Below are 72,089 nucleotides of genomic sequence, written 5' to 3' on the forward strand. Positions count from 1 at the left end.
CATTCCTGGAACTTAATGATCTAATTCAAGCTCCTGGAATTGATTTTGATCTGAACCAAGCCCTGGAGGATGATTTGGGAGGTATTGAAGACCTCAACCAAGCTGTAGATAACCTGGAAGGAAATCAGGTGGTTGTAGAGGGACCGGTTCAAATAATTGATGCATGTGTTTTCATTGATGAGGAACCTACTGCTATTAATCAGATACAACTGCAGGATAATCATGTGGAAGTTTTTATTCCCAACCATCCCATTATGCCAGAAGAAATTCAGGTTGAAGAATTGATGGACCATCAGCCTGTAGAAGATGAATTCATGCCAGAAGCCCATGATGTTAATGATGACCCTCCTCAATTAGGCTTTGTGGAGCTTTTTGAACCTCACCAAGATCCAGTTTTCTCTACATTCCGGTCTTTGCACAAGAACAATGCTGAAGCCTTCAGACTCTGGGCCAAGTACATAGCTCCTGGACACTCACAGCCTTCCACCCTAGTCCCAAATGCGTGGGTAGACTTCTTAACAGCCTTGCTTGGCAGTCCAAACAGCTTTTCTTGGGCCAGACAATTCTTATCTTCCCCATCTTGGGACATTATCACAAGCAAGGCTAATTAGGGTGTTCAATTTGCTCTCCCTAATAAGTGCCCCAAAGCTACCTTGGAGTGTCTCTCTGATCTGCCTGATAACACCTCCTTTGCCGATTTGGCTGATACTATTGATGATGTTAGCCCAACCCATGTTTAGACACCTGATATGAAAGGTAAAGGCTCAGCTGCATCTACTCCTAATTCTCCTAGCACTCCCATGGAACAGCTACAACATAAAGTATCCCCATCCTCATGCCCTTGGTCCAAGGCTCTTTTGGACAAAGTTAATCAAGCTAAGCTGTCAGGGATCGTGGAAGATCCAGACTTAAGGAGAAGTCAACATCTAAAGGAATGAAAAAGGCTACAAAGCACCCGCAATGCTCTAAGAAAGAATGTATGGGTTGTTCTGTGACTCCACCAGCGCTGTCCCCTTTAGTTATACATAACTTGGGTGCTAGTTTCTGCAAACGTGATGAGGACACTCTCACAGATAAAGCTCTAAATAAGAAGAAGTTTGTTTCAGCCCCTGGTGGGAAGAAACCTTTGAAGAAAAAACAAAACCCAAAGGATGACAATGATTCCACCAAGGATAAGAAGGAGCCCAAGAAGTGACTGTGATGTCTGTCTAGTCCTTTCTTTTGTCCAGATCCTCAGTTTCTCTTTCTCCTTTCTTCTTAGTTGGGTCTGTAATATTCCCTTTAGACTACACTTGGTGCGCTGGATTGTTCCCCTTCCCCTCTTCTCTTTTTCTCATGTTTTTATCCTTGGGACCTTTTGTTGGCAGTACCTTACGGCTACTGTCCAGTTACCAGCTCATCCCTCTTTTGCTTATGGATGCAACCCATTTATGTAAAAACTAGAAGGTACTTTGCTAGAATGTTCGTGGTTTAAATTCTGACAAAAAGTGGGATTCCATCAGAGATAAGATAGTTGAGAGCGCCTGTGATCTGGTCTGTCTTCAGGAGACAGAAAAAGAGCATTTTGACCTATAGTTCATTAAAAAATTTTGCTCTCCTGGTTTTGACAAATTTGAATATTTGCCTTCTGTGGGTGCTTCTGGGAGTGTCATTTCTATCTGGAAATCTCAACAGTTACAAGGTCAGCTAGCAGTTAGTAACAAATTTGGCATCTCGATAGAATTCACTTCCAACACAATGCAGCAGAGAGGAGTCTGACGAATGTGTATGGGCCATGTACACCGCAAGGCAAATTGTGTCGGTATTTTTACCGTCGGCCTACCTAGGGATATCCTAAGGTAGGTGATTATTTGGTGAGGGATCGCCGGATCTGGAATTTGAAGGTGAACGCAAGGACACAAGACACAAATTTAGACAGGTTCGGGCCGCTAGAGTAGCGTAACACCCTACGTCCTATTTTGGGATGTTGTATATTGCGCCCTGCGCTTGGGTGTTGAGTTGCCTGTTGGTTCTCTCCCTATCTAGGTATCCCTGCCCTCCTTTATATATCCCAGGGGACGGGATTCCTAGTAGAATTAGAAGGTAGGAGTCCTAGTAGGATTATAAGGTATGAGTCATAATAGGATTACAGTGAAATCCTAGTAGGAATCAGACTTCTTTTTCCTCACGGGTAGCTTCCTTGCGGTACCCAGAGGATCTATCCATGACAAATTGCTCTTTACTAACAGGCTCAAAAACATTCAGATACCACCTGAAGTTGACTGGCTCATAGTGGGGGATTTTAATCTAATGAGACATCCACATAATAGGAACAGACCAGGGGCAGATCTTTCGGAAATGTTCCTCTTTAATGAGGCCATTAGTGCTCTGGGGTTAGTTGAAATTCCCTTACAAGGAAGGAAATGTACTTGGTCAAATAAGCAAACCCCACCTCTCCTGGAAAGATTGGATTGGTTCTTCACCTCACAGTCATGGACTAATATTTATCCAGGCACTTCAGCTTCATCATTGGTCATGGAAACTTCTGATCATCTGCCTTGTGTCATCGCAATCAATACAAACATGCCAAAAGGAAAGGTCTTCCGATTTGAAAACTATCTCATGGAGCATGAACACTTCTGGGCAGTGGTTCAGCATGGTTGGTCATTACCCACCCAGCAAACTGATGCTGCTAAAATCATTATAGAAAAATTTAAAAACCTCAGAAGGGTCATCAGAGCGTGGCAAGCTCAGCTCTCAAGCTTGAAGACTAACATTTCCAATGTGAAGCTCATTATATCTCTCTTGGGAATTATTGAGGAATTTAGAGACCTCTCCTTGATGGAATGGAATTTCAGAGACCTGCTAGAGAAGAAACTACTTTCACTCCTCAGGCAACAAAAAATTTACTGGTACCATTAAACGGGTGATTTGTGGTGATGCTGGCACAAAATTCTTCCATGCCAATGCAACTATAAGGCACAGGAAAAATCTCATCACTACTTTGGAGGATAATCTTGGTATTGTACATACAGATCATCAGATGAAGGCAGCTATCTTGTGGGAAGCTTTCAAGAACAGACTAGGACATTCTGATTTTGCTTCTATGTCTCTTGACCTGGGCCTTCTTCTGCAGCCCTCCCCTGAATTGCTCTGTCTGGATGAGGCCTTTTCTAATGAAGAAATAGACCATGTGGTTGCCAACCTCCCGTCAGACTAAGCCCCTAGTCCTGATGGGTTTAATACAGATTTCCTTAAGAAATGTTGGCCAATCATTATGCATGATTTTTATACACTCTGTCATGCTTTTCATTCAGGTGATGTTTGCTTGCAAAGTTTAAATGGCTCTCATATTGCTCTGAACCCTAAGACAGAAGGGCCAATCCGAGCCAATGATTTCAGACCAATCTCACTTCTCAATACTTCCTTGAAACTTATCACCAAACTTTTAGCTATCAGATTGCAGAAGGTCATTCAATCTATCATCCACAAGAACCAATATGGTTTCATCCAAACAAGAACAATTCAAGATTGTCTGGCATGGGCACCGGAATATCCACATATGTGCCACCAATCAAAGAAGGAGATCATCATTTTAAAATTGGATTTTGAGAAGGCTTTTGAAAAAATAGAACACCAGGCTATGTTGGATATTATGAGATTTAAAGGCTTTGGGGACAAATGGCTGGCTTGGATGCAGCTAATCTTCAACACTTGTACTTCTTCAGTCCTGTTAAATGGAGTGCCGGGCAAGACCATCCATTGTAGAAGAGAAGTAAGGCAAGGGGATCCACTCTCTCCACTTCTATTTGTGTTAGCTGCAGATCTGCTACAAAGTGTTTTGAACAAGGCCAGATTACAGGGCCAGCTCAACCTGCCAATTCCACTGCTACATAGTCAAGATTTCCCCATTCTTCAATATGCAGATGATACCTTAGTGATCATGGAAGCCCACCCTAACCAACTGAATATCCTTAAAGGCTTGTTACAGGATTTCTCACATTCAACTAGTCTCAAAGTTAAATATTCCAAATCCATGCTGGTACCTATTAATGTGGAGGAAAATAAAACAGCCATGCTGGATCAGTCATTTGGTTGCATTGTGGGCACTCTGCCTTTTACCTATCTAGGTTTATCCCTTGGTCTTACCAAGCCCAAAGTGATTGACTTCCTTCCATTAGTTACAAGATGTGAGAGAAGGTTAGCTTACACCTCTGCATTCCTGTCCCAAGGTGGGAGGTTGGAAATTACAAATTCGGGTTTCTCTTCTTTCCCAATGTTTTTTATGAGTACATTCAAGCTATACAAGACAGTCATTAAGCAGGTTGACAACTATAGAAAATATTGTCTCTGGAGAGGGGTTGACATCAATGCCAAAAGCCCTCCAAAAGCAGCATGGGAATTGGTATGCTTGCCCAAGACTGAAGGTGGTCTAGGTGTGTTGAAATTGCAGACTCAAAATGAAGCACTACTGTTGAAAACCTACATAAATTCTACAATAGACATGACTTGCAATGGGTGCAACTTGTTTGGGAAAGGCACTACAGTAATGCCTCTTTGCCTTCTGCTTCTAAAAGAAAAGGTTCCTTCTGGTGGAGAGATATCCTCTCTTGGCACGACTCTTTTAAGGGTATGGCCTCAGTTAACATTTTTGATGGTGCTACCTGTCTTGTTTGGGAAGATCTCTGGTTCAATAAGGTGCCAAAACTTAATTATCCCCAGCTTCACTCATTTGCAAAACGCACAGATATTTCGATTAAAGATGCTCTAGCTGCTGAAGGGCCTGCCGACTTGTTACACCTTCCAATCTCTTCTATTGCACTGCATCAGTTACTTGAATTAGCCAGTGATCTGGACTCCTTGCCCTCTTCCCATGAATAAGATATTTGGACTTATATTTGGGGCTCCCCAATATTCAGTTGCTCAAGGGCTTACACCCATCTAACTGGTAACATGGTAGTTCACCCAGCATTTAACTGGTTATGGAAATCAGCTTGTCAGAATAAGCACAAGGTTTTCTTCTGGCTTCTACTTAAAGACAGATTGAGTATGAGAGATCTTCTAAGGAGAAGAAATATGCAACTACCTTCCTACCTCTGTGTTTGGTGTAACTTGGGTATGGACGAAACCCTCACACACCTCTTCATTACCTGTCCTTTTACTCAATCCTGCTGGCTGGCAATTCAAATTGTCTTTACGGAGGTAGACCCATTCTTGGCTCTTGAAGAAGTGAGAGCTCAACTCAATGTCCCCTTCTTTATGGATATCATCATCACCTTTTGCTGGAGTATTTGGATGCAAAGGAATGACCTTATTTTCAAAGGCATACCACTGAGTGTGAATACCTGTTTCAGGAACTTCAAGAAAGAATTTGCCTTAGTTATCCTAAGAGCAAAGAGTAGACATAAGGTGGCAATGTTACAATGGCTAGAAGCATTACTGTAATTCTACAGATTTTTTTCTTTCTTTTTTTGTTTCTTGAACTTCTGTTGCTTTGTATTACCTTTTTTTAATATATATTAATATAACCTAACCAGTAGGGAGAACACTCCCTCCTGTTTCATCAAAAAAAAGTGAGGCCGGTGATGGTGTGGAGCAGGGATGAGGCCAGTACTTAAGCTTGATGGATCTCTCTGAATAATACATTACAATCAATAGATTTAAGTGAAAGCTTTATTGCCTTGCTGCTTTTGCGGTTGTCGTACTGTCCAGTCTAGCCTAGGCTTTCTTGTTTTTAATACAATCAACAACTCTCCCTCCTGGGCCATTTCAGAAACAAAAGGCTGGCATTACCTTTATTATGCCAAATCTAGTGTTACAGTATACAAAGGTAAAATGATTCAGCATATGTCTTACAGTAAAATAATCCCAATTCACAGCCTCCCGTAAAACTTTTACCCCCGGTAGGATAATCGTATCATTAAGATACCGATAAAGGAAAATTAACACGGTGCTGAAACTGATTTCATGTATGAGCAAAAATCATGTGCAGCAGAGGATCTCCAAAATCATGTGCAGCCCATTTAGTTGCTGTGCAGAAAGAGATGCAAAACTGGGTATATGAGATGTTATTGCCTCCTTTTCTTGTAACCTTCTCCGCCGTACAGGTATCGTGGCAGTTCACTGGAGATGAAAGAGTAACCCTGAGATCTTATTCTGGCAGATTTGATGGTGTCCCCATCACCGGGCAGGCTTTGTTCCTTGGAATAAGCTGTGACTGCTAGCAGAACCTTCTTCTTCATGTCGACCTCGACCATCCATATTTTGCAACCGTAGTCAAAAGGGTGGCTGATGTCGTTCAATGAGAAGCAGATGGCGTCAGGATTCTCCATATTGACAGCAGGGAATTCTGGCAGGACATCTGGTAAACGGTTCTCAGGATCGAGGGCCCAGAGTTCCCCAGCATCCAACGTGGCTTCCTCTCTCCATGTGTAATCGTCGTCGCACAATGACCAGGTGGTGATGCTGAAAGCAGTGCTCCACGGCTGGTGGTTGACAGTGACGAACCTGATGCCGGAACTGGTGGCACACATGTTGTTGTAAGCTTCAGGGCATCTTCTACCATACTTCCAGTCATCAGCGATCCCTCCAGCTGCATGGATGCTCCATGTCCATGAATGCTCCATGGATGCTCCATGTCCATGAAAATCATCCCTCTGTAGTAATCTACCCAGACCATGAAGCGGCGGCGGAAGGGCAGCACCCTATCAGTTGACCACCGGCGGCACCGGGACAATTCGAGGAAGTCGCCATTGCCACAACGTACACGGTGACGCTTGAGGACCTTCCACTTGTCGGACCCTGAAACGAACAGGTAGATGTCGACCTTAGACGACGGCTGTTCTTCCCTGTCCCTTTGGTCGAGCTCAGCCACAACGAACGACCCCTTGCCCAAGGACAGGATGCCTGTGGATTCCATAAAGAAGAGGTGCTGCATAGGGCGGCCTTCAAGCGAATCTCTCTTGGAGAAGAAGACGGGTAGCGGAGACAAGGAGGATCGCTGGGAGGGGTCGCCGTCGCCGCTTGCCTCGTAGACGAAGTAGTCGAGGAGATCGGCCGCGGGCACCAGTTGAATCTCGAACAGCACGAGGTTCTTGTCTGCTGCGACGACCTTTGGCTCGATCGGGGCGGGCCCCTGCGGCCAGTCGAGGGTGAGGACGGAAGTGCCGGGCGGTTCCGCGAGATGGAAGGAGACGGCGAGCTCCTCGCCGCTGGAAGTGTGGGAGATCGCCGACGTGGTGCGGTCGCCGCGGAAATCATCCCTTCGGGCACCAACGCGGTTCAGAATCAACCAGGTGGGAAGGGAGGAAGGCGAACCCTTGCCCGACGAGCTGGACGACCGCTTTGAGCCCCGTCGTCCACGGTGGCCAGGCACCTCTGTCTCCGAGTTCGCCATGGAGGTATGATGGGAGGCCGAGCCACCGGCCGATCGCGTAGACCACCGGCAGCCGGGCGTCTCTGTCTCCATCGTCATCGTCGTAGAGGTCGGTACGGCGGCAGATGCGGATCTATTAGTTCGGTTCGGGCTGGATCAGGGTTTGCACTTGTACCATATCAGGGTTTTTTGAAATTCGAATTGAAAAGGCGGGAAATTATCCTTGGATCATCCCAAGAGTATTCGTGCTTCCTCTATTAACAGAACCGGTCCGCTATTGTTGGGAGCCGCCGGCACATGACTTAGCAGACTTTAGTCACTTTGAAGTCCAAACACCCCCAGATACGTTCATACGTGTACACATCATATGCATATACATTATACATAGATCAATACAATTGTGTACATGTATGCTGAAGAATTTACATGAGAATTATGTCCTGGTTTCATTATTAAGGCGCTACGATCCATGCGATAGAAACAACAATAATAATACAATGTTACATGTGTACATGGATTATTGAAGGAATGATGTTTTTGAAAATGCCACGTAAACTATTTTATTATATTAAGTTTACCTTATTACACCAAATAAAACCAATTTTTTTGCATGCATTATTCCATATCTAGTCTTTTTATGCATGCCTTCCTGAATCGGGGTTTGTTAAAGACAGCTGCCCCCTCTGGCTCGTCCGCGTTTCACGGTCCTCCTCCTGCCTCCGCGCGTCACCACGTCGGCTCAAGTGCGCGCGAGTGCATAGCGTGCAGCAAACAGACGCCGGGGCGGCGCTGGTTTTTCAAGCATTTTTGCAAAAAAAAATCCTTCATTTCACTAAAATCAGCATTTAGTCCAACCTCTCTTCTCCAAGCAGCAATGCATCAAGATATCTTTGGTATAGACCCATATATTTCGATTTAGAGAAACCCTGCAATGTATTTTTTTCGAAAACCCTCCTCCACCCAACCCTAGCTCTCGCCCCCACATTCCTCTCCCTCCTCTCTTCACCATGCTGCCGCCGTTGCTCGAGCACGGGGAGCTGCGTCGGCTTTGTAGCACGATGGAGCAGGTGGAGCCGCGCAAAATCTTGCGGCGCGCAGATCGGGCGGAGCTCGCCGGCCTCCGTGGCGCCCATGCAATGCGCTGCGAGGGCGCAGCCACCGTGGATCCTCCACTCCCTCAAGCTGGTACCCTCGTGGGGCGTAGCGCTCGCACACCGCGATTGGAAAAATTAGGAGTTTCAGTTTTAAATTAATCCGAAGATAAATCATGACCATGATGAAAATTGCGTACAGAAAACGAATAAATCTAAACATGCTCATAACACCATTTAAGATAAAATATTGCAGCAGCAATATCAACCCTAACCAGATCATACTCGATATGAAAAGCATAGTTAGGGACAAAGAGTCGTACGTGTTTTGCGTGATTGGAATAACCAGGCAATGATGACGACGGCGATGATCAGCACCTCCGCGCGCTTGACAATGCCAAGTCGTGCCCCACTGACGAGGAGGTAGATGAGCCGTGGCGATGAGGATGCAGAGCCGATGTGAAAGCGTTCGAGCAGTCGCGCAGAGCGCTTCCCAAAAACCTTATTCGCCCTCTCCCAGTGCAGGATCGCTAAGGACGAGGTTCCGGAGACCTGCTCTCCCGATCGTCGGTGCACGCCGACGAACGGGATGAAGTAGCGTACACGGCGGCTCAACAGGCGGGTTGAGGCGTATTGTGCGTTGTAGGTTTTCTCTACGTTGTCCTTCTATCTGTGCCGGCACCCGCGCATATTTATCAGGAGAACTGCTAGGGTTTTGGCATCCCAAAACCTAGTCGGTTACGAGTCCCAAAAATCCGTGCGTGAAATCCGTAAAAGATTCAAAGTAGCAAAAGGAAGGAAGCCGCTGGGCTTTCTACAGCCTTTACCCGAGACCAAAGAGCCGATTCATAGGAAACAATCGGCTCTTTCGCCCGAGTCTGAAGAGCCGATCATGGGGAACGATCGGTTCTTTTACAGCCGTAGCAGATCGCCCGAGACCGAAGAACAATCGGCTCTTTCGCCCCAGACCAGAGAGAGCCGATCGTCTCTTTACCGGATCGGCAAAAAGAAGCCGCACGCCCGCAAGGGTTGGACCTGGATTTTAGCGGACCATTCACGCGCACGTCGCGTGCGCGCGCCCTTCGCTCGAAGCCCGAGCCCGAGCCCGAGCCCGGCCCGGCCCGGCGAGGCATGGCGAGCGAGCGCGCGCGTGTGTTCTTCCTTCTTCCTGTCACCCACACTTGCAAGAGCATGAAGAGCATCCAACTATTTAAGTTAGGTTCCCTCCACCTCCACTAGCAAGGTGGGACTAACTTGTTGCCATGCACCTATGCACTAATGGGCCTTTGAGATTTTACAGGAATTATTTGGATTTACATGGGCTAGGCCCAAATATTCCAACAATCCCCCACCAGATCTCAAAGTCTCATTATGACTTTATCTCAACCCACTGTTGTTTGATATATCAGTGTTTCAACGGAGACTGTTAAGTTGAACTTTCATCTAGAGCAGCAAGTTACACTCATTCACAACTTGAACAATGGACTAAGCCTTGAATTGCAAGTTTTGTGCAAATGAGTTTCACTTACAGTCAAACTGATACTTGACCTCCAGTAGGCTACTTCATGGTTGGAGCATATAGGTCGTACTCCCTGGTCTCATCATGAGCTTAATAGAGATCACCTGAATCTCACAGACTGCGACCGTCCAACAGTCGGGCTCACATAGGTGTATTCTTTCAAGAACGTTCTGTAGGATAACGTCTTTGCTAATTAAAGCCAACATAATACATTAAGGCTAATGCCAACCTGCCATGCAGAAATTGAGAGTATTACATCCTTCAAGAGTGAGTATAAAAGTTTACTCTCATGCTATCCTCTAGCTTGTTCTTCCCAGATCCTAATTCACGGGATCTCCGATCACATAGGTTGGGTTACCACTAGGGAATAGCTTATACAGGTCTCAAACCCATCTCCTTAGATGCATTGTCTATCACATTACGTGACAGCCCCTTGGTGAACGGATCAGCCAGATTTTTCTCAGTGTGGACATAACCCACAGTGATAACTCCGGAGTTTCTCATTTTTCTGACTGATTTTAACCGTCTCTTGATATGTCTTGAGGACTTCATATTGTCCTTTGAACTGTCTACCTTGACAATTACAGTTTGATTGTCACAGTTCATCATTATTGCCGGCAATGGTTTCTCGACAATAGGTAAGTCCATCAAGAGCTCACGAAGCCAATCGGCTTCCACTGTAGCTGTATCTAGTGCTGTGAGTTCTGCCTCAATAGTAGATCTCATCAGGATCGTCTGTTTGCATGATCTCCATGAAACAGCAGCACCGCCAAGAGTGAAAACATATCCACTAGTGGCATACAGCTCATCTAGATCCGATATCCAATTAGCATCACTGTATCCTTCCAGTACTGCAGGAAAACCGGAATAGTGAATCCCGTATTCCACAGTACCCACCAAGTAGTGCATTACGCACTCAAGCGCACGCCAATGATCATCTCCCGGATTACTAGTAAACCGGCTCAACTTGCTAACAGCAAAAAAGATATCAGGCCTCGTTGCACTCGCAAGATACATGAGTGAGCTAATTATCTGTGAATATCTCAATTGGTCTCTGCCAATTCTTTTGTTCTTTCGAAGGATCAAGCTCGGATCATAGGGAGTTGGACTAGATTTGCTATCCTTATAGCCAAACCGGTTCAACATTTTCTCCACATAATGGGATTGCGAAAGAGTAATCCCATTCTCTCCCTTGATCAGCTTGATGTTGAGAATAACATCAGCCTCACCAAGATCTTTCATATCAAAGTTTCAACACAAGAATATCTTGACCTCGTTGATCATATTAAGACTAGTGCCAAAGATCAGTATGTCATCGACATATAAACACAATATAACTCCTTGACCCCCACCATAGCGGTAATACACACATTGATCAGCCTCATTGACACTAAAGCCTGCTGATATGAGTGTCAAGTTGAATTTCTCATGCCACTGCTTAGGTGCTTGCTTCAGGCCATACAAAGATTTATACAACTTGCACACCTTGTTCTCATGACCCTCTACTACAAACCCATCAGGCTGTGTCATGTAGATTTCCTCTTCCAGCTCTCCGTTGAGGAAAGCTGTCTTAACATCCATCTGATGGATGAGAAGACCATGCGAGGCAGCCAGGGAGAGTAGAACACGAATAGTGGTCAATCTCGCAACAGGTGAGTAAGTATCAAAGAAATCTTCGCCTTCTTTCTGAGTGTAACCTTTAGCCACAAGACGAGCCTTGTACTTGTCAATAGTACCATCAGGCTTAAGCTTCTTCTTGAACACCCATTTGCAACCCACCAGTTTGCAACCATACGGTCTTTCGACCAGCTCCCAGGTTCCATTGGAAAGAATGGAGTCCATCTCGCTACGGACAGCTTCTTTCCAATCATCCGCATCAGGTGATGAGAAATGCCTCAGTGATTGTTTTGGGAGAATCATCTATGAGATAGACAGTGAAATCATCACCAAAAGACTTTGCGGTCTTTGGCCTCTTGCTCCTCCTAGAAGCATCACTATGAATCTCCTCATGATTTGATTCAAGTGTGTGTTCATCATGCTCAGAAAATTCAACAGATTCAGGAGTTGTATTCACTGTTCCATTCATAACATGTGAGTCTTTCATAAGAAAAATATTCTCAAAGAAAGTAGCATCACGTGACTCGAACAGTGTATTTACATGCATGTCAAGCACGATACAATCCACAGTTTTAGTTCCCAACTTGCGCTTCTTGTTGATTGGTACATTCACCTTGGCCAAACAACCCCAAGTGCGCAAGTAAGAGAGTGAAGGTTTTCTCCCAAGCCACTCCTCGTAAGGAGTCTTTTCCTTATTCTTCATGGGAACTCTATTCAGGACATGACATGCAGTCAATACCGCATCTCCCCACCATGCCTTAGTTAATCCAGCGGTGTCTAACATGGCGTTAACCAAGTCAGACAACGTGCGATTCTTCCTTTCGGCAACCCCGTTTGATTCGGGTGAATAGGGAGGCGTCCTCTCATGAATAATGCCGTGTTCCACACAGAAAAGGTCAAAATCATTAGAGAAATATTCACCTCCTCGATCGGACCTAAGTCGTTTGATCTTTTTCTCAAGTTGGGTTTCTACTTCAGCCTTATAGATTTTAAAGCAGTTAAGAGCCTCATCTTTCATTTTCAGCAAGTACACATAACAAAATCTAGTTGCATCGTCAATCAAGGTCATGAAATATCTTTTTCCACCTTCTGTTAACACGCCATTCATCTCACAGATATCTGAATGGACGAGTTCTAGAGGTGCCAAATGTCTCTCCTCTGCTACCTTGTGAGGTTTTCGAGGTTGCTTAGACTGCACACAACTATGGCACTTAGAACCTTTAACTATGGAAAAATTCGGAATTAAACTCATGGTGGAAAGTCGAAACATAGAGCCAAAATTCAGATGATATAAACGCGAGTGCCAAACAGATGCATCGCTCTCATTTATACCATCTGAAATTAAGTTCACAGACTTATTGCAGTAATCTGAGACTGAAAAACGGAACAAGCCTCCGCACTCATAGCCTTTGCCGATAAATTGTCCACATTTAGACACGACAAATTTATTGGACTCAAACACTACTTTAAAACCATCCCTACACAGAAGGGATCCACTAACTAGATTCTTGCCGATAGTAGGGACATGCTGCACGTTCTTCAGCTGCACAATCTTTCCCGAAGTAAGTTTCAGATCGACCGTGCCAACACCACGAACAGTAGCATGCGACCCATTGCCCATCATCATGGTAGAATCCCGAGCGATCTGGTAAGAAGAAAACAAGGTAGCATCAGAACACACATGAACATTTGCACCAGTATCAAGCCACCAACTAGTAGATTGAAATACTGAAAAAACCGAGGGTAAAGAATTATACCCACTGGTTTCCACTCCAGCCATGGTGACCGTGTTCACATTCTTCTGCTCAGGTGACGGCTTTCTTCCTTTGCGGTGTGGGCACTTCTTTGCCCAATGATCAGTTGATCCACACACAAAACAGCCTTGACCTTCCTTGTACTTTTTCTTCTTAAAAGTAGTAGTAGGCTGCAGCTTGGTCTTCTTTCCCTTGCCCTTGCCTTTGCCGTGAGACTTTTGCACCATATTGGCACTAGTCTGGCCCTCAGCAGCCTTAGATCGCCCATCCTTGGCCCGAGCTTTCTCCTCAACATTAAGAGATGCTATCAGATCAGACACTGATATCTCCATCCTTTTGTGTTTTTGAGTAGTGGCAAAATCCCTCCATGAAGGAGGCAACTTGGCAATAATGCCACCAGCCACAAACTTGTCGGGTAGGTTGATCTTAAGGTGCTCAAGCTCCTTGGCCATGCACTGTATCTCATGAGCCTGCACGACTACAGATTTCCCGTCGGTCATCTTGTAGTCACGGTACTGCTCCATGATGTACAGCTCAGCGCCAGCATCTGTGCCGCCATAATCGGCTTCTAGGGTGTCCCACAACATTTTAGCGTCTGTGTGATGAAGGTACACATCCTGTAGGCGATCTACAAGTGTACCGATCACAGCGCCCACAAAAAGTGTGTTGGCCTCGGTAAAGACCTTCTCCTGTTCAGGGGTAAGAGGCCCCTCAGGTTTGTCCTTGGACACCCACAGCACGTTCATGGCAGAGAGCCATAGAATCACTCTCGTTTGCCATCTCTTAAAATGCTCGCCAGAGAATTTCTCGGGCCTCAGAGCATCAACAAATCCAGCCATGAAACTGAAATTCCTACAGTAAGGTTTTTGGATTGATGGAAAAATTAGGAGTTTCAGTTTTAAATTAATTCGAAGATAAATCATGACCATGATGAAAATTGCGTACAGAAAACAAATAAATCTAAACATGCTCATAACACCATTTAAGATAAAATATTGCAGCAGCAATATCAATCCTAACCAGATCATACTCGATATGAAAAGCATAGTTAGGGACAAAGAGTCGTACGTATTTTGTGTGACTGGAATAACCAGGCAAAGATGACGACGGCGATGATCAGCACCTCCGCGCGCTTGACGACGCCGAGTCGCGCCCCACTGACGAGGAGGTAGACGAGCCGTGGCGACGAGGATGCAGAGCCGATGTGAAAGCGTTCGAGCAGTGGGGCGCTTCCCAAAAACCTTATTCGCCCTCTCCCAGTGCAGGATCGCTGAGGACGAGGTTCCGGAGACCTGCTCTCCCGATCGTCGGTGCACGCTGACGAACGGGATGAAGTAGCGTACACAGCGGCTCAACAGGCGGGTTGAGGCGTATTGTGCGTTGTAGGTTTTCTCTACGTTGTCCTTCTATCTGTGCTGTCACCCGCGCGTATTTATCAGGAGAACTGCTAGGGTTTTGGCATCCCAAAACCTAGTCGGTTACGAGTCCCAAAAATCCGTGCGTGAAATCTGTAACAGATTCAAAGTGGCAAAAGGAAGGAAGCCGCCGGGCTTTCTACAACCTTTACCCGAGACCAAAGAGCCAATTCATAGGAAACAATCGGCTCTTTCGCCCGAGTCTGAAGAGCCGATCATGGGGAATGATCGGTTCTTTTACAGCCATAGCAGATCGCCCGAGACCGAAGAATAATCGGCTCTTTCGCCCCAGACCAGAGAGAGCCGATCGGCTCTTTACCGGATCGGCAAAAAGAAGCCGCACGCCCGCAAGGGTTGGACCCGGATTTTAGCGGACCATTCACGCGCACGTTGCGTGCGCGCGCCCTTCGCCCGAAGCCCGAGCCCGAGCCCGGCCCGGCCCGGCGAGGCGTGGCGAGCGAGCGCGCGCGTGTGTTCTTCCTTCTTCCTGTCACCCACATTTGCAAGAGCATGGAGAGCATCCAACTATTTAAGTTAGGTTCCCTCCACATCCACTAGCAAGGTGGGACTAACTTGTTCCCATATATTTCGATTTAGAGAAACCCTGCAATGTATTTTTTTCGAAAACCCTCCTCCACCCAACCCTAGCTCTCGCCCCCACATTCCTCTCCCTCCTCTCTTCACCATGCTGCCGCCGTTGCTCGAGCACGGGGAGCTGCGTCGGCTTTGTAGCACGATGGAGCAGGTGGAGCCGCGCAAAATCTTGCGGCGCGCAGATCGGGCGGAGCTCGCCGGCCTCCGTGGTGCCCATACAATGCGCTGCGAGGGTGCAGCCACCGTGGATCCTCCACTCCCTCAAGCTGGTACCCTCGTGGGGCGTAGCGCTCGCACACCGCGATTGGAAAAATTAGGATTTTCAGTTTTAAATTAATCCGAAGATAAATCATGACCATGATGAAAATTGCGTACAGAAAACGAATAAATCTAAACATGCTCATAACACCATTTAAGATAAAATATTGCAGCAGCAATATCAACCCTAACCAGATCATACTCGATATGAAAAGCATAGTTAGGGATAAAGAGTCATACGTGTTTTGCGTGACTGGAATAACCAGGCAAAGATGACGACAGCGATGATCAGCACCTCCGCGCGCTTGACGACGCCGAGTCGCGCCCCACTGACGAGGAGGTAGACGAGCCGTGGCGACGAGGATGCAGAGCCGATGTGAAAGCGTTCAAGCAGTGGGGCGCTTCCCAAAAACCTTATTCGCCCTCTCCCAGTGCAGGATCGCTGAGGACGAGGTTCCGAAGACCTGCTCTCCCGGTCATCGGTGCACGCCGACGAACGGGATGAAGTAGCATACAGGGCGGCTCAACAGGCGGGTTGAGGCGTATTGTGCGTTGTAGGTTTTCTCTACGTTGTCCTTCTATCTGTGCCGGCACCCGCGCGTATTTATCAGGAGAACTGCTAGGGTTTTGGCATCCCAAAACCTAGTCGGTTACGAGTCCCAAAAATCCGTGCGTGAAATCCGTAACAGATTCAAAGTGGCAAAAGGAAGGAAGCCGCCGGGCTTTCTACAGCCTTTACCCGAGACCAAAGAGCCGATTCATAGGAAACAATCGGCTCTTTCGCCCGAGTCTGAAGAGCCGATCATGGGGAACGATCGGTTCTTTTACAGCCGTAGCAGATCGCCCGAGACCGAAGAACAATCGGCTCTTTCGCCCCAGACCAGAGAGAGCCGATCGTCTCTTTACCGGATCGGCAAAAAGAAGCCGCACGCCCGCAAGGGTTGGACCCGGATTTTAGCGGACCATTCACGCGCACGTTGCGTGCGCGCGCCCTTCGCTCGAAGCCCGAGCCCGGCCCGGCCTTCTTCCTGTCACCCACACTTGCAAGAGCATGGAGAGCATCCAACTATTTAAGTTAGGTTCCCTCCACCTCCACTAGCAAGGTGAGACTAACTTGTTGCCATGCACCTATGCACTAATGGGCCTTTGAGATTTTACAGGAATTATTTGGATTTACATGGGCTAGGCCCAAATATTCCAACAGGGGCGAGGAGGAAGGCGACGGGGAGGGGCGCTTTCTCTAGGCAGGTGGCCAACCTTCCTTCTCGTGATGAGCAGCGGCCGGCCTCCCTCCAAATCCGACCAGAGCTTCCTCCTCCTCCTCCTAATCTCTATGGCAATGGAGAAGTAAGATCTGTTCACCAGGCCTTGTTGGTATGAAAACAAAACATCCCTGAACTCAATGTCCCGCTGAATATCATCTAGCTTCCTTCCTGTTTCACTATGTGAAAATACATCAATCTTTAACTCCATGTTTATTGTTTTGAACATATTATATGTTGCAGTCTGCCCACTCCCAAATGCTTCATGCTTGGGATGCCTAACCCACCAGAGTTTTGGTGATTGCAATAGCAAAGTGTAGGCTTTCTAAACTTTCTGGTCATAGGTTTCAACTACTGAAATTTATTGGTTGGACTTGATAAGAAATGATGTCAGTGTATGAAATGAAGTTTTCCCAACAGAAAAATTCAAGAAATCAAGATTGACATGATGTACACTTGGTTAGTTGCTTCTAACTGAATGAACCAACTTGCACAGTTGTCGTGTAACTCTATCTGTTTGCTCACAAAATCAAGCACTTACCACTATCAACACGATAGCTAATTTTACATCTTTGAGTGCTTATCGGATTGAGGTGAAGAATGAAATTCATGTATAAGTCATGTTGTTTTGAATTAGAGAGATCAGCGATAGTGGTCCATTCATAATTTATAGTGTGCTCCTAGAAACAAGTTGTTCTGCATTGGATTGCATTTTACTGAATCATGTTTACCCAAGCAAGAAGAGGAGAAATTTGGTTGAAAATGGAAACGCAGATTGGGATTAACTGAGTCCTTGGAAGAATAATAACACAATATCCTTTTTCTATCAAAAATGCGGCTCTCATGAAAGATGGTCCTGACAGCACCATGAGCTAATTATGTTAGACAGATAAACTAAGTTCTTGATTTTTTAAATTTTCTTTAGGAATCTGCAGAAAATAGCACCTTTGGAAATTTTGGAGCTACATGCACTATACTAAATAATGCCAAGTTTCTTAATGCGCAGAACATATTTCCTACAAATTGTGTTGTGCGATAGTCTCCAAAACCAGCCTGACTTGTGTGTCATTGTTTGCCCCTGTATTCAGGTGTTTTTTTTGCCTCCTTTATCAAAAGGCCTGAGACCCAGCAGTCCGGCACGAGGCCCGAGTTTTTAGCCTGGCCCAAGCACGGCATAGCCCGATGGTCATCGTGCCCGGACCGGCACGGCCCACTATGGTGTGCCATGCTTGGCCGCCAGCGCAGCACGGCAGGCGGCACGACACGGCCCGATATTTAAGACTGGCCCGTTAGAGGCCCGCATATTATGTCCATCCCATCGGCTTATCAAATATCATCTCTCAAAACCCTAACTCCCAGACACTCCTTAGTTTTTCTCTCTCCCTTATCCTCTTCGTCGATTCCCTTCCTACCCCTCCGAGCTCCAAGCGGCGGCCCGTTGGTGCGGTGGAGCGGCGGGCGGGTGCGGCGGCGCAGGCGTGGGCAGCGGCCAGCGGGCGTGACGGCAGCGTGGCCTGCTGGCGCAGCATCGGCGGGCGCAGGCAACGGCCAGCGGGCGTGGCGGCAGCATGGCGTGCTGGCACAGCGTCGGCGGCAGGCGCTGCAGCTGGCGGGCGGCAGCCTCCATCGAGCGTGCGTGCGGCGGACAGCACGGGCACGACAGAGTCCCCGTGCTTTTCGGGCCAGCCCGACACAAAAATGGGCCCAATAGCACGCAGCACGATGGGCGGCACGGTACAACCCGATAGCCTGGTCATGCTGGGCCTGGCCCAATCAGTTCGTGCCCGGGCCAGCCTGGGCGCGTGCATGCGGCGGACGGCACGGGCACGATAGAGTCCCCATGCTTTTCTGGCCGGCCCGGCACGAAAATGGGCCCGATAGCATGCAGCACGACGGGCGGCACGGCACGACCCCATAGCCTGGTCGTGCTGGGCCTGGCCCAATCAGTTCGTGCCCGGGCCAGCCTGGGCCTGTGCCGGGCCAGGCCAGGCAGCCCGAATGGCCATCTATAATGTTAGGCAAACATATTGCCCTTCTGAATATCTTCTATATTTTTCTTAACCACTGCTCTTTATAGGTTTCAAGTAACCAAATTAAAGAAGCTTTGCGAGTCTCTAGGAAAGAAGACATTCTTGTTGTGGATGAAATAAATAAATCTGAAAATAGAGCAAAGGAATGTTAAACTAAAAATCTTGCAGAGGAAAACTTGAAAGCAGTACATGATTTCTCTTCATAGCTTTTGGAATTAATTTGTCCTATCTTGTTATAAATTTTCTTCTTTAAAAAAGCTTCTCTTTCTGTGGATTATGAAATATATTGCTGTGCTTGCGAGATCCATTTTCCCTATCAAAGAAACTTTAAGCTCCTTTGCTTTTGGTGATCTTCTTTTTTTCTCCTAAAGTGTATCTGTATATGGCAAATTTTCTCTTTGGTATGCTGGTTGGTCATTACTTCTCAAATGCCATAACATCCTCAGATAAGTTGACATCCTACTGTGAAACTGAAATATATAATTTAATGTGTGCTGATTGTTGAAACTATTATTTTGGGAAACAAAGATCATATGTTACTATAGAGTAACTCTCTTAGTTATGGATTAGAAATTAGAAATTTCATTGTGGGAGTATCTTGATTGAATTTTTCTGAATGCATCCAGTTGTGTTACTTGATGTACGTAACTTGCTCATTTTCCCCCTTTTGATTAAACCTCTAGCCTATAATAAGTGAGATAGCTTCCATATCAAAGAAAGAAGTCATTGGCAGATTCTTTTTTGATTTGATAAGAATGTTGTTGGATGCCACAAAAGGTATGGTTATGAAATAGGATTCCTTTTACTTTAGAATCTATATAGCAGTCACGTTGCAAAATAGGAGGCACTTTTAGATACTCTGCGACCTTTCCTCTTCAATCTTCTGAATCAGTGCTTCTCTTTTGGATTTGAATTCTATTCTTGGTGCTACAGATGACATTCAGTGATGATTTCTCTTTTGATCTTTTATTACCTGAAAATTGAAGCATAATTCCAAGGTTTACGCACATTGATTTTCCAGGAACCGTCGTGCCTTCAATGACATGCAATTATCACACTACAGTACTATACTGATACGAATTTTGATTTTTGTATGATGTACAGGGTTGCTTAAATCTCTTATGGCCACACCAGGTATCTTTATGCAATAGAAGGTGTTGGTTCATAGGTGGTGTGAACGCTGAAGTTGGAAATTGCAAAGAGCATGGAGCAGTTTTGCTAAAGAAGGTTTCCTTCTAGCCATATGACTTGCTGTTGCTTATATCAACAATGGTTCATATATGCTGTACTAACCTTTAATTAGCTTTCAATGGTTTTGCACTGAACCGGTGCTTGCAATGCTTTGAACTTATTATCTATACATTGATAGCTAAGGTTTGGATAATTTCAGAATGGTAGAAGTTGAGATGCGCTTAAATTTCCTCTATATTTCTTATAGGTATTTGCAAGGTACAATCATTGAACGAAGTGTGGCAATATCTCTACTTCCTCCAGGGTGTTCAACAGAATGTCCAACTCCTAACATGGTAAGCTCCACACAGAACTTTCTGATGCATGCCATGCATTGTTTCTTCCTTTGTCGCCTGAAAAAACGAGACATGGATCATATACATCATTCTTCCAGAAGATCGCATTGAATAAAGCTTTTCGTTCGCAGGTAAATAACCTTTCAAATTGTTGTTACGGTGAAATGAATTTCCCTTTCTAGATATCGAGCTCTGGAGATCTCTGATGATACCTGGTGGAAGCTATAATTGTTTTCTAGATTATGAAATCACAACTGTTGCACAAATGAAAGAGATTAGGAGGACACACCAGCGGTCCTTTCAGAGCACCTAATATGTGGTTCATATCAAATTAAAAGAGAATCCCATTTTTGTTGTGTTGTTCTAAAACTTATTTCGAATCTCCAGATCTAACATTTGATTGTGACAAACTAAAACTTTCATTTCTGCAATTTTGCGATATGAAAAATTTGAACTTCAAAGAGAATGGTATGATCTATAACCTGAGACTTCCATTATACAACTTCTTTTATACCCTTGTCTCTTTTCAGCACATAAACCAGGCATTCTTTTATGGGAGAATTCTCTGGAAGGCTCTGGAACAAATCACGCTTCCTTCTATGGCCCTGCAAAATTGCAACTTCCTTATTTGATCCTGATTTCATTTTTCTTCCCTTCCATGGCCCTGCCGTTACAAGTGCAGTTATCTTCCAGATAAGTGACTGTGAAAAGACAATAGTACCCCTGGGGTGACTCTGCTCCCGAGCCCGCGCGCTGCTGCCCGCCGCCCGCCGCCCGCACGCCGCTGGCCGCCACCCGCGCGCCCGCCCGCCGCCCGCTGCCGCCTGCGCGCCCGCCCGCGCGCCCGCCTGCCCGCGGCCGCCCGCGCGCCCGCCCACGCGCCGCCGGCCCGCCGCTCGCATGCCGCCCGTGCGCCTGCCCGCGCGCCGCCGCACACACGCCGCCCGCACGCCGCCGCTCGCATGCCGCCCGTGTGCCCGCCCGCGCGCCGCTCGCACGCCGTCCGCGCGCCCGCCTGCCCGCGGCCGCCCGCACGCCCTCCCGCGGGCCGCCGCTCGCCCGCGCGCCTGCCCGTCGCCGCCTGCCGCCCGCCCGCCGCCGGCCCGCCGCTCGCATGCCGCCCGAGCGCCCGCCCGCGCGCCGCCGCCTGCACGCCGCCCGCCGCCCGCGCGCCTGCCGCCGCCCGTGCGCCCGCGCGCCGCCGCTCGCACGCCGCCCGCCGGCCGCCGCCTGCCCGCCGCTCGCCCGCGCGCCACCGCCCGCCGCCGCCCGCCTCTGCTCCGGTCGGGGCTCACGGGATAGGATGGGGGAGATGGGGTCTGGTGTGTGTGTGGGAGTGGCAGGGGTAGTTTAGTCCAAAAATTTTTTATTTCTTATCTCAAATCTTAAACTCTAACAGATTGGCCTAACGGATCTGACGGAAGGCCATGGAAGAGAACGAAAATAAAAAGAAGGCTATAAAAGAGCGTTTCAGTTTTGCAGGGCCATAGAAAGAAGCGTGATTTGTTCCAGTGCCTTCCAGAGAATTCTCCCTTCTTTTATACCCTTGGCTCAAGACCAATAGAGGAGCTGGCCAGTCTTCGTCCCGCGCCGACCTGCAGATGAGCGTGCACGCCCGCGCGGGCCTCATCCGCCGGACCTGCACCACCAGCAGCGACGCCAACCCCCTTCCCCACCCATGGCCGGCCGTCGTGCCCGCCCCTCCCATGACCGGCCGCCGCGCCCGCCCCTCCCATGGCCGGCCAGCATGCTGGTTCCTCCCATGGCCGGCCGCCTCGCCGACTCCAAACTACATCCCCAGGCCGGTGGCCTCCCAATCCCGCAGCGACGACGGCAGCAACTAGAGGTGGAAGATGCACAGTTTGGGGGTATTTTTGTCTAAGTTAACAGACATACCGGCAAAATCTAATGGAATGGTAGTTTCAGTTAAAGCTTCAAATTTCGATGGTATTTTACGGGAGCGAAGCCTTTTAATGGTATTTTACGGAAGTCGCGATCTTTCGATGCTACACCACAGGCGTTGGCACCCTTCTCAAGCCTCAGGCAGCCTCCCTCTCCCCAGTTCTCCCCCCACTGGTTTTTGATCAGCCAGTACCGGCCTCCATCCTCCGCCGTGCCGTACCCTACCGCCGTCACCGCGTGGTTCAACTTCGTGCCACAGCTGTCCGCGGTCATCACGCCGCCGCTGTAGAACTGGAAGTTGCTCGCGTCGACGCCCACGGACAGTGATGCAAGCTGATGTAACAGTCTGCCACCAAGGCTTGTATGCAAGGCGATAGAGCACTGCTGCTGCGAGCCTCTTGACGGGCCGTGCGATACCAGCGTTTCCCGTCGCACGGAAGATAAATAGGGACCCCTTTCAAACATAATATGCTAACTTTTCGCTAAAAAAAACAATATGCTAACTTGCTAAACATATAATATAAAGTAACCATGATTGGGATCCGGTTGAATGACCTGTTAATTTGGTTGTGTTTTTTCTTCTCGCAGCTAGGTAAGTGTAGCCCATTGAAAATTTTGCTACGTGTCACGGCTGGTCCAGCCAGCAGTGACTGAAGACGTCAACTAAATATTCGTTTTGTATTGTCCTATGACATGTGGGCCCTGCGTGGCGATTGGGTGCCCGGCTCTGCATTCACCCTTTCAAAACTCTGGAAAGGAAGCTATTTTCCCCTCTGTCCTCCGAGATCAATTTGCGTTCCTGATTTAATCAAAAGCATAATCAGACCTGGGCCCACCAGGCAGTGGACTCACCACTACCTGCTCCTGAACCAGATGTACAAAGCCGATGGATGGATCTAGTGCGCACGCCAAATTCGGTTTCCATTCCTCATTTCCTCTCCATCAAACTCTGCCCCCAAATGCCATTCCCCTGATCCCCTTGCGTCCCCAGTCTCGTGCTAAACCCTAGCGGATCCGTGGACGTCTCGCCGGCGGGCGATTGCCAGGGGGAGGCGATGGACCCGGCGCCGCTGCCCGACGACGTGGTCGCGGGCATCCTCCGCCGCCTCGCCGCGCCCCGCTGCGTCTGCCGGGCGTGGCGCCGCGCGTCGTCGTCGACGACCGCCGCCTGCTGCGCGCCGACCTCCTCCCGCGCTCGCTGGGCGGCATCTTCCTCAACCTGCACGACCTGTGGTTCACGCAGTTCCTCGCCCGCCCCACCACGGGCGCCACCGTCTCCGGCCGGCTCGACCACACGGTGCCCGGCGACCCCGGCCGACCGCCTCCCCGTCATCTACGTCCGCGACCACGGCAACGGCCTCCTCCTGCTCGATCACTGCGTGGTCAACCCGGCCACACGGCAGTGGGCGCTCTTGCCCCCGCGCCCGGACCCGGAGGACCTCCGTCCCCCAACCCCTACCTCCGGGCATGCATGCTTCGACAGACGAGTACCTCGTGTTCGACCCCACCCTGTCGCCCGACTTCGAGTTGTTCATACTACCGAGTGTATACGAAGTGGACGACGAATGTGAGGAATCTGAATGGCCTCCGTCCACGCTGATCCTATCCGTGTTTTCATCAAAGACTCTGGTTCCTGGGAGGAGAAGGCATTTGGTCGGGAAGGGGAGGCTGCAAGATTGTTACCGGGCATGCGGTCACTATAGGATCATTTTTCGATCATCAGTGTGGCTACTGGCGTGGAGCACTCTATATATGCTGTTCGGACTGTTTTGTTATAAGGTAGCTAGATACAAGGCATCATCTTTCTAGTTCTGGTTTTAAGATTTATGATAAGATTATTTATATCTATTTTTATTGCAGAATATCACCGTCAGACAATACGTATCGAGTAATTAGATTGCCCATCGAAGATGGAGAATGTTATCTAGGAAAATCAATCAAGGGGATTTACTGTGCATCACTACTCTAGGGGTCCCAACTTCAGATTTGGTTCCTTAACGACCATTGTGGTCATGATCAGACGGAGTGGGTGTTGAAGCATGGCAGAGACATTTTCCCCATCCTGCCAAATCTGAACTATGATGACCAGTGTGATGGGCCTTGGATCTTACAAGAATTTTACTATTGGCGACATGAACAACATTCTGATGACGATTCCGATGTGGAGGACAACGAACCAATTGTGGAAGAGAAAATGGAAGAGAATTTTTGGTGGGACTCTGACAATGATAACGTTCTTGAACCTGGAAGTAGGAGCAACGATTCTTACATTGTTTTCCTTGGAAATCATCCATTGAATAACTATTGGTGTGAAATCATCCCTAACTCTAAAGATGCCGGATGATCTGTTCTTTGAACTTCAAGGTCGTAAGGGTCAGAGTAGCACTATTTCCTTCAAAAATTCGGCCATTTCTTAAATTCCACAACTCCCATGCTGCTATGGTGAAAATTTCCATGAAGTAAGGAAGCTGCATAGCCTGTTTCATCCTTGCAATTGTATTATGTAAATAGTTAGATCTTTGCCAGTGAAAACCTATCTTCTGCCAACATGACATTGCAGATGGACAATCAAAGAACAAATGTGATATATCTTCTTCCACCTTATCATTGCATAGTACACAAAAGATATCTGGCTGAACTGTGAAACTGCGGCGACTCAACATCGCTTTGGTGTTTAGCCGATCAACCAGAATAAGCCAGGCAAAAAACTTTAGTCGAGGAATGCACTTTGATTTCCACAGCCATTTAAATGTGGGAGGGCATCCATATGGGAATAACCAAGAGCATAAAACTTTCTTGAAGTATATATACCATTACCCCAGATAAAATTCCATTTGTCTGTGATTGTGACATCATATTGTATCTCCTGCAGTTTGCTTTGTAACAATTGATACTCCTCAAAAGCCTGAGCTGAAAGTGGTAGACTGAACAAATCATCAAGATGCCCAACTTCCATAATTCCTTTGACCGAAATATTCTGATCCAGGGCGAATGAATAAAGGCGAGGGAATTCATGTGAAAGGATTCCATCTGTCCATAAATCATTCCAAAATAAAACTGTCGACCCATCTCCAATCGAGCATCTAGCAATGCCTCTATAAATCACATTCAGTCGTAGTATATCTTTCCACAAGAATGATCCTACTTTCCTTGTTCCATGAGGTACTTTAGTGTTATAATATTTTGCCCAGATCAGTCTTACCCATGGCACATCAACCTTAGAATAAAATTTGTGGAGCTGCTTCATCAGGAGAGCATAATTCTGTAGTCTGAGGTCAATAACATCAAGTCCACCTATTTCCTTAAGCTTTAGGACCATGGGCCATGCTGCAAGGTTTCTCTTTCTTAGTTTGATCATTTCCTCTCCATATACATTGTTTCCTTGCCCTATCTATATTTTCAATTACTCCAATTGGTAATTTTATAGTGCACATGGCATAGGTTGCTGATGGAGTGATCACCGAATTAGCCATTTGAAGTCTTCCAGAATATGAAAGCAAAGAAGAGCAGACAGATAATCTTCTTTCTATTCTATCCATTAGTGGAATTAGGTCCTACATTTTTGGTTTACCGTCTTCATAGGTAGGCCCAAATATGTGAAAGGCAGGGACCCAGCCTGACATCTAAGAGCTGCTGCAAATGTCGCCATCTTGCTGTCTGCCATATTGATGGGAATTATGGACGATTTGTTAAAATTCACCTTAAGCTCTGTTGAATCAACAAACTTGTTCAACAAAACCTTCAGACATAGTAGCTGAGTGGCATCAGCTTGCATGAGCAATAGTGTATCATCTGCGTATTGTATAATTGGAAAGTCCTCATCTGGTTGAGGTATTGGGATTGTGAGTTGTCCATATTAGAGCACGTATCTAGGCCATGTGCCTGCTGGCTCGGTTGAGCCAAGGGATGTGCTGCGCCGGCCTGTTGCTGTGCGCCGCCCCCTCCTGGGGTTTGAGTAGATTAGGCAAGGGATCCTTGATTGGTGCTTTCTATAAACCAAGACCTAGGACTCCCTTGCCTATATATGTACGGGCAGTTGCCCCTCCTTAATTGATCTACTATTTTTCCTAGCCAATCTTGCTTTCAGTCCATTGTTACAAGCATCATGGATCACATATTGCAGAAGTTCGGCTGCCAAAACAAATAATAGTGGAGACAAAAGGTCTCTGTCACACCCGGTTTTAAGAACAAAACCGAATGCATAACTATATGTATGCCAGGATCAAGTTTCATACATATAGTGACTTCATCAGTGAATAATCAGCAACAGTATCATGAAAAGAGATTTAAAAGACTATAAAGATTATCATAGTTATACAGCTTATCCTGGAAACGAAGACTCCAAACTTCACAGGCAATCGACCGGGGGTTCCGCAGGCCTAGAACTCAGCATCATCTTCAAAAGACTTCAGATCACTTTCTCCTCTGAGCAGCAATTATAACAAGCGTGAGTACACTTATGGTTGGTACTCAGCAAGTGTTGGGAATTATATGACATGAAGGCCAAAATCAAGGAAAGGCTGACTGGCTTACTGCGATAAGCAATTTTTAGTTGGTCAAGTTTTATTAGCACCTGATTACTAAGGTATAAGTTCATACCAAAACCCACATTAAGAGAGAGAGAAGAGATATAGCATAAGCATAACCACAACCATAAACATGGTCCACAATAACCATAACCATAACCATAACCATGGTCCACGATTTAATTCATCTTCAAGTTTATTAATCATGTGAGGGTCCAAGCCGCTCGTAACCGTGAGCACGGCTGATATATCAGTTTTCACTCTGCAGAGGTTGTACACTTTACCCACAATTCGTGTCTCCCGATTTGCCCGAGGTAGCTAGCCTCTTAAACACTTCCGAGGTGAGTGGCAAGGGATTCACTACGAGGCCTTTACAAAGATTCCCTAACTTATGATAATCCGCTAAGGTTTCAAGTCAAAGCGGTCATAACCCTCCCTAATGAGGAAATACCTTAGCCAAGGACCACATAGCCATGTGCCTCAAAAGGACCGAGCTATACCCCGTCGATGCAACCCCTCTTGCCCTTTCGGTAAGATTATCATAAACTAGAGTCTCTAATTAATTAGCCAAGACCAGAGCCATATAGTATTGTGGTTGCACTGTTTTCCTGGGTGGTTCTCCATGTTCCGATTAAGACATATTGTCTTGTAATTAACAACACAACGAGCACGAACATGGATAAAACAGGTGTAGCATTATCATTGTTGTCATCATGATTATATATTATTCCCAAACCATAACCAGTTGAAGCAACTAAGCAATAGCTACCCAACAATAAAGATAAAACCCAGATTGACAAGGAATGATCATAAAGACTAGGCATATCCTTAATTAGGATCCATCAAAATTAAGACACATGCATGCATAAAGAAAAAGTTATATTTATTGTGATTATTAGGACAAAAGCATGATCAAGGAAACACTTGCCTTTCTTTTAGAGAATAGCTGCTCAGAGTCTTCAATTCTTGTTCTTGAAACTATATATCTTCAAAGCTCTTGGATCGCGCTTCTTCTAACGTCACACAAGCATCCGACCGAAGCATACAAGCAAGCAAACAAACAAGAACGACTGAGAACGGATACATCAAACAAAAGGAAAGCTTTAAAAGAGCGAACTAAAGGATAAGGCTCGATGCTACGGTCACGAGAAAGAAATAAACGCGGAAAACGGAGCTAGGGTTGAAAAGAAACAGCTATCGGAAGACTTATATTATGAAAGAAATAAAAGAACTATAGGCTTTCATTTATTTTAATTTAGAAAACCAATGTAAAAGATATTCAAAAGAGAATATCCCTAATTATAATTAACTCATATTATATTTGCATTTATAAAGACGAAGTAGAACTTAGTCAAATTTTATATACAATTCTCTATGTATAAATTACACTAATCAAATAATTAATTAGAAAAGAAAACTTGTGAGAACATCTAAACGCATAACTTTATGATTCGAGTTGAACTATAAAAAGTAAATTACAAACACATTTAATTTGGTATTAATCAAATTAATATTTGTTATGAAAACCGGGGAAAAGACTTAATTGGATTTTATTTCGGAAAACTAGATGAGAGGGTATTATTCAAATTAAATTGATATTTAATTTTAAAAACAGGAAATATGGCACAACAACGCTACTAAACGATAGCTTAGGGTTTTAGAAGACTAACGCAAAAAGAACGGATCGAAACGGATCTAAAACGCGGAAACTACGCATAAAACAGCGCTGCAGGGACCTATACGCAATTAACTATAGACTTTAAGGGTTAGCAGAAAAGAATTGCAAGACACAGAAAATAGTGCTTGCAAAACACGAAAAGATTAGGGTTAGATCTGAAAAATTCCATGGTGGGGCTGGATGGAAAAGATGGAAAAGATCTAGGGAGTTTTCTGCAATTTTTGTTAGACACAGAAAATTACACGATATTTACAGGATCTTCCAGGGACCAATGTGCAAAAAGCTTGAAACATGGTGGCGGCGGGTACTGTAGCTCAAATTCCCGTCGATTTAGGTAACGAGAGGTCGCGGGAAGCGGGGCAAATGAAAGAGGACGACGAGGGGATTCCGTTCCATACCTTACTTACCGCGGGGACGCATCGTAGAGATCGAATTTAACTCGAGAAGATGGGCGGCGGCTGTCTGTTTTGTCCTGTGCGGTTCTGCACCTGTTCGTTCTGTCTTGGGCAGCAGCAGCAGGAGGAAGGCGAGGGGAAGGGCAGCGCAGGGGGCTGGGGCGGGCAGCCTGCAGGGGGCGCGGCGCAAGGGCAGGGGCGGCGCACAGGGGCAGGGGCGACGCGGCTGCGCTGCAGGGAGTTGGCGGCGTTCTGGTGGTGCGCATGGAAACAGGAGGGAGGCGCACAGGGGTTGGACGCCCGGGGGCTGGGCAAGGCCGGTCCGCAGGGGGGGCTGCGGCTACAGGACTTGGGCATCAGGGGGCGACGCAGAGGCAGGGGCACGGCGTCCTGGTGGCCGGCGACAGGAGAGGGCGGCTGCAGCAGCAGCGGTCAGGAGCGACGGCGACGGCATCTGTTCGTGGATGTGCAGGAGGAGGGTGAGCAGGGGCGCGAGGAAAAGCTAGGGCCGGCTACGTGGGCAGCAGGGATGTGATGCAGAGGGTAGGGTTACGCGAGAATTTATAGGGCACGCAGGAGCCGACGCAGGGGAGAAAATTAGGGCCGGCTACCGGGGAACAGGAGGTGCAAGGCGCGTTTAAATAGGCCTGGAGATATTATGCTGGGCTCCAACTCGAACGAGGATAAGGACGCAGCGGCGCATCGGGCTGGGACTCATTCTTGAGTCCGGATTGCTCACAGGAGATGAGATTGGACCGACCAGCGGGTCCCACAATTTAACGAGCAAAGAGAGACGATAGAAGAGGTAACGGAAAGAGGAAACGAGAAGGGCTGAGCGAGTTCGGTTATGTGCCGAAACAGGTTCGGGTGAGGGTCGAACATGAAAACGAGCTGACAGAGCTAGTTGAACGTGAACGAGTTATTTGGGAGCGCGGAAAAGAGAAGGAGGGATCAGGTCGAGTCGTTGGGGCTGACGGCGATCGAACATCATCGGAAAAATACCGAAGACGAGCCACGATGCGTCGTTTTCAAGCATGACCTGATCGAGGAGAATGGTTAGAGGATCAGGAGCTCGATGGAACCTCTTAAAGATTCGAAGAGACAAGATTAAAAGGATGTACAACAAGATACGGCTCGGTCCGACTATGATGAGAATCAAAATAGAAATATTTTTCCAGAACACATTTTCAAGGTTAAAATAAATCTAGAAAAGTCCAGATAAATATTTCAAACCACGAAAAATATATCCGGAAGAATCCCAAAAATTTCCGAGGAAAACTCGGGAGTTAATTTGGGTCACGAGGATTCCAAATAAAATATTTGGGACTCATGAAAAAGAATTTTAGAGCTTTCCAAGTAAAAAAATGGATCTAGCTCTTGGATAAATAAAATAATTGCCAGAAAAATCTTTAAAATTCTCGGAAAATCCTATTGATTGATGAATATATTGTAAAAGATAGCCACATCCTAAAATTAAATATTTTATGGTGTGACAGTCTCCTTGTCTAACTCCTCGTTTGCAAATGAATTGCTTGCCTGGAACTCCATTAAGTAAGACTAAGGAAGTAGGAAGTACCGGTTGAAAGGATCATCGAAATCCATTGTAACCAACGGTCAGGGAAGCCCATGTGTTTCATGATGTCCAGCATGGCACTGTGTTCTATAGTATCAAAGGCTTTAGCAAAATCCAATTTCACTATATTAATCTCTCTTTTGCTCTGATGACATTGATGTATATACTCACAACTCCAGGCAAGACAATCCTGTATCGTTCTACTCCTGATGAAACCATACTGATTGACATGCAGTAATTTCAGGATTAAAAGCTGCAGCCTCTCTGCCTGAATTTTTGTTAAAAGCTTCATACTGCTGTTCAGCAAAGAAATTGGCCTATAGTCATTAACAGATTCTGGATTATTGACTTTGGGGACTAAAATGATGTAGGAACTATTGATGCTTTCCAAATTTACTGCTCCACTATAGAAATCATTATAAAGCTTGTAGAATTTCTCCTTGATCATTGGCCAACACTTTTTAAAAAACAACCCATTGAAACCATCACGCCCTGGGGCTTTGTCTGGTGGAGTGATTTTAACTATTCTATCAACCTCCTCACTGGTGAAAGGTGCCACTAGATCTGAGAGATCAATATCCATTTGGATGAGATTATCTCGATCAAATTGCATTTGGGGATGGTTAGAAACACCCATTCTATTCTTATAGCAGGCAGTCCACAACAGGGCAGCTTTCCCTTCATGATCTGTAACCACCTGTCCAGAATAATTTTGTAGCTAGTAGATAGCATTTTTCCTGTAAGAGATAGTTGCCATTGCATGGAAAAATTTGGTACACTCATCCCCAAATTTAATTCTATTGACTGTGTACCTCTTCTTCCAGTACAAATTCTTGTATCTCAACAGTTGTGTCATATGTGTTTTGATGAAATTTCTGAAATTCCATTCGTGGGTCCATAAAGGTCTGTATTCCTCTAAGCAATCCAGATAGAAGATCACCTTCTTACAGTTTGATATCAGCATGTTAAGATTTGAAAGCTTCTTACTCCAGTGTTTTAGACTGTATCTGACATTTTTCAGTCTGTCTGCAATAACTGAAGCTGAATCCCTTTGATTTCTCACTTGTTTATCCCAGCCATTTTGAACTGCTTCATAGAAACCAGGATGCTCAGACCAAAAGTTCTCAAAATGAAATAAGCTTGACTTTGGAATCTTTGTGCCTATCGTGACTTCGCATGGTATATGATCAGAAGTGATTTTTGCTAGCGGCAACACCATAGTGTTTGGAAAGGAAATTGTCCAGTTTACCGATGTAAAGAACCAGTCCAATTGCTCCAGCAAAGGATCTTGCTGCATGTTGCTCCATGTGAAAGCTCTGCCTTTTAGGGGGAGTTCTAGTAATTCAAGGTGACCAATTACATCATTAAAAATTAATGTTTGAATTTTATTTGCAAATGTCGTTATCTCACTATAAATATCATTACTTGCAAGGATTTACATATCTTGAATCTAGAATCAAGCCAATGATTGCCATACAAGTAAGTAAAAAGGAACAACATGAGTACACCGGCCTTCACCTGCATCAGGCACAAGCATATGATGCTAGAAGAAGGCGTAGAAAGGATTACATCACAGGCATGCAAATGGATGTCTTAGAAAGACATGAACCATCACTCTAACAAGAATTTCATACACTTTTGTCGAGATCTTTCAGCCTTCAACAACACATAATTGCTAGCTACCAATTTGGCGCAGAGCCTGCAGAGACGACTCATTGTTTGCCATCTGCGTAGCCTCCAGTCTGTCGATCGGAATGAACATTAGAAGCAGGATCGATCCTATCATCCCTGCAGAGACAACATCCTATCATCCCTGCAGAGACAACAGCTCACAATCTGAAGACATTACAGGTTCAAGCATCCACATTATTATGCAACAACATAGCTAGCACTAGTTGATTAGTTGAGAACAACCATAGAAAAATGGGGCATGCCAACAAATAAATTATGAATCAAATATTTTTCCCACCTTCAGGCATGACATATCTAATGAAAACAAGTATAGTGGGAGAGAACCAACATATAGTTATACATGGTGGCATCCTATAATGAGAACAGTGAAATGCTCGTATTTGGAGTAAATTTAATCACAAACTACCAAGAACATATCTCTTTTGTTATAAATTCCAGATAACAACTTCCATTATATTGGTTAAAAAAATGGTGTAGCAAAAACTACTGACAATGGGCTATTCTGCCAAATAAAGAAGATTCAAGGGAAAAATGAGAGAAACTGTCAAAGGTTTATCCAAAAATGTAAAAGTATTTAATCAACATAGTTCATGGTAAAAATTATACTCATGCAAAAAGGTACACATTTCATGCCTATCAATCACCATCATGTGACAGCTTATTTGGATGTCTTCCACAAGGCAAACAAAAGTCAAGCTTGTTCTTTCTGACCAGTCTGCTCTAGTGTGATCGTGGAGCTGCAGGAAGATGGAAATAGTTCAGAACAACCCATATAGAATTTATAGCTAATGATTCGGCAGAATGATCACGCACTGCATACTACAGGATTGGCAATCAATCCTGTGCATGCAAAATCTAATAAGCCTTGGTCAGTTTACCATGCTTCTTAACTGGATGAGAAATTAGTACCTTCTTAGGTAGGAGTTGCAGACTGGCGGAGCTAGATTGCAGACTATTGGAACTAGTGAGCGCAAAGAAGGCTCGTGTACCACTGATGAGTCTTGCAGCATAGCAGGTGACAACACAGAATTTGCCGGACACGGTTCGCAGCCGTTCTGGCACTCCAGCTCATTACTCTTATTTCAATGCTTGTCCAAGGATGTTAGATCTGATGCAGGAGCAAAAGTTACAATTGGAAAAAGGATTATTATATTGCACCAAAACTACGGACAATGTCCCATAAAAAAAACTACCGACAAGGTCAATAGCATTAGAAGAATTTCTTTAGTAATATAGCTCTAGCACCAGCAAAAGCGAAGACCTTCCACCTTGCTGCTGTAATCTCAACCAAAATAAATCAACATGCATGAATGGAAGAGGCGATTAGCTGACATTGGATTTCTATAGATTCCTTGGACGATTTATTTATAGATATAGCCAAACTCAAGCTGCCAGACTGATTTGAGGGCCGTTTAGACGAATACAATCGAACAGAAGCACCGTGTACCATGACGGAGCATAGAATCAGAGCTGTTTCAAATTAAGATACTCAAATGCGGAATAGTTAAATTGTAACAACGTTTAACAATAAAATAATATGAGGTAAGCAAGACTAGATCCAACAGTACATTCCTCGGACTCTACACCATGAATCTAGCATGATTTATGAACAAACTGAAAATTTTTCTGCAGCGCACTTTGAAAATTATACACCATATGTATTTTATAATAATATTAGCACGGTGCTCACGCGTTGCTACGGTAATATAAATTTTACCCGAATCTATACGAGATCACCAACTTTATGCTCTTCACTCTGTGCTGTGCCGTGAATGCGCTAGGCATTGATTGTTCGGATTTCGATTGGGATTCCGATTGATTTGTCCATGTCTCGATTAGGATTCCAATTGATTTGATCGAGTTCTGACTAGGATTCCAATTGACGGACTAAGGAATCATTGCTTGATTTAGAAATATATAAATAAGAGAAGAGAAGAGATAATACGTGTCGGTTGATACTTTCAGTTTTTTCTATTTTACTCACTGTGCACTAATTCTAAATGGTTTTGAATTTTTAATTTAATATATGGTCACCTGGATTCCGATCACAACTCCGATTGAATAAACTTCTACTAATATAAGTTTTTTATGGAGTTTCTATAATAAGTAAATATATAATTTACTTCTTTCTTCTTTCAATTACAATAAAAGATAAGAGAAAGAAGCGAACGGACTCCCGTCGCCACACCTTCCCTTTTCCCCGCCGCCAGCCGTAACCACCAAACCCTCGCCGCCGCCATGCCGATCTCCGCAAAGGGGAAGGATACACAGGTCCCAGGCCACCGGCGATCCAGACGGGATTCGTCACCTGTGGATTCGCTGGCAGCGGAAGCAGCCTCCCGTCGGGCCGTCGCCCAGATCCGCCCCGCCTTGACAGAGAGGCCCGGTCCCTCGCGGCGGTCATGGCGATCCACCCGGGACTCTTCGGAGGAGGATACCACTGCCGCCTCTCCCTTCACCCAGATCCGCCTCGCCTTGACAGGGAGGCCCGGTCCCTCGCAGCGGTCAGGGCGATCCACCCGGGACTCTTCGGAGGAGGATGCCACTGCCGCCTCTCCTCCTCATCCCACCTGGATGATTCTGAATCGAGCTGGTGCCCGGAGGGATTATTTCCCAGGCGACCACACCACGTCTGTGATCTGCCACACCTCCACCGGCGAGAAGATTTCCGTCTCCTTCGAGCTCGTCGAACCGCCTGGCACTTCCGTCCTCACCCTCGACCGGCCGCAAGGGCCCCCCTCGAGCTACCCGGAGGTCATCGCAGCGGACCGCAACTTGGTTCTATTCCAGATGGTTCGTGGCATTCATGATCCCGCTCATCCCGTGGACTACTTCATCTACGAGGCAAGTAGCGACCCCTCTCGGCGATCATCCTTGTCTCTGGTACCTGTTCTGTATCCCAAGAGAGATTCGAATGAGGGCCGACCTATGCAGCACATAATGAGTACGGATGCCACGGGAGTTCTGTCCTTGAATAGTGGATTGTTCATCGTGGCTGATCTTGAGACAAGGAAAGATGCGGTTGACATCTACCTGTTCGTGTCAGGTTCTGGCAAGAGTAAGGGGTATGATGGGTGGAGGGTCCTCAAGCGTCTCCCTGTACGCCGTGCGAATGGCGACCTCCTTGATCTGTCCCGGTGGTCAACAGATAGGGTGCTGCCCTACCGGCACCACTTAATCTGGGTAAACTATTACAAGGGGATGATCTTCGGAAACATGGAGGATCCATGGAGGGAACCTACACTTAGGTATGTGCCACTACCAGTGGATGCAACTAAAGGGATCTGTGATGACTGGAATTGTGGCAGAAGATGGCCTGAGGCTAGCCACAATATCTTTGTCACCCGCTCTGCCATCAAGTTTGTCACTATCAACCATCAGTACAGCAGCAGCTCCGTAGTGGCGCTGAATCGGTGCTGGAGCACCTTCCGCATCACCACCTGGTCCTTATGCAACTATTCTGACACATGGATAGAAGAAGCTACGTTGGATGCTGAAGAATTCTGGGACCTCGATGCTGAAAACCAACTCCCACATGTCCTGCCAGAATTCCCTATTTTTAATATGAAAAATCCTGACGCCATCTGCTTTTCATGATATGAGAGAAGCCACACTTTTGGCTACAGTGGCAAAACATGGATGGTCGAGGTCCACATGAAGAAGAAACTTTTGTTAAATGCCACTGCTTATTCCGAGGAGCAAATCTTCTTCAGACAGATCACTACCAAATCTGCAAGAGTTCTGTCTCAGGGTCTCCCTCTCCCTTTCATCTCCAGTGAGATGCCAGATTACCTGCCTGAGAAAAGGAGGTAATTGCATCTCATACTCCTAGTCTTGCACCTTTTTCTGCATGCATGCCACCCTGTTCTTAATTTTCTATGTTCTGCAGAATCTCACATGCTCAGTACGAATTCTTCTGCCTTTGAGAAATTGCTTAGTACTTAGGAATTTAGCTACAGCAATGTTCCTATCTGTCTGTTTTTCATATTCCCAACTCTAGTTACGCAAATCGTGAGAAATTGCCATCTGCAGTTGATACACTATTCTTGCTAGGGGCAGGGCCTGAGCCCCCTTATTGCTTGTTATTTGTTAATAGCATGCTAACCTCCTTAATTAATTGATGTTGGCCTCCTTTTTAGTCCATGATATAGAATATGATTCTTCAATTTAACCATTCATCAATGTTATTTATAATTTGCATACATTGAGTACTATTGGTGCCTTGGTGGAGGATCCAGCAATTGATATAATTTATTTCCATGTTCACTTTCTGTCATTTCTTCTTCTCATAAGGACAGCCTGAGTAAATAAGAAGTTCTAACTGAGACAACTCTAGCAATTATTGAACTGAGATGTATATGCAACTGTCAAATATCACTTAATATCCCATCATCAGTATACCATTCTTAACTAGCAACGAGGTTATCAGATGGGTTATTTTAAGTATTCTAGTGCAAACTCATTTTCTGTTCTGTGTAATGTGCACAAGATACTTGTGCCATATATGACTCAAAATGGTTTAGCTTAAGCCTTTCTTGGCTACATATTTGATCCAATTATAATGTGTACATAAAATGTATAGGGCACATGCCTGATAGCCTCACATGAAGAAGCCCTTTGAATAGGCCACTTAGAATAAGCCATTTAGGATAAGCCTCACAAGTAATGTGGCATCATTTGGTTTTTGAAGTCTGTTAGGGAACTCTGCTTAATGTCCGTGCCCAAGCATACATCTACCTTGTGAAAAAGGTTCTGTTTCCATCATTAAGCCATTTCTTCATCCAATTTTTCAAAAAGCCCGCTCTTATTTTTCAAAAAGCAGGAAATTGACAAGGCAGGCCCTGAGCCCCCCTTATCGCTTGTTATTTTTTAGTAGCATGCTAACCTCCTTAATTAATTGGTGCTGGTCTCCTTTTTAGTCCATGATATAGAATAGGATTCTTCAATTTGAACATTTGCCAATGTTATTTGTAATTTGCATACATATACATTGAGTACTATTGGCAGGGAAGACACATTCATTTGATATCATTTATTTCCATGTCACATGCAGACATGCTGCCATTTTTTTACCTCATAGGGACAGCCTGAGTAAATACTAACTTTATAGCTCACACATATCTCGTGATTATTGAACCTGATGTATATACAACTGTCAAATTGATATCTCATTATCAGTTCATCATTCTTAAATATTTATGAGGTTATCTTATGCTTTTACTGATCTAGAGTAAAATTAATTTTTGTTTAGTGTAGTTTGCACAAGACTGTACCATATGACTAGATTTACCTTCCACAGCTACATTGGTCCATATGCTTATAATAATACTATTGTCTATGTGTATTAAATGGATTAGAAGATATGAAAGCATCAAATGGAAGTTTTTGTAGTCCAATTTTCCACCCCAGCATATACCTATGTCCTATTGATATGCAAACTGAATCGTTCATAGTATGCAAAGATTTTGCTTCCAATATTGAGCGATCTCTTTCATCCAGTTTTACATAAAAGCTGCCTCTTAACTTCATGCAGGAAGTTGACAAGCAAGAGTACAACTAAAGCTGTGGCTCGATCTGCACTACCAGTTTAGATATCAAACCAACTTGGGATGCCATGTTGCTACTACATGCTTCGGAACAAGCATGGGAAGATTGGGTTAAATTACATTATTTGCTTATAAGAAATCTTATGTACGCACCAAACTAATTGATTACGATTGCGTGGAACATATCCTTTGTTTTACGGTCCAGATGGGTTTTATATTTTATAGTTGCTGCAGATATGCTCTACCATGTCAAACTGGTGAACTGAGCAATCATGGTAGGAAGGATCTGGAATGGATATGAACAATGTTTAATCAAGTGGTGTTTGCACATTATCTTCAACCTGATCTCCATTGTTGTGTTGACACCACTCATGAATTCAGAACATATCGTTAGGATCTTTTTAAATGGGTTGTGTAGATAGGATCAGGTTTATTTGTGCTTTGTATGCGTTCTGGTCCATCGGAAGAGCTGGGGAATTGACGACTGCACTTTATTCTTTTGTATTGTAACATGCGGCCGCGTTGCCCAGACTGTGTGTGGGGTAGAATGGAAATTTTGCGAATTTAATGGTAAAACGTTAAAATTTGCCGAGAGCCGGGCAATGCATGCTTTGATCAACTCTGCAGCATCCCATCCAAAACTGAGAAACGTTGCTTTAGCATTTTGCTCTGCAAACACCCCGATGAGTTCAAAGCATCGACAGAACTGCAGCAACACCACTGCAGCTAACACGACAGAACACAAGCAGAAAGAACCAACCTGACTTTGACTTTACGAGGACCTTTTTTTTTTTTGGTGGACTTTACGAGCACCTTGGATATGTACAAAGCTAGTTCTGAAGCTAAGAACTAGAGAACAATTGAGGCGCACGGTTTAAGAAATAACTCATCTAGAATGAAATGATGCATCGGACCCATTCCATGAACTTTGATGGGATTAACTCATTTCTAATTATCAAGAGATGAGATGGTGACAGCAAATCTATTTCAACCCTCGAAGCAAACAAAAATATAAGTGGTGATGCATTAATCCATTCCTCAAACCAAGCGCACCAATAGTCCATGGCATCAAAACAACAATCATGTTATTCGTTCCACCACCAGGCATGTTCCCAACATCAGTGCGGCTAACTTTGTTCAATGTTTACTGTTACATAGCTGGTAAAATAAAACGGTAAAAACAGCATTACACAGGACTTGAATAATGCTGCGAAGTGTTGATCAATGTCAAGCCGTTAGCAGTTTGATCATCATAACCCCTATTCTTCATGGTAGCTTCCAGGCAGACGGGCCATGGCATCCGCTGCCTGAATCTTCCACTCTTCCTGATGAATGGACACGAGAGCACCAAAGCAAAACTTGGTTTCAGAACAAACTCTAAAAAAGGGGATTATAAGATAAGATTATCTGAATTTTATCCTTAATATGCATATAAGACAAACTATCATGCTTAAATCATTTTGGAAACAATTTGGTAAATTCAAGTTTTACTAAGCAGGTCGCTCAACCCATAGTCACAAGTCCACTTGAATTTATATAACCACTAACTTTCAACCTGTGAAATTCTCAAAACAACAGGTACCACATTCAATCTTATAGGAACAATTAGCAGTAAACAAAGCACCAGATTCAGGTTTCAAGGAGACTAATTGTAACTTTCTCTGCAATAAATTACAAGATACATGAAAAAAGAGCATGTTTAATCAAGACTCTATATCCCTAATTGCTCCACCCTTCAGCTTACAGACATCAAAGGTAATTTAATCTTTCACTAAAACCATCAACCCCAAGAGAAGCTGAGCTGAAACAATTTACTATGGTGATGATAAAACATTCATGGTGCACCCTAAAATTTCCCCTTCAAGGAAACAATGGTGGTGAAATCCACCCTTGGAACAGATAAATCATTAGCACTTGTAGATGAAGTTACTATTAGGTAAAGTCACATCAGAACATTCCAATCTCAACTAGTAGCATGTTTTATAGAAGTCAGGTGTAACACATACTAGCTTTGAATTCTGTTCATTGACCCCCCCCCCCCCCCTCTCCCTTCTCTCTCTCATGCTTGCTAATTCAAGAAAGAACTGCCTAATCTTAGCACTAGAAAACTCACCATCACCAAATCTCAGATTAAGTATACAACCATCAGAATAGTAAAAACACCCCTTGTTTTTAAGAAGGGAAACCAAACTCAAGGAGAACCGGTCCAAGAAGGAAAACTTTTTTTTTCTGATTGTAAAGTCTAAAGCACCACACTTTCGAATTTCTTCTATATTGTGGGAGATGAAAATATGCACCATAAACAGAAGTCATTGGGCTCTATTTCTTACATGTGTTAAGAGTCAAGTAACCAACTTATAGTTCATGGGATTTCCCATTATCACTAACATTCTGGTGTTGATGAAATAAAATACAGCTGCCACATATCCTAGAGGTAAACTACTATGCCAATAGGATTTCCTATAGCAAATAAGGATCATTTTACCATGGACATGATATCAGCTCACAATTGCATATTATTGAAAGCAATCCATGCAGCGAAATTCAATCAACTGCCTTATTTGATCTTTTATTAAATAACAATTCTAGCACAAGACAATTACATCAAATTTTTCTTACTGATGATTGCCATTTACAAGGAAGCTAAGCCCCTCACTCTGTAGCTATCAATTCATGTAATTAATAGTGAATGATATTCTGCTATGGACAGTTGATGAGGAGTTAAACCACAAATCAGAAAGTATGGTCAAACCGAAATAAAACAGACGTTCATCATAGGAGTGTTCTGTGGTGTGGTGCCTGCCCACTCAAAACAGACAGAATGCTACATTTGCCAGAATACTACCATAAAGTGTTCTGATAATATCAAGAAACAGACAACTGAAGTGTGAAATTTCACAAACACACCAGTCCTACAACCTAGAAGCAAACAGAAGTACAAATGCAGAACAGTAACATAGCACACAGATAATGCTCCATAGAGAACAAGCTCGAAGCATGAGTTCATAGATTGTTCGATTGAGCTGTCAGTTTTTAGGTTTTTACCTTAGAATTTCTTATGTTTCTTCGATCCTCTTCTATCATAACTTTCAGCATGCCTTCTCTTGTTTGTCTTAACAGACCTCTCAGAATCAATTGGAGAACTGCTCCGTCTATCTGAGTTCTCCCTAAATCTTCTCTTCCAAATTTTACGGGCACAACAAGAAACTGAGCAGGCCATCAACCTACAAACAAAGAAAATTTCAGAATTTATTGTAAAATACAGCAAGGTTTGAAGCGGAAAGCAGATATAGATATACATACTCATCTTTAATGTCAAACTTCCTTTGAATTAGGACATCAAGCATTTGAGCTAGAAAATCAGCTGTATATTTTGGCACCATCAACTCCATGCCATTGTTACTGTAGTCGAACCATTGAACATTCCCTCTCCAACAGTATTCTGGCCCATGTGTATTATAATTTCTGATTGTTACGAACAGTTGATGCCAATCATTGTGGGATACAGCACTCCTCCGCAGGGTTTCAACAAGAACATCCCCAAACATAGGGATGAATCTCAATTCAGCAGCCAGATTTGATGCAATTGGCACATGTTGACATGATTTCTAAAGCGCCTTCGTTCAGACGGGCGCCAGCCATCATACCTTCTTTTGATCAAGTATACCAAGCAAACTCGATTCAGGGATGGCATAAGTGATATATGTGTTGTCAGAGCAAATAACGTATCTGCTGATAGATCCTCCATGGTTAAGTTGTCTAGCATACTTAGGAGATGCAGTAGGTAAGGAGGATGCTGATTGTTCAATACAAACATGACTCTCACAAATCTGGTGAAAGTTGTGCAGTCCATGTGCAAATTTCTTGGATTGAGTTCTTTACTTGGCGTTTTGAAAATGTGAACACTCTGTCTAGGAACCAAGAAACTCACTAAGTCAAATGAGCCACCCCAAGATCTTCCTGATGCAAAAGCTCTGAGGAAACAACACAACCAGCTAGATAAGAATTTGCAGCCCATATAAGTTAACTCCACTGAGTCAGATCCATCAGTCAGCTCAACAAGTTTTACTAGTTCCTCCTTATGTTTTAGGAAAAAGCGAAGAAGTGTCTTGAGCCTACAAAATTAGTTGACATTAGAGTCTTGCATCTTAACGTGTAAGTTAGAAAATGGGCTTAAGGATGACTAACTCACCTTCTGCGACCACCACGGAGCCTAGGCGTTAGACTTATGGTGGAGTCTCTTTTTATTCCATAAGATAATAGGGAGTTCCTTGGTTCCAACTCTTTTAGATAGTAAGCAAAATACTCATCAGAAGCATTTCTTTGCAATCTTTTCTCGACGACTTCCTTAAGAACCTCCACATCTTTTGTTAAATCAACTTGCAATGATAGTGTTCCATGTAAATGTTTGACAAATACCTACAGATGTAGAAATAAAGAAACATTGAAGCAAAGTTCCATACGAGCTTCCAACATTTCAGATATTTATTAAAAATAAAAGCTGCATGCTTAGACTTACCATTTGAAGAGAAAAATATCGAGCTAATAGTTAATCATAAAAATATGCAAGTGCATTACAAAAACAGGTTATTAGACCACATAAACTTTGCCAAATTCTCCATTTTGAATCCAGATTACAGAAAGATTAGCTCCTCACACCAAGCTTTGCAAAAATTTTATCTACGATTCTGTTAAACAGGTTGGATTCGAAAATGCAAACTACCATCTCAGCTAATCGAAGTGACTACATCAAAGACAAAAGGCACTGCATCCGTGGCAACTTTAAGTGTATCCAAAGTACAATCAGGGAGTACCCTAAAAAGAAAACACAAGTCTAGGGAGTACCTAAAAAGAAAACACAAGTCTATTCCTAAGGGGGATATTCCAATGCATTTGATTCAATCGATTGGAGCTACCTTCTGGAAATACCCAAACGCAAATCACTATCATCTATTGTTTTTTTTTTGGAAAAAGTTCAATTTACTCCCTTCAAGTATAGCCAGAGTCTAATAACCCCTAAACTATAACTTGGTTCAATTTACCCCCTAAACTATGCTATTTAGTTCATTTTACCCCATAATACAATTTTTCTTTTTTGTTTCTCCATACACAAGTTGAATTTTAATTTCAACTTTTGCAGGGTAGTAGTGGACATCACAATGCATATTAAAAAAATTTGTTAGAATTTTTCAATCATTATTTTTCATATACTTTTGAACTCCAATGATTCATTTATTATTAAATATCCTAACCTATCAAAATAATGATAAAAAAATATGATGTATTTTTTCTAACATCTGTTATGATGTGTACTATCATCTTGTAGTATTTCAACTAAAACGCCACCTATGCATGGAGAAATGAAAAAACAAATTGTATTAGGGGGTAATTTGAACCAAATGGCATATTTTGGGGGGTAAAATGAACCAAAAGATAGTTTAGGGGGTTATCCAGACTTTGGCTATAGTTGAGGGAGTAATCTAGATTTTTTTCCTTTTTTTTTGAAAGGTTCATCTATTGGTTTCAGTGGGCACCATCTGTGGGTGGCAACGGAAGATCTCAGAAAGAGGTTAGGGCAAAATCACACCGAACAAACTCGCACAGACACGGAAAAACTGAATGAAGCAAACCCCACAAGCTTCCGATACATGGGGATTTCACAGTTGGAACCACCGTTGGCTCACCTGGCGAGATAAATACGGGGGAGTCCGAGCCTGCTGGTCGAAATCGGAAATCCGACACGGAGTTGGCGCCCCTGAGAAATCCAAAGGATGGTTCATTTGGGGGTCGGGGAAGCGGGGCGGAGCACTCGCCCAGAATACCAGAACAATCAGGTCTGCATACCTTGCTGCATGAGGTCGACTGCGGGAAAGCTGGAGCCGGACGACGTCGTCATGATGTAGTGGCTCGACCTGGCCTCGTCACCCTCGACAAGAAAACCTAGAAGATTCGACAGATTCATTAGCGAGAAATTCCACAAGAAAGCAAGCAAGGGGAGGAAGAGGGGAACGTGGCAAGAAGGAAGAAAGGCTTGCCTGAGCGTCGGCGTGAGGAGGCGTGGGGCGAGGAATTCCGAGCCCGTGGGGTGAAATCCGAAACGGAGACGGCGCCCCTGAGAAATCCAAACGATGGGTGATTTGGGGGAAGCAATCGCCCGGAATTCCAGAACAATCAGGGTCGGAAGGTTCTAGAAGGAGGGGGTGAAGGGGAGAAGCTGCATACCTTGCTGCGTGAGGTTGATGGTGCGAAAACTGGAGTCGGACGCCGCGCCGATGCAGCGGCTCGCCCTGGCCTCCTCACCCTCGACCAGAGGAGCCTGGAAGATTCGACAGATTCATCAACGAGAAATTCCAGAAGATGAGAAGAGAGCACGTGAGGGAGGAAGAGGGGAATGGGGGGAAGAAGAAAGGCTTGCCTGGGCTGGCGGCGGTCAGGAGGCGTGGAGCGAGCAGAAGAAACGATCCCGCGGCCAGGGGGTTTTGTAGGGGAGAAGAGAGGGAACCAACCCAGCCCCCAGCCACGGCGGCAGCCGTACTTTTGCTTTTTGGTCCTTTTAGCGAAAAACATTCGCATTTAGACCCTTAGATCCCTGGGGAAAGTATTTTCATTTTTGGACCCTGGGGTCGGCGCCACGACTTATGGTGCCGAGATGTGTAACCTCGGCGCCGTAAGTCATGGCGCCGAGAAGCCAGACCCCCGGTTGACTTGGCCGCCGATGTGGCGAAGGCTCGGCGCCCGGTGCCGAACTCAGCACCATGCTCTGTGGCGCCGAGCCGAGCCCCATGCCAGGTGGGGCTCCACTTCCTCACTCTCCCTCTATGCTCTCTCCCTCACTCGGTCCCTCACTCCCCACGGCTCCCCTCCCCTCGTCTCTCTCGGTTCACTCTCTCCCCTCCGCCCTCTCTCCCTTTGCGCCGCCACCGGCTGCCGACTCCGGTTACCGGCGGTGCCCCCGCCTGCGCCCTCCTGCGCTAGCCTCGGGGCCGGGGCTCGGCTCCCGCGGCCCCGCCTGCCCCCTGCCAGCCTCGGTGCCGGGGGCTTGGGCCCCCTGCGCCCCACCCGGCCCGCCGCCGTCTCCGCTGGGCGCTCGGCGCGGCGTGCTTGGTGCCCGCGCCCGCGTCGCCGCCTTGGGCTGCCAGCCGCGACCGTCCGTAGGAAGGTTTAGTTTTTTCTTCTTTATTCTATTTAATTAGTTTAGGTAATTTAGTGATTTATAGTTTAGTTAGCTAATGTAGTTAGCAAATTTAGTTAGATAAATTTAGGTAGTTAGAAGATTTATATGTTATTATAGAATCATAGTTTTCTGATAGTTAGCAATTGTAGTTAGAAAATTAATTTAGGTAGTTAGCAAATGCAGTTATCAAATATAGCTAACTATAGTTAGTTAGATAGTTAGAGTGTTATATAGTTAGATATATAGTTAGGTTATATAGTCGGCAAATGTAGTTAGGTAATTTAGTTAGTTATCAAATATAGTTAGGTAATTTAGATAGTCAGGAAATGTTATTAGTTAGTTTTGTATATTATACGTATCATAACCTTTGTGTTGTGGATAGGAACTAGATGGACAATATAGTCACCTGAACCCTAAGCAATGAAGAACCTAAGGTTCAATAATACACATAATATGGACCAAATCAATGCGTAAAAAAGAAGGAAGGTAAAGAGGATACCTTGGTCTCGCAGATATATGGATCAAATCAAAATTTTGGAGGTTCAATTTGTCGATTTCTAAGGATTGGCGGGTACGGGATAGAGAAAAATCGAGAGGAAGTTAGAACAAATGAAGGAGGGCTCGGGCAGAAAAGGGGGACGCTATTTAAGGCAGCACGGTCGGTGCCATAGGCCATGGCGCTGAGCTCGGGGCTACAGATCTTGGCGTCGACCTCCACGCCATAGATCTTGGCGCCGAGCTCGGCGCCATGGCCTATGGCGCGGACCATGCTGCCATGTAGGCACCACCTCATCGAACACAGTCAGCAGGTGCGGGCACCTCAGCGCCATAAGCCGCGGCATCGAGACGTGTTACATTAGCGCCAGGTGTCATGGCGCTGGTCCCAGGATCCAAATCAAGGAATAAGTTCCCCGAGGATCCAAATGCGAACTTTCTTCGAAAAAAAGCGAAAAAGTAAAAAAGACAGCGGCGGCAGCCAGTGGGGAGGGGAGGAACGAGAACGAGTGGGCCATGCTGGATTTCGCTTTTCTTTTTTTCGAGGAAAAGAGCTTTCGATTAATTTATCTCAGCATTGTCGCTAGCCACAAATCTCGATACAACTAGCTCCATGCAGGGTCGATCTTCTGAGGACACATACGACCCAACTCCGCAATAGCATGAGCAGCTTTGTTGCAAATTTAGGAACATAAACAACCTTACTACAAACGAAATTATCCGCGATGAAGTTCTTTAGCTCAAGAATAGATCCTCCTGTCAGCGCCAGCCGGTGCGAATTATCCAACATGGCTCGTGACAGAATCAGCGAATCCGTTTCCAGAATGACTTTGCCCATACCATGGTCGGCTGCTGCTTTTGCCCCCTGCATGCATGCTCTTATCTCTGCTTGGAGCGCATCTTGCAAGTGCGAAAGCTTGCTTGCCCCTGCACAAAGTACCTCTCCTTCAGCATCGCGGATCACATAACCCCAACCTCCCTCTCCCGTCCCTGCCGAGAACGCACCGTCCGAGTTGATTTTGACAAAGTCATCAACCGGATTTTGCTTTTCCGTTTAGGAGGACTTCGTCTCTCTGTCTATGACAGTGGGTCCCCAACTCTCGTCTGGGTTACGTTATGTATGTAGTTTTATACAGACTAGTGGAGATGCACATACCATATGCACGTGTTTAAAGAAACAATTGAATTGAATCAGACGACTATTAAAAATTTAAATTTACTTATTAATATCCTAGCAATCCAATCTAATCTAATATAAACTAATCCAGGGACTTATACACATATTTCACTGCAGATTTTCATCCTTTTGAATCCAAGCATGGTACATCGTAAAACTTCTACAAATATACCATATATGTAGCCAAATAAAAAATTTACAAATCCAGTATCAGACACTTTATAAATCAAGACACACCGGTCCAAGTATGTTTAGACATATACACATACATATATTCAATCATTATGAACTCTAGCATATGAAAACATTAGATATACCATAGATATATTCAATCATTATAAATTCTAGAAATATTTTGATATGCCATAAGCACTCACAATCTTCAAGCGCGTGACCTGCAGGAACAATATATATGATTAGAAGGAGCACAATAACACATAACTGTATGAGAGCATAAATGCATGTTATTACACATCACGATTATAGAAAATTGTAGCACAAACACAATTCATGATCCCAAGATATCTCTGTAAACAATATTCTTCATACTCTTTCCAATAGGATCGATGTTCATGTTTCTCTTTGCAAGTACCTACCTACTCTCATGAGAAACACCTCTTTATAGCGCCACATACAGCTATCCACATGAAAACACGGGCTCGGAGAGGTTGATACCCACATTAGCTATGGTCTAACCCTGCGTCTTGTTAATTGTCATCGCAAAACTCAATTGGATGGGAAATTGCTTCCTCTTAAACTTGAACAAAAGAGAGAGATCTTCATAAGGAGACATTGATATCCTCGGTATGAACACCCTCTTTTCTGCATGCTAACTGTTTACAATCTCAGCATCAATTGTATTATTCTGAAAACCTCGTACCACCACTGAGTACCGTTGTAGAGGCCGTTATGAGGATCAAGATTACGAAGTAATATAAGAGGATAATTCTTCTCACCTTTAACACATGAGGAGACCGCCCATTAGGAGTAATCGAATTAAGAAACTTAAGAGGATAATTTTTACTTGAGTCATTATCAACAGAGTCAAAGCTGTAGAAAACCTTCTGCTTCTCTGAAAATCTATCAATCATAAGTGCATTCACCACATCAAAATGTTCATTTCTGATGGAGAGTATCGCACGCTTCCGCATATAATTGGTAGAAGTGCAATTAGCAACAAGATCTAGAAACACACGATCAATAAGAATATCAATGAAATCATCCTCCAGAGGGTTCTGAATCAAAATGTTACGAGGCAGTCACACGTAGTGACATAGTCACCATTGAGGGAGAAAAAACATCACCTTCGGTAAGTCGACAGCTTTTTGCTGTTGCACTCACCACGTCTTGCGGCATGGCTGGCCTGATCGACCACTACTACCAACGTAGGCAAGCCGGGCAATCGCGTCCGGCCAGCCGTGCAAAACTAGCACAGCGACGGGAGGCCAAGGCTTGCTGATCGGCGATGGGAAGACCTAGCACCTTGCCCAGCACATCCGGCCAATCGCGTCACGGAGAAACCCGGCGGCACAAAAATGAAATATCGATGAGGAGGCCTTAATACCCTGCTACCTTTACAAAACCTTCGCAAGCTGATGAACCATGAGGTTGTGAAAAAAAGTTGTGATGCATCAGTTAATGTTCCATAAGGTACCAACAAGAGTTAATCAATAAACGCAATTAAATATACACAAAGGTTGGTGAACAAGAATAAAAGAAATCAAAAGTAGAATGACGTGAAAAGAAGATTTTGCTTACCTCCACGGTGCTTTCCTGAAGCAATATTATCATTGTTTTCCACTAATAATGCTCCACCAGATCATGGGCTAGAAACCTATTGCATACATAAAGAACAATTACAAGCCCCCTAAGAAAAAGAGGCCGATATAACAAGTTTACAAGCATCAAGCAAAAGGGCCAGCAGATCCACACCCCAAATGGAAAAAAAAATTGCACATAGAACCTCATGCAAGTCTCAACATGATGAGAAGGAGGCGAGGGTGTAGAGGGTGCGCCGCACCGGTCGAAGACGATGTCACCACATTAGGTGCGAGCATGGTGCAGTGAAAACAACATGTGAACGACGGCAGGGGCTGCCGGCCGGCAAAAACAACGTTCTGGATGGATGAAGAACTCGGCATGATCGGTGACGTCGCTAGGTAGGGTGTGGGGGAGGATGCAATGCGTAGGGTTTGGGGGAGGATGCAACGAAGGGCGAGCAAGGCAGCGGCAGAAGGATTATAAATGAGGAGGCAAGGGAAAATCTACATCTATCTACACTATAAAGTACCAAAATAATTGAGAACACTTTCCACCTAAAAAAATCTCCATACCCTCACAAAGGCCCCACCTAGCAGGCTCAAATTGGTAGAAAGTTTTGGCGCACAAGAAAAAACTGTAGGCAGCAAAATACTTCTGCCGTCTTCGCTCTTCTTTTTTCACCGGACATTTTTCTTACCTGCTCACGTACCCCATCCAATCCCGCCCGTCAATCACGCCTCCCACCTCCCTTCCCCACCGCACGCCTCCGGATCCCCTCCCCTCCACTCCTCAACGTTGAGCGTTGCTACATCTTTGTATAGCCTTCTTGGTCCCCTCCCGATCCCAGTAGCAATTGTGATATAGCAGTTAGTAGATTATTTTGGAGATGACACTAGCCAATTTTGTATGATAAGGACAAAAAAACAGGTATAGAGTGTCAAGCAACTGGTGCTTCACCGGTCAGTGCAGCTGCACCCAGCAGAGCGACGCATCCGCTAGTTACACTAGACTGTGGCGATGTGAATTCAGGGGGGTAGGCTCCAGTGCAACACACAGTTGATGATTCAGAAGGGAGTGAAGTTGGTAAGTAATGACATGTAAACATTCAATCTAACGACATGTGGCATATGATACTTACAAATTTGTCAATATGTAGGCGACAATGAAATAGAATACTACAACATTTCAGACTCTGATGACAGCGAGTATGGGAAGGTGCATCCAGGATTTGATGGCATTGGTATGCGGATCATTTGCTTTTCATTGGAACAGGTTCATTTTGACTCCATCTTCTACCTCAACAACCATTAAACACGCTGCAGGGAGGCCGCCGTCCGAAAATAGAAGTTCCACATGGAGCACTGATAGAGAGAGAGAGGAGGAGATACGGATGGGACTAGTGATTATCAGTAAGTGAACAATCTGAACCAACATAAAAACCATGAATGCTAGCATTTTTTTAATTAAAGACATTAAAATCAAGATGCAAATATGAAATCCATAAGATGAATAAACACATGCAAGCTAACGATAAATGACAACCACCTATTTGTATCCCTATGTATGCACAGGTAAGGGCTTTGGAATATATGACAGCACAATGGATGTGACTGGTGAATAATCTCAACATTTTACAACCTGGCCATTGCTAGTATGAACTTTTCTCGAATTTAGCTATTTCTGCTGTTTTTAATATGTACTAGGTGACCGCACGGTGATGGGCGTAAACACAAGCCTAGGAATGGTAGAAAGTGACCAAGAAGGCTATCAAACGATGCTAGTTAATGACATCACTGTAGATGTTGCAAGTTTCGGGCCTCTGACGAAGTTCAGTGTTTCTCCATTCAGTATTGGTATAAACCATAGAGATGCACCAATAGAGGCTCAGTTGACACTTCAGAGGGCTCTAGGCCAAGTCAGCGACGTAGAAAAACAAAGGTAACTATCCGAAAACTGGTAATCTGAATCAATTGTTTCTAATATTGACTAAAAAAATAATTTGCTGTCTTCTACGATGTAGCATGTGGTTTATTCATGACATACCAACAATGTTGAAAATTGATGGTAAACTACTACAAGGGATCTTTGGAGGCCATTTTGATATTAGTATGACAACTATGAATGCACTTATAAGAATGTACCATCAGATGGAGGATGAGATGTACGCCAGATGGTCTGAGAGGAGGTGGATGCATTTCCTCCCTGCTGACTTTGCGGTATGTGGATAAGTTTCAAGTTTTTCCAGAGCTGAACGAATACAATTCCAAGAAAAGTTTATATCTGATCAGTATACAAAAATATGTCATGCAGCTAGCCGCTTTCAGTGGAGAAGGGGGAGTGGCTACAGATGGAGTTAAAGAAATGTTTTTGAGCTACAACATAACCTACAACGTTGGAGAATGCAGGCTGGTGAGCTTGAGACTTGAAATTTACACTATCTTATTTACTGGTGGCAATGAATACTCACTATATTGACTCCCTGTAGGTGATGGCACCAATCCTACTACATTGGCATTGGTGTTTGTATGTCTGGGATTTCGAAAGAAAGGTAATGGTAGTACTGGACCCAATTCAATGAGCATGCAGCATGGTGAACACCATATGGCAGAGAAGCACAGCCACAGCGCAACCATAATGCATGGTGCCCTGTCTGAGTCCAAAGAACTGTACTTCCCGCATCTCTCTGAATCTATGGAAGACTGGAAGGTGGAGTTTTTTCTTGTACAAGGAGCACATGGTGGCAGGTAAATTCAAAAAACAAAATGCAACCTGGGAATTCATTTCTTTGGGGTGCGTGAGGCTAACAATTTTTTCTCTAATGAAGCAACAACTCTGGACTATACACAATGTTTTATGCAAGCTACTTTGATGGGAGGTACTTGGCAAGGATTTTAACGCCTGTAAGTTCCCCTTAATAAAGCTTGTGCCTTATTACTCCTGACATTAATAACTAAGTAAATTAAAATAACCCGCTTTCTGCTGCAGGAGGCGAATAAAGTTCAGAAGTGTAACTTGCTGTGCCAGCTCCTCACTATGTTTGGAAATATTGGACAACCTCCATCAAGTATCAAAGGTGCAATGGAAGGCCCATACTGAAACCGTCAAGTTGGGAGGGCACCATGACTTTGGGTTGAAAAAACAAATATTCCGCTGCTGTAGCAGCAAGCATGAATGTATCAGCAAGCATGCTTTTGGGCAAGCTGCGCGTCCAGAAACAAAATGTACTTGGGCATGCTCTAGCTATTTCAAATTATTGTAATCTTTGGGGTTGCACAAACTATTGTAAGGCTGCTGACCTCATCGCAACGATTGTAGCTGAAAAAATACTTTTGGACAAAGCTACAGATTCAGTAACATTCTGTGATTGCGAATGCTCTAGCTATTTCGCATTATTGTACTTAGAAAATATGGTTCGCCAACAACTAGTACAACCAGTGATGTGTGAACCTTTGGAAAAAATGGTCATTTGAAAATATGGTTCGCCAGCATGGACCCAATTTTCAGACAGATTCCACACTAATGCAGCAGTGATATTAAGTAACATTCTCAATGATTGTAGCAGAAAAAAATACTTTTAGACAAAGTTACAGATTCAGTAACATACTGTGATTGCGGATGCTCTAGCTATTTCGCATTATTGTCCTTAGAAAATATGGTTCGCCAACAACTAATATAATGCTCTGTATAACCAGTGATATTTGATCCTTTGAAAAAAATGGTCCTTTGAAAATATGGTTCCCCAACATGGACCCAATTTTCAGACAGATTTCACACTAATGCAGAAGTGATATTCAAAAACACACACCTTTCAGACAAACAAAACACAGTACAAATAGATACTATCAACTCACAGACCTGCATGGAGAAGTATGAAAAAAATGACTGAATTACAGTAACCTCATTGTACAAATCACTAGGAAAAAATGGTTACAACTAACAGTAATCTCATTATAGTAATTCTTATACAGATGTGCGCTGAACTGAACGAACTGCAAAAAATGCTAGAAAGCCTGAAACTACACCTGCTAGTATAGAAAGAGCGGAAAAGCTATGCAGCTTGCTGATGGAGACAATGCACAGGTGCAGATGTAGCACGAATACAGTGGAGGTGAAAACATGGACCTCAAGTAATCTAAATTGACATAGCTATGCGACAGGTAGAATTTGCGTCAAATCCGCGCCGAGATAGGACGGGAGGAAATGCATAACCTGCATCAAAACAAAAGGGACAGAAGCTGGTCATCTCGCCTGAAAAAATTAATCAGATTGAATCGGAGGGCGGAACGCAGATCAATGGACTTTGAAATAGCAGATCGTCGGGGAAATGAATATCCATGTTTCGCAGGTCCTCTGCCGTCGGGAAACAGGCCGCCGGCCACTGAGAGGCAGGCAGACAGCAGCATCGAAGGAGGGACAAAGAAATAGGAAGAGGGGATATAGGGGGCGACGGGAAGCCAGATAATGAGTTAGAAGAGGAAAGAGCGACAGTGCGCCCGGCGCATGGCCGATGTTGCCGGAAAAAGAAGCCGTCGGCGACTGAGAAAAACACCAACGTCGGCAACGAAGGAGGGACAGGGAGAAGTATGAGAGAGCGGAAGACTGAGAAGGAGTTATAAGAGGAAAGAGCGACAGTGCTCCGGGCGCATGACCGATGCAGCAGGAAAAAGGACGCCGCTGGCGACGGAGCTGGAGAGAGAAGATGAAGGAGGACGGGCACACACCAGCAGGGAGGAACGGGAGGATGAGGGAGACCGGTGAGGAGAGAGGGGAAGGAAAAGAACCGCGACGGCGAAAATATAATATATTGGTGTGGGTTCCACATAGACAAATTGAATACGCACCGAATACAAGGCGGGAGAGGGCGTGGTCCGAATCTCAAAGCACGATTCAATGGTCACAGACAACATGCTGAGCGCACGTTCGCTGCGAGATATTTTCGGAGGCACAACCAGTCTTCTCCATTGCAATGGCTCGCGTCCTCTCCCCTCCCCTCCCAGCCACCCCTGGATGAACCACAGTTCGGCGTTCTACAGCTCCCTCAGGAATCGAAAGAACAAGTCTCCAAGCCTCTCAAGACTCAAGGAAAAAGGAATTCAACAAGTTTGTAAATTAATTGTTTCCTAGACAAATTATAAAATCTTTTCCAACTACTTTTCTACAGAACCTTAGAAAAATTTAGGGTACTGCAAAGTACAACAGCTACAAATTGAGTGTAAATAAGATCAGGTGATTTAAGTTATAGGACAGTACCGCTTTCAATTATTAGAGAATTAAAATAGTTCATATTTCTTTTTCATTTTAAAGGCTGTTTAGAAGCATCCGTATACATTTTTTAGATAGATTTCAGGTAAAGAAAACAAGTTTATAGCATACCTGAATAGGGATATTAAGACAATATAGCTGGCGAGAAAGCCAACTCTAGAGTTAACAGCAGGAGGGGGCTTGTCACAACAGATGGGGAAGGTCCGTGATGGCCTTCACCTCCATTGGTCTCGCAAATCCCTTAATATGCAACATTTAATTTGCATTAAAAAATCAAAGTCAATTAACATTGAATACTAAAATTTGCTAGAGTGAGCATTGGCATCTTGTTGGATAAACCGCAAGGCACCGGTAACAAGGAAAAAACAGAGAGAGAGACAGAGAGAGAGAGAGAGAGAGAGAGAGAGAGAGGAACTTGCTAATACCAGAATTTACAGACCATATTTTGGAGATCTAAAGGAATTAATAAAGAACAAAAAGAAAAGGAGAAAAGAATCTGCTTACATGATTTTATATTTCAGCCACACAAACATGCAGAAGCAAACGCTTCTATGATCTTATGGTATTGTTGTTCCAAAGAAGATTGAGCTTAACTGCTCAGGCAAGAGAGGAGTACCACTTATACTGTCATTTCAGACCTAGTAGGTTTAGTATCACGGAGAAGGTTTGGCCTAACTTTGCTGATCACCTGGAAGAAACAAAATCACCTGTCACATCTGGAAACACTTTTGGAATGCGATGAAAACCAAGCAAGTTGATCAACCGACCTAGTTTTTCACAGATTTTGATTGTGGTTTTGTAACTCTGCTTTGACATGATAACTCAGAATATTGCCTTCACTTGTAAGGACTCAGCTTGAAACAATCATTACAACCTGAATTCAGAAAACATGCGGAGAGATTTAGAATAAATTATTAGGACCAATATGTGACAAGAAGGATTGAAATACTAAATGAAATCAGATAAATGAAACATTTCAGAGTAGTACCAAAAGGGCCAAATTGATGGATACTCTTCCACCCTCAGATCTCATAATCAGGTGAACTGCAAGAGTCTCCCAACAAAAATGGTGTCGTCTCCCAGCCTCACCATTGACCTAGCGATGGCGAAGTTCACACTGTTACTGAACCCAACAGCTTCATGTAAAGGCTCAACTGATGGGTTCTTAGGCTGTCATCTGAATCAGAATATATTTGTCTAAAAATTCAAGACACATGTAAAGGCTCAACTATAGATTCATGAGATACTGAAGACATTGTTTTGCTACTGAACATCCAAATGAATAGTAGGCAGCAGTGTGGCATCCACAGTTGACGAGGCACAAAATAGTATTGTCCTAATTGTTTATTCATTCATCTGCTTATCTTTCCACCTGAGATAAAAAAAAGCATCATTATACATATTTAGTGAAAACAACCTGAAGGCAACCGGAAGATGCATGTTAAAAGCTTTTGTATCTTACTGACTGAAGCTGAAGCGAGCATTATTGTTTGCAGTTCATTTAGAGAGGCTGCAGCTGTGCGGCATTATGTACAAAATGTGTCATGGAAACAAACTTTCCTCAAGTGAGATGATTGAATATTCAGTGCCACGATGCATTAGGTTTTTGTTCAGAAAACAGAACGCAGAAAATAGAATAAGTGAAACAAAAATCTGAAGAAATTCATTAGTTTTTTTTCTATAATGCTCAACTCAGTAATTGAACAGCAGATAGTATGCGCATTCCCCTTTGTTTGAACCTAGCAACATATGATCAGTGTTTATTTCTTCCGATCCAGAGTTGCACAAAGACTATGAACCTACAATTAACTACTTAGGAACAACCTAAGAAAAATGTAATAGGAATCAGGATAATAATATAGACATGCAGAGTGTAAACACATAAACAGTGACAGTTCAGTAGAAACAATGCAAGTCTTGTCAGAAGGCAAATAGAAAAGCAAGATGGGGAAGAATGCACACTTACTACCACGCATATAAAAGTGCATATATGGCTCAGATAGATGGGAAGGGGGCAATAAGGGGCAGAACTGAGCGACCGCCCTATTGAAGGCTGCCGAAGGTTTTGTATGTGCACTGTCATGTCGTGATTTAGGCACTCTTTAAAAAAAACACTCTTCAAAAAGAAAGTGTCGTGCTTTAGGGCACCGGTGGAGTATCCATGCGCACGGCAAGAAGTTGCAGATCGAGCAGGGCGGCTGGTGGCCACGGATCAGGCACAACGTGTCGCCGTGGCTCAGTTTTGCCGATGATCCAACAAACGTTCGAAGCAGGATGGTGGGATCAGGATATGAGAAATCGGGGTGACTCACCTGCGTTGTGTTTTGGGGATGGATCGGCGATCGCGATGCAGTCCTTTCGCTTGGTGTGCCCTAGGGCGATGGGTGAATGAAGCCTCTGATCGGAGATCGAGGAAGTTGCACAGCAAGATTTTCGGTGGCGATCTGCTTGGGATCCTAGATCACGCATGCGACGGCGCAGGCCACGGCGCGCGCGCAACGCAGGCGACGTCAGTTGCTGGCGAAACCTAGACCGGGGGACGACGCGATCAGGCGGACTATTATTTGTGATCATATATAAAATTCATAATGCGATCAGACGGACTAAAACCTAACTTGGCAAGCCGATGGATACATCGAGCGGGGGGCGATCGTACGTCGCCCTGCGACCGGCGCCCTCCCGCGACATCGTCCTGCCGTCTGATGCACCTGCTTTGCCGCTCGCTAAAACGGACGCTCTAATCAATTCCGTCAATGCCCTCCCCCTCGCTCCCCCGCGCGCCGCCGCGCCGCCCTCCCCCTCGCGCTGCCGCATCCCGCGAAGCCCACGCCCAGCCGCTCAGCCCTCGCCCTCGCCCTCGCCCTCGCCCTCGCCGATCGCCTCGCCCTCTTCCAGCGCCAGCCGCTCGCTGCTCGCGCTCCAGCTCCAGGCACTGCAGCCGCTCGCGCGCTCCGGCCTCCTCCGCGCCCCACGTTCAATTGTTGAGTTCAATGATGGAAACCTATTTAGGCATACTAAGTTCTTAGAGTAAGAAAATAAATTACGTCCTTTTCTCTTTTACCCTTTCCCCTGGGAGGTTTCTTGTTCTCTCAATGCCATGATCCTAATATTGTTGTCAAGTTGCATGAATTAATTGGTGAGATTGAGTTTTTCTCTTCGGAATATTTTGAGACTGCAATATTTCATTACTGAATAACTGATGTATGGCTGCAGAGTACAGGAGGGCATTCTGCTTCCATATCTGCAGCTATCATGGCCATTGGCAACACTGAATTAACATTTTTTCCGTTCGGTGAACTATGCGTGTCTCTATATTATATTGTTCATCCTTGATCACCTTGTTATGATGCTTCAGTGTAGTTGTTGATTAGATTATGGACTTGCTGCTTCCTTCAGTTTAATAACGATCCTCTACGGAAAAAGGTACTTAAATACTGAATATGTAAAATAATATACTATTTTTTCTCTTATTGCAATAATCTTGGATAGATGTAGTTGCGGCGACGGACATTTAGGGAGTTTCCATGACATATGTTGAGATTGATCCTAAAGAACGGAAAAAATGGCCATGGTATTATAGGCAAATTTATAATTTTTTGGATGTAGAGTTCTTAAATCTTGGGAGTTTGTACAAAATTTTTTAGAAATAGTCCAAGAATATCTTTAGTATGGCCACTTCTTTTTACGAACAGTATGGACATTTTCAGTTTGCCTTAACTCTGATGATTTTGAGGTGCACCTTTTCCACTTATACACTGAACTGAACTTCAGTGTTTGTGTTACATGCCTCTTTGTTAGATTTACTTTACTCATGAGGTACTGCCTCTAAATTTGGAAGGAAAAATCATGGTGCAAATAGCTACAAATTCTCTCTGCGATTTTGTTTGTCAAAAGATATCATTTGGGTACTCTCTCTAATACTTATTAGGCTTAATGTTACATGGCACACAGTTAATTGCAGCCTATCAGTTTGAAATTTTGGCAGTACAACCTACATGGTGCAATCAAGCAGGAAGAGAAGTTACCGTTAGAGTTTAGGAAGCTACGTACAGTGGGTGCTAGTGCTACAACGTGGAAGAAAATGGTTGAGCAGAGAAGGAACTCTGAGTCATGCCAATACCCTCTTAGTGCTGGATTATTCTAAAGATTTTGTATAGCTAGGCACCTGATACAATGCAGGTGGCGCTGGATTCCTGATCATCTCTTTGATTACCTCGCTAAATTCTGGTTGGTTTCCTTTTGTAGTAAATATTCTTTAAATTTCGTAATATTCAGTTTTTCAGAAAAAGGAACCGAAGAGATGGAATCAGGTTATATTCTTTAAATTTCGTAATATTTATAGAAAAGGAACCGAAGAGATGGAATCAGGTTAATTATTATCAGTTAACTGAAAAGGATGATCTTGAAGTGTCCATATGTGCAAATATGGAAGGGGAACTGTGGCAACGTTGACCTTTCATCTTTTTATTGTAAAAACAAATTAGGCTAATATATTCTACTACATTATCTCCTTATATCGGAAAATTCTCATCACCACCAAAGGAAAGTTGTAAAAAAACACGTTGATTCATTGTACACAGAAACAACAATGTATAACCCCATTGGTGCCCGTTGCAAAAACACTCTTTTTTCTGCCTTTTGATCTCTTCTTTTCTAATGTGAGAGTTTAGTTAGTTAAATATCTCCCTTTTTATAGCAGGACTTAATAATGTGAAGGCAACATGGTTTCAGGCAATAATTCTAATCAATTAATTTGCTTGGCTGATGGTTGTAGATAGGCAAGCAATGCAAGCATGTGGTCTTGTAGATTTTGATTGAAGGCAGTTGATCTGAATTCCGAACCTTAGGAGATCAGCCGAAGCAGAGCGTGAAAGGAATCTGCAGAGCTATGAATTGCTGAATGAGCATAACGGATAGGAACTATTTAAGCTCATGCATACAAAATATTCATATCAAAGTATGTAATTTTTTATATGAAAGTAGTAAACATGTGCTTGTAACATTTGTTGCTCAGTACCCTTCATGAAGCAATTTTTTTCATAGTTATGAATTTTTTATGGAATCATTGAGGGGATAATTTTGTTGCTCGTGAATGATCCAGTTGCATGAATTGAAGCTTTGGTCTCCTTTTATGATTTTGTGATCAAGTACTTCAATTCATATATATAGAGAGACTTCTGTGACAGTTTTCCCCAGGCGCCCCGCACCGGCAAGCGCGCACAGTTTTTTTCCACGCGCTCGGTTTTTCATCGCCATTTTTCCCGTCCCCTGGTTTCGCACGCTTTAGACCTGACGGCGCTCACGATGCTCTCCCTGGCGACAGTCCACGCAAATGCCAAGAGCTGCCCGCCATGCTGCCGATGCCGGGGTGGGGTGGGGGGGGAGGGTGGGGTTTCACGCCCTGATGCCTGACGATGAGCTACTGTAAAATATGTTACCTCGTTGCCGATCTAGAAAGAAATTTCAGTTCACAACTGATTGCCTGGACGCAAGGAGCTAGCATTAATGCATCAACACCATGGATTTTTTGTAAAATTCAGGTGATCAATTCATATGGGCGTTCTTAGTGAATCAATTCATACTAAATGATTTAGTATGACATACGGTATGGTAGCTTCTTTGTAAGCTAATATACAGTATCTCGGAGGTGCTCATAGGAACATTGTTGTGTACGTGTATTCATAGGGTGAGTGTGCGTGCGTGTTTGTGAGCATCTGCGTTTGTACTGTGTTTTTTAAAAATAAAATCATTAATATCGCATTGTACTACATACAGTCATACTATAAGCAAAAAAAAACAATTCACTTCAATCACAAAAATCCATGGAACGATTTTGTAACTTGAGTCAAGTTTTTTTTTTTGAAACTAAAACTGTGGGGAGGTCCCCATAGCACTTCATTTCAAAACTTATATGTACAAAAATACAGTAGCTCAACTGCTACTGTAGCTCAACTTATATGTTGAAAAAAACTTCATTTCATCCTTACAAAGAGGTTGTCTTCTTGAGTGATAAATTTTGCAGAGTGTTAGCCTATAATTGGAGTAGCTCAACTGCTCAAAGCTTCAAGATTTGGGCAAGGTTTTCCCAAAATTCTATATGGATCGCGACCTTCAGTTCAAACATCGATTAGTAAGTGAGGCTTTCCCATACACCCCCCTGCTGGTTGGGGGAGCTTCCTGAAAAACTAAATTCTGAAGCTCAACAGCTTGAAGATTAGAACGCATGTATTGCAAGCTATTTGAATAATGGAAGACTACTCCTGTCCGCCCTTCTTTTGCTATTTTTGTACATATATATAGATTGCTATTTTTGCTATGTCATATTATCATCTGCAATGTGGACTATCGAGGAATGCTCTATTTTGGCGTGTTTGCTGATTTGCTGCCAGGAAATGGTTGGCCTAGCTCTTTGAGTAGGGGATGTGGCTGCTTGCTTCTGCATAATAAATTTTCCATGTATGCCGCCGAGTGGAGTTTCAACTCGGTCGAATCAATGGGTAGAGTTACATATTTATTATTTATTTATTTTCTCTTTCTTTCCTATTTTTTCCTTACTAAACCTTAGGTAGCTATCCTTAATTTATCTTTTTTCAACATCGTTCTTTTTTATAAGGCAACCGAGCATATTTTGCAATCTCTGGCGATCCATGCTGGGCATGAACGCCTTGTAGCGATCCGCCGGTAGGCTCACGCTGAAGGACAGCGCCGAGATCTTCTGCTGGTTCGGCTTCCAGTCGTTCTTCCTGAAATTGGATCAAAACGAACAGTTAGCTAGCAACGTAACCCAGAGAACACAGACAGTAGTATATCTCGAAACCAAATGAAAGAACCAAAATCAATGTAGCCAAAGCGCACCGGCCCCAAATTCATGTTGGGGGATTTTTAGAGGCTTCATGCGCTGCATGGTGTAGGGGGGCTGGAACCCCCTAGTTGGATCTGCCCCTAGTTAAACTACAAACAATTTTAATTTCACTAAAATATTTTAATAGATTAAAAATAAGTCAAAAAATACCAACGGTCAAGTTAATGTAATGTTTTGTTTGTAAACTTTATATATGGTAAAATATTAAGGGTTTGTGGAGTATTCAAGTATTTTTTGTAGATTATAAGGAGAATTTGTAAAATTTTTAAACTTCAGCGGGTTTCATGGAAAAATTAACTTAATTAAATGGCAAAATTGGCCACGGACATCGTTCAAAGCTAGATTTTCCCACGAGCCACTAAAAAATGATATCTTTACTGCAAGACACCGTTCAATGGTGGTAATTTGCTACAAAATACTAAATCCATTATAATATTCGATTTTAATAGGAAGCTACAAGAATTTATGTTCTTATCCTTGCCTGACCCAACAATACCCAGCGAATCGCCCCGTCGCAACACGCCCCTCCCGCCAGCTCCTCCCGCAGCGTCGCCACCATGGCCGACGCTTCTCCCGCGGCGTGCGGCCAAGCTCGGCATCGGCGCCTCTCAGACTTCGCCGGCGCTTCTATTTAAGTTTAGTTTTTGATGCATGTTAGGACTTATGAATGAACGTAGGTGCATAAGCTAGGACTTGCTGCACAATGCTTCTATTTAAGCCCCCTGGCATCCTGCTCATGGACTCATCAGACCAACAATACACTCTCCAGTCTCCACCTGATCCCTAGCTTCATTCTCACTCACACACGTCATCTAACAGCTAGCAACAAGCATGGCGCCCTACACTTGCGACAAGAAGCCTCTGATCACGGTGGCACTGATTCTGCTCGCTGTTCTAACCATTGCAAACTGCATCTGCTGCCCGGTCGCTGCGCGGGATCTGCCCGGCAGCGGCTTTGTTGGCGAGGACGCTGCTATGAAGGCGAGGTTCGAGGGGTGGATGGCGGAGCACGGCCGCACCTAAAAGGACGTGGCCGAGGAAGCACGCCGGTTCCAGGTATTCATGGCGAACGCCGCCTTCGTTGACAGCTCCGATGCCGCAGGCGGCAAGCTGTATCGGCTGGCCATCAATGGGTTCGCCGACATGACCCACGACGAGTTCATGTCGAGGTACACCCGGTACAAGGCCGTGCCGGCTGCAGCAGGCACGAGCATGCCCGGTTTCAAGTACGAGAATGCTACACTGTCAGAGCCGGACCAGCAGGCGGAGGTTGACTGGAGGCAGAAAGGTGCAGTCACCGGTGTCAAGAATCAAGAGGATTGCGGTAAGTGCATAATGAATTATTACACGAATAATGTTTTCCATACACTAGTGAAATTGTTCTGAAGATCGATGAAATTGTTCATAAGATCGAGCACGTGTGTGGATCCAACACCGAATTACTCGTGAACAATTGGCAGGCTGTTGCTGGGCGTTCTCGGCGGTGGCGGCCGTCGAGGGCATCCACCAGATCAAGACCGGCGAGCTGGTGCCGCTGTCGGAGCAGCAGGTGCTGGACTGCTCCGCGGACGGGAACTACGGCTGCAACGGCGGCCGCATGGATAGCGCCTTCGAGTATATCGGCGGCATCGCTGCCGAGGACTCCTACCCGTACACCGCCAGCCAGAACATGTGCCAGTCCGTCGAGCCGGCGGTCGCGATCAGCGGCTACGAGGTGCCCGGCTACGACGAGGACGCTCTCACGGTGGCCGTCGCCAACCAGCCCCTGTCCAGTACTCCAGTTGCATGTGAATCACTACTGGTGCGGCGTGGTGGCAGACTGGCACGCATGTTTCTCTTCTTTTTGTTTTTTCTTCTAGCTGTGTCGATAATTGATCTTTTCCGCTAAACTACTATAGTTAACATTTTAAAATACTAGTTTCAACATTTATTCAAACTTAGCATACCATTTTTGATAAATTAGTTCAATATTTTTATACGAAAATGTTGAAACTGTACATACAAAATGCTGAACATGTGTATCCAAATGTTGTTTGCGTATATTTTGAATGCTAAACTTTTTAAAAACAAAAATAAAAATAAAAATACATGCATGTGAGATCTTGTTTTGTTGCATAAATTCTAAATAGCTCCATAGTTCAAACGACATTCAAAACGCATTTACGGTTTGGGAGCAAAATGAGATCAAAGTTTCGAATCCAAGTGGAATCTCGATATCCATCTATACACAGGGGCCACCCACGTGATGACACCTGTCATGTTCCACTCCAAAGCCGTGCATGCGCTCCGCTGGTCTCCACACGCTCAGATACCGTTCGTTGGATACATTTCGCACGAATCTCAAACATGACCCCCCTGCCAACTGCGCTGGACCTGGACCTGACGACATCGCTGTGCTGCAGCGCGCGTGACATGTAGCAGTGCCCCTCGTGCGGCCCGGCTGTGTTCTGTAGCGTTTCTCCTCCGGCCCATTGTGCTACAGACGGGTACGGAAGCGGAGGGCGGCGCCGGCGCGCGAGAAGAACGCCGAGAGAACGGAGGAGGATTCGATTAAGGTAAGCACGTCCTACCTTGCTTGTTCTACCCCTTCTTACCTTATGCCCTTTTCCGTCGGCGAGAACTTGTGGTGTTGGGGGTTCCGCTTTATGAGGCATTGGGGTCGGGGTTGCAGCCCAGGAGCGGCGGCGCGCGAGTCTCGGTGAGGATGGGCAGGATGAAAAGGGTTGGTGCCGGCTCTGTCCTGACCCAGCCATCAAAGAACGGCGAGTTGAGTTGACTAAATCATTGTTCATTAGGAAGGCATGCGTGCGAGGATAGATTTATCGATGGGTGCGTGAGCAGATAATTCAGAGGACGAGCACCCAAATCACTGCTTCCACCTGCCGCCATGGCTGTAGTAGGTGTGATCTTATTTACTCGGCTGCTCCTCCTCGATCGTGCCAGGACCTGTAGCTGAAGCTCTTAGGCCTCATCAGTTGCAGCTACAGAAGCCCAGGTCATCTGATTCACAGGAAACCTAGCTGGTTCTCTTCATTGGTTGCTGACTAAAAAAAGAACCAGAAGACATAATGAAAACATGCAATGAAATTTGTGAAAATCTTGGTGTTGGCAACGTGGTTGAGGGAGCACCAGATGTTCATTCACTTGCAAAGCACTTTTCTTATTCACCAAACAGTGTCTATGCTTCATCACTATGTTAATACATACAATCAGTACTGGATATGTTGTAGTGCTGTAGGTTGTTCAACGTTGGAATTAATATGGGTGTCAGTGCCAGTTGAACATCGGATTCAACTCGATAACCATGTATGACGAAACCCTGGGGCATGCTTGGTTGTTTACAACTTTTCAAACCTTGTTAAGTCGGATGAAATTGGCCTTTGGCTCACAATTGAGCATTCACAGGTAGCTGGAACGAGCAAGGTTCAGTAAACGCCGTACGAGCGAGCAGCCATCAAGCACTGCTCAGCGCCTCAGCATAACGGCACACACGAGCACCGATCAGCTTACCAGCGTCATGCTCAGGGAGGTGCTATAACGTCGGGTGCCTGAGAACAGGGCCGCCGCCTCCACCGGGCCAAGTCTACCGACCCCGAAGGCTGCCGGCGCCCGACGACGACGACGGCGGCGGTGAAGCCCATCCCGGCAATCCACCTCCCTAATCCGGCTGCTCCGGTGTGTTCGCGCAGGGCGCCTGAGGTTCAGGAGGAGCGCCATGCTCATGCCTCCGGGCACCGAAGCATGCTCGCACCACACTGATTCGCGTGATATCATGAACACACGAGGAAATAAGTTGTTAATTTATCCTAGAATTTCTAGGATGACTTGTTTTTTTGGAACGGAGGGAGTACACAGACAAATAAGTTGAACTTAAGTACAAACAATTAAGTTGCTATCCTGGGAAAAAACATGTCTTGAGTAAAAGATTCCAAATTTACTTAAGCTATTGCGAAGATGCCGGTAAACATGACACGTTCTCACAGCATGAGTTGTCTGCGGGCAAGGAAAACCATACTCAACACATCCACAATAAAAAGGTGAAGGAACAATTCACACAATATATACCAATGGGCTGCAATTTTCAAGTACCTAATGGAGAGAAAATTTAATGAATGTTCCTCTAATTTTTTTTCTCACGGCCGTTTAGTTAGGGATGTACTTTAGTTGGTTAGTGAATGTTGGTATGATTATCAGTGGAATGCCAGAAAATGTTTTGGGGATACTGAGTTCGATGAGTGGAACGAAGTGTGGAACACATTGCACGCAATCCTTACTGAATAAGGCAGTGTATCAAATTATCAATGGTGAACAAGATACTATTAAGTGGGGTTTAGAAGATTCAGGTCTTATTCCAGGAAGTCCTTGTATCGATTTCTTTCTTACTGGGGTGTAACTAGTAGAAGAAAGAGAAAGTTAAGGATTAATTGCAAGCTACCATGAAATTGAAAGTGTTTTTATGGCTTGCATTTCAAGACAGTTTACAAACGGGGAGATAGCTGAAACGAAGTGGAAACAAAACTAAAGCTGTGTCGTGTGGCATTCCAGAAAATGCTAACCATGTTGTATTTCAATGTTCAATGGCATAGTTTCAGTTTGTGTGGTTCTGCATAAAAGAGGCTCTGTCATGTGACAGTGACTATGAATATCACTGATTTTCTGATGTTTGATTACTGATGGGAGGGCGCCAATTATCAGTTGATCGGGTTTCTGCTTTGCGGCGATCTAGGAATTATATTGTCAGATGGAAATTCAAAACAAGTTTGATCCTACTTAAACTCTATGTAAAATTGTTTTGCTTCTTGCAGAAATTCAGAATATTGTTGGACGCACATGATCGGGAGACAAGGTTGGACGACTGGCTTTGGAAAGATGAACAGCTAGTTGTAGGAGTACGTGTGTAGCTTCTGGGTGTTCAAGACCACCGGAGGAAAACTTCTTATAAGAGGACTTTTACAGTATCCCATACTATCTTTTTCGTAATTCATTTTGCGTGTTGTTAGGCTTTTGAGGTTGTCTCTTTTGGCTCAGGTTCTGTTATGGTCTTTGTGGTCGTGCTTGGAGGTTTAGGTAATCAGGTGTGCCAGATCAATCTTTGTAGTCGAAACATTTGTAACAGCTACTCTCCCTTTCCGCATGAAAAAAGAAGAGCGGTGGGCTGGGCTTAATTACATACATAACTAGGACAGAAGCAGGAAAGACGAAAAAGATTAAGGCCCAATTGCGCCGCAGGGTCACGTTCAACTATTCTTTCGTAACGGCTTTGTACAAAAACCTTCGTGCCAGAAAACCATGACTTTCTTGTTCTCAAGAAAAAAGAAGAAAACCCATGATTTTATAAATTACAAGCAAAATGCAATCAAGTGTCTAATACCTTAACAAGGAATTCATACCTCTCGCATCCTATCAGCATCCAGCAAGCTCCACTTGGGGAAAAAAAACATTGTTGTGGCAACCATTAGAATATGAGTAGAAAATGCACGGCAAATCTCAAAGAATATACTAACTATAGGCACATCGACTGATACAATTAAAAGAAACGAGGAAAGGGATCTTGCATGCGGTGTGAAGAATGATTATTTGTACTGAATATTAGTTTTTTTTCAGAAGTACTAATATCTAACCTTCCAGAAAAAGGAAGTACAAGGGAAGACTACAAACAAGATACCATGTGAACAAAGTCTGAGTGTGCTTCTTGAGCACAAGGTTCCAAAATATTCTAATAACTCTACTTCATTGTAATGTAATGCAATAACCATATATTTGGAAATCCTTGGATGATGGTCAAAAGGGTAAAACTATTGATATATGCTGGGTTATTTTCCTTAGAAGATCATGCACTAGCAGGCGTACCGCGGCAACGCATGAACAATATACATCTGGTGATCTAAATATGCAAGGTGCCGCATGGAAAACGAGCAAAATAAGCTGAAATGCTTGTGTTCGTAGCATCAATCAGAAATAAACTCCCAATTTGTATGAAAACATGAACGAGGCAACCGTTTACTTCATCTCTGCATTATCCTGACAGCATCATAGGGTTGTGAACTCATCTTCACCGAGGTTTTCTGTTGTTGTTGTTGTGTGCGTGTGAGCTCAATCACCTGACGACATGTGCGAGAAAAAACGCTTCAGTGTCAAGCGATTCAAAATTTCCTTGAGTTTGTTAAGCAACAGTATAATAAATTTCTGTGCTAATCCAGAACTGCTTACTATACGAACATATCCCTAAACAAGGTACAATTTCTATAAGCTGATATCGCATTTACCTGAAAGAGACCAGTCAACAATATCATTTGTCTAGCTGTACAATTTTGCAGTACATCTGTTTTAATGAGGTCAGAAAGGAAAATATGTGGAACTATGGAAGGAGAGTACTTTGGGGGCAAGCAGACGACGATCAACAACTGCAATTCTGATGACCTTCGCGCGCGTCCGTGGGCCCGCGAGCCTGCATGCATTTCTGTGGTCTCACAACACAAGTACGTTAACGTTGTGCACGCTTGCTATTTCAAGAACTAGGACTGTGGAACAGAATCAATCAACGCTCCACAAGAGATTCAGATCTGGTTCATCCCTATCAGATAAGCTAGGAAAGGAAACCAGACATGGGAAACCTGAGATGCCACAGATCAACGCAATTTTCAGGGATTTTATATCTTAACAATAACAATGCGCACTTCCAACGGCAGTAATTCAGACTAGGAACAGATGGAATGCGACGGAGGTTACCGGATCCGGGGAAGAAAACCAGTACGCCTCGCAGATCGGGCCTTGCTGAACTTGGGTCTCATCTTGGACGAGTCGGCGAAGCTGCGACACGGCCATAACAGCAACAATGCTACAACTGAAGAGGGAATCGACCGGCGAACGACTATACAGCAATAGCAAGGTTTTAAATAGCCGGCTATAGTTACCGCTGTAGGCGGCTATAGCTGTTTTAGGAAGGGCAGTCGCTATAGTATTTAGCCCGCTAAATACCGTAAAGACTGTTCTGCCACTAAACATTTTAGCCGGCGATTTAAAACCATGCTATATAGTAATATAGTAGGAGACCGGAAGAGAAGATAAACAGCTCTTCAACAGAAGTTGACCAGCAGCTTCATGAAAGGAGTGCATTGGAAGAAGACTTGGCGATGTCGGACGCCGAAGCAGGTAATAGCCTCGCGCGCAATGATACCTTTTTTTAATGTAAAAGCGTTATTGTTATTATTATTACTACTACTACGACGACGAAAACGGGGCCGCTAGCGGAGGGTAGCGCGTCGACAGCGAACGGTCAGCTCCACCTTCCCTCCTCCCTTATCACTTTCTGCTCCATTGTTCTTCTTCCTCCTAGCTCACCATTCCTCCAGCTCCAAGCTTCACAGCACCATTGCCCCCCCACCCGACAGCGCCGCGACCGTCCACCACGCTCCCGCCAGCCTCTCCCATCACCCGCGGCCACGGACGACCGAGCCATCCACCGCGCCCTTCCAAACTACTCCAACATTCTTCATCCCCGCTACCAGCACGAGCCATCGGTTGTCTTATCCCGCCCTAGCCATCGGTTGTCTTGTCCTGCGCTAGCCGGCGGCACCATTGCCGCCCGGCCTCGCAACAGGGCGACCCCTGCCGCCGCCACACGCCCTTGCTCTAAGATCGTTGGTCTCGGGTCCACCCAGCAACTCCAGCCCTAATCCCCCTAACCAGACAGCAGGCTGATTCCAGCGATCTCCGACGGTGAGGGGGAATCGTTCGCTGCTACAGCAAGCTGCACGCGCATCATTTAAGGATTTTGTTACGAAGACGCTCCATTTGCAACGTTAAGCATCAAGTGACTCTAGTATGTGTGCGTGCAGGTGCGGGTAGACAAATGAAGAGGCAGGTTAACAAAAAGGATGGTGAATGAAGAATGCACTTGGATGTCGCAAAATGTTCACATGAAAGGGAAATAGATGCACCTCAGCCTTTGGGTTTTCTTTTCTTTTATTTTCTTTCTTTCTTTTTTTCTCATGGGAGAGGAACTACGGCAGTCGGCAGGCTTTTACGCCGACCTGTATTAATACGATGCGGGCATACAAGATTTGTGAAGTGCTGGGATAAAAAGGATGAAGCCTTTGGATTGAAGTTACAAGATGAGTTGTCATGTACATCTTTACATCAGTGGCTCATCACACCAAGGCGGAGATACAAAACTCCTAACAGCTAAGAACAAACCTAAACAAGTGGATCGAACAGCAAAGCCCATTTCAGTGACTCATGGAAAACAGGCTTTCACCTTTGTGCCGGCACATCATGATGCAACCACACCATCCGGTAGCTATATCTTACATGTCTCGCAGCAGTATTTTCGCAGTAAGTGCAAAAATATGACCTGTTAACATGAAAACTTACAAGGCTAGAAGTCCCAGCGATCGAGCTGCAGCCTAGCTTCCGCCATGTCCTTCTGCGCCTTTCTTCGTCGGTAGAAAATCGGGCAATCCCGACTGTCATGGTTGCATAGGAAGGGTTTTGAGCTTTCTGAGTGAACATGTCTAAAGCATGTGAATGCAACATGTTGATGAGCAAGTGTCAAATGGAAGAAATAGCAAACCTTGTGCAGAGAACATCCTGGTGCAGAGATCCTTGGCATTCCTGGCACTGCGTCCATAACCTCCCAAAGAGCATCTCCAGGTCAGATACTGCAGATGTCAAAATTTTGATCTGTCAGAGGAGAGCTTGGAGACATTGTGCTTTCAAACTGAGAATCATTTCAGATTCTGTAGTCTAATACCATTTGCTACTGTTTTGCAGTATAACTCTGCTTCTCTTCCCTTGCAGTGTGAGCAGAGTGTCTGACTGGCACCACTGCAGGGTGAAAACACAGTAAAATGGTTAACGGTCCTTTGAGGCTGTATTATTTGAGTGCATAGGTTAGGAATCTGCATTACAAGAGTTACCTGATAACAGCTTTGCATCCAAGACATGTAAGTTGTTTCTTTGCAAATTTCATTATCCCACTGTTTGAAGGAGTTGAGATGGAAACAGATCGTGTGTGACTTCCGTGAAGCAATTCTTTGCTGGCATTCTTCAGAATTGGTTCGAAGATCCTCAAAAGTGGCTGACAATCAACAGAACATGTTCACTTTATAATTTTTTTGCAAGAGAAATTTTTCCTAAGGATTATATTAGAAGCGTTGAATATCATGGGAGGCGTTGGGCACAAACCTTGCTAATCTGGTTCTCAAGGTAGTATTGAGGATCTATGGGTATGTTATTGTCCAAAACATAAATTGGATCTTCTGACTTCTCATATGCCTGCATGCAGAAAGACATGTATCAAACATACTACCACTGTATCGCAGAATGATATAACAACAAATAATGCAGATGATTTTTACCTTTGCTCCTTTTGCTGCTTTGATTATAACGTATGGAACACGGTCACCAACAGTAGGTGCAGTAGCAGGATCCCTCTGCTCAAGAAAGCCATGATTTTTCAGCAGCTAGGACATGGATCAAGAAGGAATAGGCTGAAGATCATCCAGATATGGAAACAAGGTTTCATACCTTTCGCATCCTCTCAGCAAGCTCCACATGAGCAGCTTTTACCGCATAATCTTCTCCTGTTTTAGTCAAACCCTGTGCATATTAAACAGTTACAAAAGTTGCAATATATAACAGAGGACTGATCTTTATTAGGAATTCTATGTCAGTTGTGCACTAATTCACCTTTGTTATAACAAGAAGAGACAAGTCCACACGATTCATTAATAGATCTGATATGGTGTTCTTGACATACTGAACTGCACCAGGAACATCACGGTCCACTAGTATTTTATGAAGACACTCAGTTACGAGGTTCTTTACCAATAAACAGTTGTCTCTTCTTACAGTTTCAATACCTGTATGCAGAGGTGCAAGCCATGAAGTCAAGAAAGACATAACATCTGTGCTTGAAAAAAAAAAGGAGTTTCAATCTTAGACGACTAGCACAAAAAGAAAATACCTTTTGCATCCATCTTGTCAAATTTCTCAGGATTCGTCCAGTACAAACCAGCATATCTCTTTTTGCTGATGAGCAGGTAAGGAAAGTAGACCTTTTCAAATTCCAGCTTGATAGGCTGCAAGACAGATGTCAATGTAACACTTGAGTTGGGAGATTAGATGAAAAGCAATCAATCTCAGCTGGTATGTTATAGACCATTTCACAACATTTCTCATTTACGTCAGTTGACTATTAAGTTCCAAAAATATGCACTACAGGAATATAGCACACAAGGATTAGATCACTGTTAGTACCCATTCATAGGAACAGTCAAGGGACCACTTAGGGCATCATACAAATTATGTTTAGAAAAGCTAGTTGCTTTGTAACTAACTAAAAGTTCCGGATAGTTTTTTGTTCTTCTACAAATCAAGTGGACAAATTCTGCACTCTATTTTTTAGCACATTGTTTCATAATACAAATGGAAAACATGCAAACAAGAAAATTCCACTTTTCCTATAAATTTAGCCAGATGGGGAAGGAAAGGATAGACAGAAATAGATCAGAATTCAACACAAAGCTGACAAGGTTAAGGATTAGACATAGTAAAGCAAGAAACCAGTATCAGTAAAAGAAGGAGTATGCTCATAACTGGTTTCACTATTCCAAAACAGTTGCGGTGAGCCATGATGGAGCTTGAATGCAAAAACGAAGAGCACGAGTGAGCATCAATTACAACAGTTCTACACGCAAGCAAATGTTCCACTTAACAAATGTTGTATAGATCTGCCCAAATCACCATGTTTGTAAAGTGTTCCTCTGGTTACCTTAGTAAATGTTCCACTAATATAATCTGCAGCTTCTCTACCCAACTTCATTGCATCTTCAACCGTAGAAACACCAAACTGTACCATCACAGAATCAGTATCCCCGTAAATTACCTGTAAAGTCATCAAAGTTTTTGTATCAATCATCAGAAAATAGGCGCAAAAGGCATCTCTGATCCCAAAAAATAGAGCACATGGACAAAAGCAAGCAAGAAAGCATGCATGCAGACCGAAAAATTGATTACAGCACTAATACCTTAGACCTCCAAGAAACTGAACATAAGCATATGAACAAAGGATATCATGTGAACAATGTCCTGAGCAATGCTTGTGGTTCATAAGTATACAATCCCAGAAGCTCTGACTCAATATCACTGCTGATATCAAGCTAAAGCTAATGAATGCAATTTATATATGCCCAATATTATGATGGTACTTCATAGTGGTTTATAAGGGTCAAACCATTTATTTATACTAGTATATACTAGTTTGTAGATCAATCATGAGCATACAAGGTATCACATAGTACAAGGGCAAAAGCTGAAGACTTGAACTTGGGGATATCAAGCAGCAAAAATTAACAGGGAATCTGCCAAATCTTATCAACATAGGAACACCGCAATCACTGCTTTACCTCTGCATTATGCTCATAACCTCCTACTGTTGTGAATTTATCTTCAACAAGCTTCTTTGTATGTTCAATCATCTGTCGGCCTGTGCGACCAAAATGCTTCAGTGCAAGAAATTTAATGTCCAAGTTGGTAGCAAAGCGTAAGTCGAATTCCTTGATTATGCTAAAGTAAAGCTTACCATAGCTGGTCACACTTGAAGAAATCTCTAAACAAGGTAATT

The 72,089-nt window shown here is 44.4% G+C and overlaps 3 protein-coding genes and 2 pseudogenes across 4 annotated transcripts in view; 3 read left to right on the plus strand and 2 right to left on the minus strand.

The window, feature by feature from the left end:
* Positions 1-23,255: 23,255 nt before the first annotated feature.
* Positions 23,256-24,094, plus strand: LOC112903046 (annotated as a pseudogene).
* Positions 24,095-34,375: 10,281 nt separating this feature from the next.
* On the plus strand, positions 34,376-38,072 carry LOC112903045. 2 transcript variants are annotated; one of them, XM_025972252.1, is made up of 3 exons: positions 34,376-34,616; positions 34,722-35,995; positions 37,720-38,072. In XM_025972252.1, the coding sequence occupies exons 1-2, from the start codon at positions 34,425-34,427 to the stop codon at positions 35,781-35,783; spliced, it is 1,254 nt and encodes a 417-aa protein (XP_025828037.1). In that variant the 5' UTR covers positions 34,376-34,424; the 3' UTR covers positions 35,784-35,995; positions 37,720-38,072. The 2 variants fall into 2 exon arrangements, with proteins under 2 accessions (XP_025828037.1, XP_025828036.1); XM_025972251.1 differs by having other exon boundaries at positions 34,376-35,995.
* A 5,317-nt stretch (positions 38,073-43,389) lies between these two features.
* LOC112903527 lies at positions 43,390-45,675 on the minus strand. The gene is made up of 5 exons (XM_025972794.1): positions 45,564-45,675; positions 43,955-44,024; positions 43,768-43,844; positions 43,577-43,672; positions 43,390-43,487 (listed from the first exon to the last, which is right to left on the minus strand). The coding sequence occupies exons 1-5, from the start codon at positions 45,673-45,675 to the stop codon at positions 43,390-43,392; spliced, it is 453 nt and encodes a 150-aa protein (XP_025828579.1).
* A 15,619-nt stretch (positions 45,676-61,294) lies between these two features.
* On the plus strand, positions 61,295-66,554 carry LOC112903528 (annotated as a pseudogene).
* A 1,980-nt stretch (positions 66,555-68,534) lies between these two features.
* Positions 68,535-72,089, minus strand: part of LOC112901890 (DNA polymerase delta catalytic subunit) — a 10,306-nt gene continuing 6,751 nt past the window's right edge. Inside the window, exons 19-30 of the mRNA XM_025970753.1 lie at positions 72,048-72,089; positions 71,872-71,951; positions 71,238-71,351; positions 70,431-70,545; positions 70,154-70,326; positions 69,992-70,063; positions 69,823-69,897; positions 69,650-69,739; positions 69,382-69,542; positions 69,216-69,289; positions 69,036-69,123; positions 68,535-68,928 (exon numbers count right to left, since the gene is read on the minus strand). The exon at positions 72,048-72,089 is cut by the window's right edge and continues 46 nt beyond it. Of these exons, the coding sequence (XP_025826538.1) occupies positions 68,841-68,928; positions 69,036-69,123; positions 69,216-69,289; positions 69,382-69,542; positions 69,650-69,739; positions 69,823-69,897; positions 69,992-70,063; positions 70,154-70,326; positions 70,431-70,545; positions 71,238-71,351; positions 71,872-71,951; positions 72,048-72,089 (1,172 nt within the window). The 3' untranslated portion in view covers positions 68,535-68,840. The remainder of the gene's footprint in view (positions 68,929-69,035; positions 69,124-69,215; positions 69,290-69,381; positions 69,543-69,649; positions 69,740-69,822; positions 69,898-69,991; positions 70,064-70,153; positions 70,327-70,430; positions 70,546-71,237; positions 71,352-71,871; positions 71,952-72,047) is intronic.

The sequence above is a fragment of the Panicum hallii genome, chromosome 8 (assembly GCF_002211085.1).
Source record: "Panicum hallii strain FIL2 chromosome 8, PHallii_v3.1, whole genome shotgun sequence".
Lineage (NCBI taxonomy): Eukaryota > Viridiplantae > Streptophyta > Magnoliopsida > Poales > Poaceae > Panicum > Panicum hallii.

Bases quoted from the DNA above. Each gene is read 5' to 3' on its own strand.
- LOC112903045 (XM_025972251.1), top strand. From the start codon at position 34,425: ATGCCGATCTCCGCAAAGGGGAAGGATACACAGGTCCCAGGCCACCGG.
- LOC112903527 (XM_025972794.1), bottom strand. From the start codon at position 45,675: ATGGTCCGCGCCATAGGCCATGGCGCCGAGCTCGGCGCCAAGATCTAT. The intron at 44,025-45,563 runs GTGCTGCCTTAA...GAGGGTGAGGAG, and splicing joins CATGGCCTATGGCACCGACC to GCCAGGGCGAGCCGCTGCAT. The intron at 43,845-43,954 runs GTATGCAGCTTC...TGGATTTCTCAG, and splicing joins CATCAACCTCACGCAGCAAG to GGGCGCCGTCTCCGTTTCGG.